General features: G+C 36.7%; 1 long non-coding RNA gene across 2 annotated transcripts; it reads right to left on the minus strand.

Annotated features, from left to right (window-relative positions):
* Positions 1–17,033: 17,033 nt before the first annotated feature.
* LOC109497474 lies at positions 17,034–38,073 on the minus strand. 2 transcript variants are annotated; one of them, XR_006594246.1, is made up of 5 exons: positions 37,990–38,073; positions 24,305–24,384; positions 21,930–22,108; positions 18,099–18,468; positions 17,034–17,244 (listed from the first exon to the last, which is right to left on the minus strand). It is a non-coding gene; the product is annotated as an uncharacterized LOC109497474 (long non-coding RNA). The 2 variants fall into 2 exon arrangements; XR_006594245.1 differs by lacking the exon at positions 37,990–38,073 and having other exon boundaries at positions 17,035–17,244; positions 24,305–24,497.
* Between the last annotated feature and the right edge of the window lie 34,016 nt (positions 38,074–72,089).

The following is a 72,089-nucleotide window of genomic DNA, read 5'->3' on the forward strand; positions in this document are numbered from 1 at the left end:
GAGTTTTTTGTTGAAAATTTTTTTCCAAAGAGCACGACTCCATCATCTTTCTTTTTTTAATGTCTATTTATTTATTTTTAGGTAGAGAGAGTGAGCTAGGGAGTGGCAGAGAGAGAGGGAGAGAGAGTCCCAAGAGCCCAGCTTGGGGCTTGACCTCATGAACCAAACCGTGAGATCATTACCTGAGCTGAGATCAAGAGTCCAGTGCTTAACTGGCTGAACCACCCAGGCCACACCATCATCTTTCTTACTCTTCACTTCTGGTTGGCCATTTTTGACTCTGGGGTAAAGCACAGATACATGGATTTTCTTATTTGCGGTCAGAGTGCATGCTTGCAGCCTCCTTAAAGCAAAAGGACTCCATCTTGTTTGTTCTCTAAGCAAAGTAATCCCCAGAGTCTGACAGCACATTCCCTTCATGATTTCACATGAAATCATTACGTCTGTCTGGAGCCCCTGACTCATTTAGTGATATCAAGATGTAAACTCATTGGGAACGACATCCTCTTCCCTGAGTAGGCGTGCTCTTTGTTTTACTCGGACAGCACACGTGTCCAAAGGCAGGTGCGACTGAGGGAGTCATTGGCCCTCAGGGTAATTGCAGTGAGCTTATGATCAATTGATCATTGCACACTGCTGCCTTCCAGCAGGTAGGAGCAGGGGAAGATGGAATGCTGGTGAAATTATTATTAGGGGTGAGGCATTGCACCGTCGCAGACATAATAAAATGCTTCCTTTGTGGAAGGGTGTAGACCTCAGATGCAAAGTCCACAGGCCCTGAAAAGTGGCAGGGCTGGCTCAGCAAGATAGGGAAGTAGGAAGAACTCAAAGATTGTATTTAATCTTTCTAGTTCCCTGTCTCCCTAGATATCCAGCTTCTTCTAACTGCCCCACTCTCTTTAGTAACAGGACTCTCCCCCACTTTAATATTCTAACAGATAGACATGGACCCTGTACAATGAATGTCCTCCTTGCTATCTTTACATGACTCTTGCTCTCCCTACATTCTGCTAGGAAGATGTTAAACTATTTTGGGTTAAAGTATTCAAATGCAGTGGGTTAACAATCAGCAATGTGTTGAGGGATAAGTTGAATGGATTTTACACCTAAACAGGCCTGGGTTCAGTGATTCCCCTTATAGTTTTGGTGTGTCTTTGGACTGATTCTTTAAATTATTTGAGTCTCAACTTATCTGTAAAGATTGGATAATAATTTATAACTCATTGGGTCATTCTGGAAGACTAGGTGAGATATGATACATATAGGGTTGCTATTCAAAAATGTTGGTTTCCTTTTTTCCCATTTCTAGTTTGCTATCAAAGCCACCCAGCATTTATAGATTATCAGTGGTATTAAGTCTCTGAAGTATCTTACTGTAGATATTTTGAGCATGCAAGACATCAAAAGTGTAGGCTTCCAGGGAAATTTCTTTTCTGAGAAGTTTTCAAGTTGTGTGTGTGAGTATATTTGTATGTTCAGGAGCATGTGTAGACGCAGAGATTTAATCATGTAGGTTGGGTTTCCATTTTTTTCCATCTCAATCTTTACCCCAGGAAATTGACTCATTTATACTTTATCAACTGGCTCCTATGCCTTGTGGATTTTGGTTCACTTTGGTTGTTGGGCAACCCCTGTAGAAAATCCAATTACTCATTCTTTTTGATATCTTTTGGAGAGGCTGTGTAGAGTGGCGTTGTTGATCGAGGCCATTAAAGCTCCCATTCCCTCAAAGCTTCCTGTTGGGTTGTACATCAGGGGAGGTAAAGAGAGTGACCTCTCTACCAGATGCTCTAGGGTTAGTCGTTCTCACCTTGAAAGGTCACTCAGCCTTTCAAGGTGGACATCTCTGTATAACTTTCTCTTCTGGTTCCAATGATTGCTCCTTTTGCCTCGTCCTTATGGACCTAAGGGTGTTAATTCATTGTAACCAGTTCAGCATTCTTGCCCTGTTCTTTGTGATTCTGCTACACCCACACTTCTGTAAATAGTCCCTTTGTAAATAAACCCTCCTCGAATTATCCTAATTTGAGTACACCACCTGTTTCCTGTTGGAATCCTGATTTGTACACCAGTAAATACCATAGAATTGAGAAGAGGACTAATTCCTGTAATCTAAGTTAACAAGGTTTGTAGATCAGAGGTCCAAAATTTATAGTGTGCTCTCTATGACATGTTTTAACTTGAAGTGTCTGTGAATAATGATCATTACTGTTTAAACCTCCACTGTGATCTTTCTTAATGATTAATTGATGTTACTTGGGAAGCAGAATCCAAAACCAGAAGAGAGAAATAAAGAAGACCACTCATGTGTGGAGTATACTTTCATGCAGATATTCAAAGAAATTTATTGAAATAAATTTGAATTTTCCTATAGAATTGTGCTCTTAATTTTGATGAATTTCCCTTCAATCTCTTTGAACTCAGCACTCTATCTGGGGTATAGGGTTTCCTGAAATCCTTTACGCTGGATATTGGAAGAGCCCCGCTTCAGACTATTATTGAAAACTGAACAAACACTATTAAGACATCATTTGCCAATTCTGTAAATCTTCTCTTCCTCTTGTATCTTGTGCCTTTAGGTTTAGTTTTGGAGAGATTTGGAAAGGCAGCATTAGCTAGAAGGAGCAATTGCCTGAGTGTTCAGGAGCCTGGGATGATGGCAGCATTGCTTCACACCTGGCCCACACATGGGTTTGTTTGGTCAGTGATGGCCAGGGGTGGAGCGGAGTCTCTTATAAAACCTAAACTTAAAAACCCAGACTCCAGATAGAATTTATGTTTTATATGAAAATACCATCTAAGAAATAAATGTGTATTGGGCCCAGAAGAATTCTTCTTTTTTAAACTCTCTGGGTACTTTTTCCTTTACCAAAAGACTGATGATCATGGCAAGGCAATCTTGAAAATAACAATTTATGATCTCAGGGCTTGGAAATTTTATTTTATATTTTTTTCTTTATATTATTCATTTGACAGCAATTGTTTCAAGGGATGGATTGTACTCCCTTGGCAATCTTTTCATCTATTAATGTAACAATAAACTTAAATCAGTGCATATTTCACAGAGAACTAGCAATATTTTAGATTTTTGCCTTTTCATCGGCATTGCGTCAAGCTAGAGTATAAGAAGGCTGTTGATGGATGTACAAGTTTTTCCACTCACTACACCCTTTATTTGCAGAGCAAATAATTGTGTAGTTATAGCATGTGTGAACACAGAAGGGTAAGATTAGCAATCTTACTGTATGACAAGTAAGACAAAATAATCCAAAGAGAAGTGATTAGTTTCTATGTGGCTCTTCAGACATGTTCATTTTAAATTTTTTTAAGGTTTATTTATTTTTGAGAAAAAGAGAGAAAGAGAGAGAGTGCTAGCAGGGGAGGGTCAGAGAGAGGAGACACAGGATCCGAAGCAGGCTCCAGGCCCTGAGATGTCAGACAGAGCCCGACGCGGGGCTCGAACTGGCAAACTGTGAGATGATGACCTGAGCCGAGGTTAGACGTTTAAGTGACTGAGCCACCCAGGCGCCCCCAGACATATTCATTTTATAAGACAGCATGATATTGTCAAAACAGGATGGTTTCAGTTACTGTTTCTTTTACTAAGTATTTCCTACAGCTATTTGCTTACCTTCTCACTAACAAACAAAAAACACTTTATTTTGCATTTGTGGGGAAGAGCTAATTATTTCCAGTATTAATTCCTTTGTAAAAAAAAGCAATCTTCTTCTATGTAGATATATTTGTGGTTGAGATATACTCTATCAGAATGTTTAAAAATCCTTTAACAAGATCTTTAACAGGAATTTACATAATTTGACTGGAGATGAACATTTTATGATACACAGATTTTGTTTAAACAGATGGTCTTAATCTGAGTTTTACCGAGACCAAAGTGACCCATGGGAACACTTGATACACCCTATGAATGCCCTGATATACACAGAATTGTATGTAAATACATTTGTATGCTCCCCCTATTCCCCAAGAGTGGGTTTAAAAAAAACTAGTATCACCTCACTTACAAATTATAGCAAGTAAAAAATGAAGCTTTTTGTCTTTTTTAATAATGACAATGGCAGAGGTAGTAAGTTTTTTGGATAGTAGTTCTTTTATTGATAAACGCTGACTGTGGGATTCCTCAGGGATGAATATTAGCATGACTCAATCATTAATTTACTTGGATTTGTTTATTAAATTAATTTATAAATCATTAATTTATAACATATCATGAAAACTTAGTATATGGGGGCAGTGAGGGATAGGACAATAAATCGTATATTATGTGCTATGTGAGTAGGTATAAAACAAGATGGGCTAGAAGCATTTCTGACTTAACCCTCCTGGGAAATTGCCCCAGAACTCACAACTAAATAATACAGGGATGGAATCATCAAGAAATGAAGAGGCATGTAAAAGAAACAAGCATAAAGATCAGTATGATACTATTTTAAAAAATGTTTATTTATTTATTTTTGAGAGAGTAGACAGGGGCAGAGAGAGAGGAAGAGAGAGAGAATCCCAAGCAGGCTCCAGTCTGTCAGTGCAAAGACTGATATGGGTCTCCATCCCACGAACCATGAGATCATGATCCGAACCGAAATTAAGAGTCCGTCACTTGACTGACTGAGCCACCCAGGCAGCCCCAGTATGGTACTTTTTGACATAATTTACCACAACAGTTAATTGTCCTAATGTTTGAAAAGCCCATTATTATTATTTCTGAAAAATTTTATATATAAATATGTATGTCAAACCACTTAAAAAAAGTGGAAAGATATACCATGCAAATAAATGCTCCTGCTACCCAACCCTGGTATTCCAGTTTACTTTCTGAAAGGTAAATATTGTGACTGTTTTGTTTTTCTTTTTATGATAAACATGATGTTTTAACCAGGATACCTTCTTCTTGGGCTTTCTTGGTGTTATACTCAGCAGGGGTCTAATATTAGGAGGCTTTCCAGCAGTCACCTGATAATTCTCAAAACTCTAACGAGGTAACGTCAGATACTTTGTGCCAGTGTCTAGAAGCCGGGCCTCTAATGGTTCCACTCTCATAACATGGCTCTGGGAAAATCACCGAAAATCTTTTTCTCCCTGGACACAGACGTGGAGTTTGAATTTGGATTTGGGCCCAGGACTATCCCGTCACTAACATTTGAACCTGAAGATTCACCAGGCTTTACTTGCATAGTACCAAATGCAGCTTAACTCTCACAGCATAAGTGGTTGCAGATAAGTACAGCAGAAAGACTTGACATTTTTGTGTGTCGTTATTTCCCAGCTAAACATGAGTGACAACAGCAAGTGCAAGTCTTGAATAGTTCCATATTAGTTATTTTGCAGAATGGGCTCTTCTTGGGCAATCACGTTTTAAAGTCGGATAGTTTGGTCTGTGTCCTCTGTTTAGCTTACTGCTTGGCATGGGCAGTTGCATCATCTTTTAGTGCGACCTTTGAGGTGATAGAAACTGGCAGTAAAGATTAGATCTGTTTCCTGCTCATAAACACCCTTAAGTCACATTAGATGAAAGCAGGTCAATGGTTAGAAATTACAGCAGACGGCAGGTTTGGTAACTGCTTCTCTCTAAGTTACGATTATGGCAGCAAGGAAGCAATTAAGATAGGTTTGGGTCAAATATTTTGCATAAATGATACATTTTCAAATAGTTATTTAGCTTGAAATAGTTATTTTAATTAAACACACACACACTTGATAAAAACATTCAAATTGTACACATTGTGTGGGATGAAATGAAAGGCAGGTCTCCAACAAATCCTATGCCACTACCTTCCAAAATGACCCCGCTGAAGAAGCAGACACCAATATTAGTGATTTCTTATGCATTTCCACAGAATTTTCCATACATGTAAATATATATGACATTCTTGTAAAAATATATAAAACTAACTTTACCTAAAAAAATCTATTATACACAATCTATATGTATATATAAAAATGAGTGTGTGTGTGTGTGTGTGTGTGTGTGTGTAGCTATTTTTACTTAACATTTAATTTTGGAGATTTTTTCCCATATCATTCTTGGCTCCATTTCACCATATTTAACAATGGTATGATATACAATTGTTTTCTTAATTTATTTTTTATCAATGGATATCCATATTTTACCTAATATTTGGCTCAGTTTCTTAAATGAATACTCTGTACCTCTATTTTTTTTTTTTGCCTATATACAGTTTTGCCTACATGTATGTGTTTCTCTGTAGAGTTGTTCAATGAAATGTTTGCCTTTAGAATTAAAAAAAAATTTTAAAAATATTTATTTATTTTTGAGAGAGAGTGTGTGAGTGGGGAGGGGCAGAAAGAGAAGAGGGGGAGGCACAGAATCTGAAGCAGGATCCAGGCTCTGAGCTGTCAGCACAGACCTTGATGCGGGGCTCGAACCCCTGAACCATGAGATCATGACCTGAGCCAGAGTGGGATGCCTAACCGACTGAGCCACCCAGGTGCCCCTGCCTTTAGAGTTTTGATAAATAATGTAGATATTGCCAGATTACCCCTAAGGAGACTGGACCATTTTCACCGAAGCCAGAAATGATCATGGTTCCTATTGTTCTACACTTTGCCAACACTATGTGTTATCAATATTTTTCATTATTTCATATTAAAAGGTAAAAAAATGTACTGCATTTCTATTTCACAGTCCAATGTGTATGATCTATCTTTTTTCTCTTTTTGAGTCAATGTTGCTATTTGCCTATTTGTCTAGTGGTTTGACAATTGTATATTAAGGCAATTAAAACATATTTACATGTGTTGTAAATAAACTCTCCCAGTGTTTTATTCATCTTTTGACTTTGCTAATTAAATTTCTTGCCATGTGGGGTTTGCAATGTTTATGACATCAAGTCTATTAATCATTTCTTTTATAGGGTTCTGGATTTTATTTTATTTTTTTTAATGTTTTTGTTTATTTTTGCAGACAGAGAGAGACAGAGACAGAAGATGAGTGGGGGAGGGGGAGAGAGAGGGAGACACAGCATCTGAAGCAGGCTCCAGGCTCTGAGCTGTGAGCACAAAGCCAGATGCGGGGTTCGAACTCATGAACCACGAGGTCATAACCTGAACCAAAGTCGGACGCTTAACCAACCGACTTAGCCACCCAGGCGCCCCTAGGGTTCCGGATTTTATGCCTTGTTAGAAAGGCTTTTCCATTCTAAGTTTTGTTGTTGTTGTCGTTGTTTCCCTAAGCGCTCATTGTTTTCACAGCATAGTTCTGGCTTCATATTTTGAAATATTTCATATATTTGAAATGTATTTTTGTATAAAGGATCTCAATTTCCCCCCACAAATGACTAGCTAATTTTCTCATTATCACTCTTGATTTAACTGGCCTTTTCCAGCTAATTTGTAAAGCCACCTTTCTCATATACTCAGTTATCACATACATTTGACTCTATTTTGAGATTCTGCCCTCATGATGTGTTTGTTCCTGAAGCACAGTCATTCCAAGACTGTTCACATTCTCAGCCCCAAGTCTCTGCCAGATGCAACCGCAGAGATTCAAAAGACCCCCACACTACCCTAAGCCATAAGATCCCTGTCATAAAGCATCATTGATCTTCTTTTACTCCCCCTCCATCAGTATTCTTGGCCAATAATTGGGGGAATATGTGGCTTTAATTTTTTTTCCATAACAAGAGAGTAAGTTTTGTTTAGTAGCTGAATAGTAGAATGTTTCATATATAATGGAGTAAAAAGTTTTAGGAACACCAGATATATAATGGAATGGAATCCCATGCATGCAACATTGTGTGATTAAGAATGCAGTATCAGAATAGAAGCTTAAGGAGCAAAGTATGATGGTGTAACTTTTCCGGCATAGTTTTTTTTTTTTTTTTTAATGCATGGCTTTAAAAAAAACCAGCTTTATTGAGATATAATTTATATGCATGTACTTTACAATTTAAATGCATACAACCCAATGGTTTTTAGTATATTTACATAGTTGTGCAACCATTCACCAAATCAAATTTAGAACATTTTTATCATCTTCCTAAAAAGACTTACACACTTTGGCAGTCATTTCCCACCAGCGCCCCCTCATTTCCCCTCTCCCCTTCTGCTGCCCAGCCCTAGACAACCACTAATCTACTTTCTTTAGAGGTATGCCTATGTCTGCCAATTCTGGGCATTTCACACACATAGAATCATACAATATATGGCCATTTGTGACTGGTTTCTTTTGTTTGCATAATCTTTTCAAAGTTAATCCATGTTTAACATACATTAATGCTTCATTGCTTTCTGTTGACACATATTTGATTGAATGGATAGGAATATATCATATTTTGTTTATTCATTTACCAGTTTTTGTACATTTGGATTGTTTCAAGTTTTTGGCTATTATGAATAATGCTATGATGAACATTCATGTACAAGTCTTTGTGTGAACATGTTTTCAATTTTCTTTAGTTTATTATGTAGGAGTTGAATTGTTGGGTTACTCTATGTTTAACATTTGGAGGAACAATTGTACTATTTTCCAAAGTAGGCATACAGTTCTAAGTTCTCACCAGCTATGTATGAGAATTCCAATTTCTCTATAGCCTCAGGAAAATGTTATTGTCTGTCTTTTTTATTATAACCATTTCCTGGTGGTTGTAAAATAGTATCTCATTGTGGTTTTGATTTACATTTCCCCAGTGACAAATGATTTTGAATCTTTTTTTCATGTTCTTAGCCATTTGTATATATTTTGGGGGAGAAATGTCTATTAAAATTAATCCCTATATTTAATTGGGATGTTGCCTTTTTTTATTATTAAGTTGTCAGAGTTCTTTATATTTTGTGGATTCTAGACGTTTATCAGATTGATTTACAAATATTTCTCCCAGTGTGTGTTTTCTTTCTTCATAATATCTTATGCAGCAAAAAAGTTTTTAAGTTTGGTGAAGTCGAACTTATCTATTTTGCCTTTTGTCACATGTGTTTTGATGCCATTTATAGTTTTAGTTTTTAGAGTGAAACCTATGATTCAGTTTTAGTTAATTTCTGAATGTGTGTAGGGTGGTGTGAGGTAGGCGTTTAATTTCTTTCTTTGGCATGTGGGTGTCTGTTGTGATTTTAACATATGTAAATGGTGCTCAACGTGGAAGTGATCATCTTTTTTTTTTTTTTTTTTTGAGAGAGAGAGACAGAGAGGGAGACAGAGAGACAGAGAGAGAAAGCGCGTGAACATGCAGAGAGCAGGGGAGGGAGACACAGAGAGAATACCAAGCAGGCTTCGCACTGTCAGCACGGAGCCTGACGCAGGGCTTGAACCCATAAGATAATGACATGAGTGGAAACCAATTGCTGGATGCTTAACTAAGAGAATCATCCAGGTGCTCCGTGATTGCCTTTTTTTGAGATCACCTGAGGTCTTTAATTCTCTCAATAGAACTCAATAGTCATACGATGACTTAAGGCGTACACACCATTGTATATTCTGTATCAAATTCATAATTGAAAAAAAAAAGTTCTTAGGACAGGTTGCAGCTTGCTTATTTTGTCACGTTATAGAAAATCTAATGCCACAGAAGGACTTGGAGCCCAGCAGGAATAGAAACCTCTACTTTCTAAGTCACTTCTTTGTTTTAATGCTTGGAAAAACTCATTTGGCTATTCCTAAATTGAGCCCAGAATTCAGAAAGTTTTTTTCTGCTCAAATGGCAATAAGAAACTTTATGGCAATCAAGGATAAAAGTGAAAATAAGTGTCATTTGACCTGCTTTGGAAAGTTATGTTTCTTTAGTAGTTCTTGTTTTTCTTCCACGTTTATGATGCAGACTCTTAATTTTTTTAAAATTTTATTTAATTATATTTTTATTTTAGAAAGAGAGAGAACATGAGTGGCAGAGAGGGGCAGAGGGAGGGAGGGAGGGAGAGAGAGAGAGAGAGAGAGAGAAAGAGAATCTTAAGCAGGCTCCATGCTCAGTATGGACACAACATGGGGCTCCATCCCATGACCCTGGGATCATGACCTGAGCCAAAATCAAGAGTTGGAGTTTCAACCGACTGAACCACCCAGTCACTTGTTAAATTTTTGAATATTTATTTATTTATTTATGCAGACTCTTAAATTCAAATCAAAGGAATTAAGCTTCCTTACATGAAGATTTAAAAAGGTCCAACTTTGTGCTCATAAAAAGGACAATGAATCTTTTTAAAGGAAATATATGTCTATCAAGTCAGTTTTAATATTTTTTCCTTTCTATTCAGAACAGCATCAATACTGGGGATTGAAGGTGCTAAATTTTCAGGAAAGAAGCTAATAACATTTGACTGATGCAAAATTAACTATTAAAAAAAGCACATTATTATTATTATTTTTGAAAAGCATATTAAATGAGGTTTGATATATAGAAGGTAAAGGTGATCAGTACAAATCATCGGTGTCCAGGCCATTTAAAATGACTTCAACAGATAATATTTGGTGAAACAATTCCACACAAATGACTTAATGTTTGAATACATCAAATATTTTACCCCCAGAGTCAATAGAATTCATTGAGTGTTATATAAATCATTCAAGTCCAATGTCTGCATGGATTCCAAATGACTATCCAGGGAACACAAAGATACTGGACCAGAGGCAGCAATCCATCATGAATCAATTTAGCCTTCACTTGCCTAACATTCAGTCTTAAATAGATATTCTTCCATTCTCTCTGTTAATGACAGTGATTAACCCAAGAAGTTTTAGTCTGGTATTTCAATAAGCTTGGATAAACATATACATCTCTCTCTCTCTCTCTCTCTCTCATCTATCTAATTATCTATGTTTTTTTTCTTTTTTGTAGTTTTGTCATGAAGTTTCTTTCCATCTTGCTTTTATATCCATTGTAACCACTGAGAGTGATTTTGCTCTAATTTATTTCCCTCTGGCTGTCAGAGAGGCAGGGTGAGGTGGAACTGGTGATTATCCTTAAGATACTGGGGGATAACATGCAATTATGCCAGTTAGCATGGACTTCAGCCAGCTTGTGCCACTTTCTTTCAGCGGGGGGTTTATTTTTAGGTAGTAAGCCTTTGCGCACAATGTTAACTTGTTCACTCGGGAGAAAAGAAATCAGAGAAGTCCTGGAGTGGAATTAAATTTGATGAATCAGCACCACTTATGAGAAGTAGTGAAGCAAAAAAACAAAAATAATTTAGCAAAATGGCTTTTGAAATGATTAAAATTAATTATAGCCTCTGGCCAAAGTTTCACCCTAAGCCAAGGCGCCTTATGTCTCCCCTCCTTCATCCAAATCAGCTTGCCAAGCATTTAGTCTTGAACACTCCATTCTACCCTACCCAACCTTCCCTAGTAATGCCCGTGTCTCCTAGGTTGGCTGCCTGTTGTTCCTGGAGGGACCCTTCACTTCCCGTACAGCACTCCCCGTGGTTCTATGACAGCTTAAGATTTATTTCAACTCTGCTCTAGGTGTTTGGTTTCCTGTTGTTCACATTCTGATTTTCTCTATCATGAACTGAATCTGGGAAAGGCAAATTGGATCAGGGAGTAGTGGAGATGGTGCCATAACAAGTCCTTAGAAGAATTACTTTAGGACAGGTAAGTTCTTGTCCTCCATGAAGCCAAACCCCTCTTTGCCAATGAATAAGGCTGGCTATACTTAGGATTAAGTAACACACCCTTGTTCAAAAATCCTTTCTGAGAAATCCAGTAAAGGCCTTTTTAACAAAATTGCTGTGAAACTTTTGCTCTCATACACATAAATTTTATAAGAAATTGAATTGTTTGTGTAAATATAATACCCATGCTGCTTCTGGTTGAGTATTTATGACAAATAATGACTGTGCTATCTATCCCTTATGTCCATGTTACTACCTAATTCCAGGTGACTTTGCAGTAATAGAGTTTTCTTTGACAACACACCTACATTTGGTTATTATGTTGGTGATTAATGTCTCAAAGGATCCAGTTTTGGAGGGCAGACCCAGACATTATCATTACTGATGTTGGCCCAAGACCTTTCAAGAGATAACGGTGTTTTGGGATGCATGCTGAGCAGTTCAAATATAGTCATCAAATTATAGAATTGGAAAGAAGCTGATAGATCTAGGTTCCTTATGTTCCAAGTGAGAAAAATGAAGTTTAAGGCTTGACCAAGTAACAGAGCAAAGCAGGGATCAAAACCCAGGCCTCCTGGTTTGCAGCTCAAGCAGTGGTAGAGTTCTGGCTCTTCCGTGTTCATCCATGGACCCCCAGTGCTAGCCATGCATCCACACTATATTTGAGAACCCTACTCCTTCCTTGGGGTCGGGGCCAAGGACAAGATGTGTGGTGATTGAGAGGTCTCTAAAAGTTCTATAACAAATGAGAATTGAGATTTTTCCACAGGAAGATTTGGGGAATCTATAGTAGCTACACAGGAGAGTAGGATTGGTTAGTACCAAAGAGTCTAGAATTCATAGTTTCCATTACATAGGATCAAAAAATACTGTTAAAGGAAAAACCTGAGACACAATAGATTTCCTGAGTCTTTTTTGTAGTTGTCGTGTGGTTTGTTCTGGTTTGTTTTAAGGCTAATTCTTGTCTCATCTACTATCTAGTACCTCTCTCAATAATTAACTTTCTGTCATAAGGTCGATTCTGGTCTCCTCACAAGTCTAGTATCTTTGTTAGAAATTTGGGATTACTCAGGCACCTGCGTGAATCAGTCAATTAAATGTCTGACTTTTAATTTCAGCTCAGGTCATGATTTCAAGGTCTGTGGGACCGAGCCCTGCTTTGGGCTCTGCGCTGACAGTATGGAGCCTGCTTGGGATTTTCTCTCTCCCCGTCTTTCTCTGCCTCTCCCCTGCTTGTGCTCTCTGTCTTTCTGTCTCTCTCTCAAAATAAATAAATAAATATTTACAAAAATTAAGTAAGCAAATTTAGTGTTTTATTAATTTGGGAAAGTATCATTTATTGGCCTCTAATAATTAAAAATCTATTTATGTATAATTACATATGTACTATATCAATATAGGTTCATTCATTCATTGCAGATGAAGCTAAAGTCTATTGTTAACACATCAATATTCACTTCTCAGACATGGCAACTATTATCAGTTTGGTGAGGGTTCTTTCAGAATTTTTTGTATGCATATACAAATTCTTCTTTTAGAATTTACATTGCAGCTTAGTGTACATATTTTTTGGCTGTTTCTTTTCCTTTTGTCCCCCAACCACATCTTAGATATTTCTCTATGTTAGTGACATAGGAGATACAGCATGGTTTATTTAACAATCCTCTACTTATGGACATTTAGGTGATTTCTGACTGTTTTTTGTTTGTTTTAAAATTGAAATATAATTGGCATACAATATCCTAACAGTTTCAGGTGTATACCATAGTGATTTTATATTTTTAGACATAATGAAATGATTCCTCAGAAGTCTAATTACCATCTGTTATCATATGAAGTTTTACAATATTATTGACTCTGTTCCCTGTGACTTATTTATTTTATAACTGGAAGTTTGTACCTCTTAATCCCCTTCACCTATTTCACCTGTCCCCTCAACTTTTCCCCTCCTGCTCACCAACAATTTCTTGTATTTATGAGTCTGTTTCTATTTTTTTTTTTTAGATTCCACATATATAGTATTTGTCTTTCTCTGAGTTATTTCACCTAGCATAATACCTTCTAGGTTCATCCATGTTGTAGCAGATGGCTTCGTTTTATGGCTGGGTAATATTCCATTGTGCGTGTGTGTGTGTGTGTGTGTGTGTGCATCACCACTTCTTCATCCATTCATTTATCAATGGACACTTAGTTTACTATCGTATGTCAGCTATTGTAAATAATACAATATCAATGAGCTGACTGCTACTGTTTTCTTCTGGAAGCTTTATGCTTTCACATCTTACATTCAAGTCTTTATCCATATTAAATGTATTTCCATATATGGTGTAGGATAGTGGTCCAGTTTCATTGTTTTGCATGTGGCTATCGTGTTTCCCTAACAGCATTTACTGAAGAGGCTTTTTCCCATTGTATGTTCTTGCATTCTTTACTGTAAATTAATTGGCTGCATATGCGTAGGTTTATTTCTGGGCTCTCTATTCTATTCTATTGATTTATGTGCCTTATGCTGTTTTGATTACTCTAGCTTTGCAGTATAGATTATTTCTAATTCTTAGCAATTGTACACAGTGCTGTAGTTTACATCCCATATGGGCCTTTTTGTTCTTTTTTTTATAATTGTATTTTTTTAAATTTTAATTTCAGTTAACATAGAGCGTTATATTAGTTTCAGGTGTACAATATAGTGATTCAACAGTTCTATGTATTACTCGGTGCTCAACAAGATAAGCGTACTCTTAATGCCCTTCACCTATTTCCGGGCCTTTTTGTTCTTATGTGACTTTGTTGGTACATGTACACGTACACATACAAAGAGTTGTTCATCATACAGTGAGCACAAGTTCTTATTTTAACAGACACTGCAGATGCCCCTCTAGGTGGCTGTGTTACAGAGAATGTATATGAGGGTGTTGGGTCCCCTTCACTCTTAGCTATTCTTAGTGTTTTAAAAATTTGTGAGTGGTGACAAATTTGTGCTGCTCTTGCGATTAAGCAAAATTTTTTGCTATCCCACTGTTGTCTATGGTATTTGCTAAACACTATAGTGTTTTTAATACAGTAGGATATTCCTCTTTTTGTTTTGTTGATTGTGTCCTTTGCAGTGCAGAAGCTTTTTATCTTGATGAAGTCCCAATAGTTCATTTTTGCTTTTAATTCCCTTGCCTTTGGAGATGTGTCGAGTAAGAAGTTGCTGCAGCTGAGGTCAGAGAGGTTTTTTCCTGCTTTCTCCTCTAGGGTTTTGATAGTTTCTTGTCTCACATTCAGGTCCTTCATCCATTTTGAGTTTATTTTTGTGAATGGTGTGAGAAAGTGGTCTAGTTTCATTCTTCTGCATGTTGCTGTTCAGTTCTCCCAGCACCCTTTGTTAAAGAGACGGTCTTTTTCCATTGGATATTCTTTCCTGCTTTGTCAAAGATTAGTTGGCCATACATTTGTGGGTCCAATTCTAGAGTCCCTATTCTATTCTATCCCAAGGGATACAGGAGTGCTGATACATAGGGGCAATTGTACCCCAATGTTTATAGCAGCACTTTCAACAATAGCCAAATTATGGAAAAAGCCTAAATGTCCATCAACTAATGAATGAATAATGAAATTGTGGTTTATATACACAATGGAATACTACTTGGCAATGAGAAAGAATGAAATATGGCCATTTGTAGCAACATGGACGGAACTCGAGAATATTATGCTAAGTGAAATAAGTCAAGCAGGGAAAGGCAGATCCCATATGTTTTCACTCATATGTGGATCCTGAGAAACTTAACAGAAGACCAGTGGGGAGGGGAAGGGGAAAAAAAAGTTACAGAGAGGGAAGGAGGCAAACCATAAGAAACTCTTAAATACTGAGAACAAACTGAGGGTTGATAGGGGGTGGGGGAGAGAGGAAAGTGGGTGATGGGCATTGAGGAGGGCACCTGTTGGGATGAGCACTGGGTGTTGTAGGGAAACCAATCTGACAATAAATTATGTATATATATAAAAGTATGTGTATATATATGTATATATGTATATATATATGTATGTATGTATAAAAGTATATTTCTCTTTATTCCTGGTTTGCTAAGATATTTTCTTGTTTTGTATGAAGGGACATCTAAGTATATTGAATTCTTTTATTCTGCCCCAACTTCTATGATAAAAACAATTTATTCTCTAAATTTTAATGTAGATATTACAGTAACACATTTTCTCATACTAAATAAACCATTTTTTCTTTTTTTTTTTTTTTAGAATAGACTCTAAACAGTGATGATATAGTAACTTGTATGTTACTGTATTCAGTTTGCTAATATTTTATTCAGGATTTTTGAATCTGTTGTTCAAAACATTCTTCTCTTATGCAGTCCTTATGTGATTTTGGGTCCAGTGTAGGAAAGCCTCATAAATGAAGTTTTGGGTGACTTTTTCTGTTTTTCTATAATTTGGAAAATTGTATCAGGTAAGGATTAATTTTTCTCTGGTCAGTTTAATAAAACTAGTGACAATATCAGATTTTATTTTTGTTTATCCTTTCCACTGTTTTTCTTTTTAAGATTTAGTAACTATTTCAAAATTAAAAACTCTTATTTTTCAGTATTCTATTACTGATGTTTTATTAGACCAAATTTCCCCACTCTTAGTTTATTGGTTCTCTTTCTTTCATAGTACTGGCTTTCCCTGAATGATTGGAAATTCTTGGTTGGAGAGTTATCTTCTTCCTTGAGGTTTCCTATTAGACTATCTATTAGTTCTAACACTATATTGGTAGAGCAGGTACAATGATCAGGTAGTGGTTGGGAGATTTAAAACCTTTAATACATGCATTTTAATTTTAATTTTTGCAATGTGGTGCCATGATTCTGTTCACCTAGATTAAGTTAGGCAGGTGTGGCTTCATGTGTGGCTTTCCTGCTGTGACATAAAAGTTAAATTTACGAAACAGGCCACCAGTGGTGGTGATGAGAGACGAGACAGGCCAAGAGGGATGGCAGTTTGTGAAACTCCACAGATTAAGTTTTTCTTCTACTCTATCTATATCCTCAGGTTGATGTGGTTTATTGTGTAAGAGGTTACCAAATGCCATTTAGAAGTAAGACTTTTGACTAAGGTGGATAATCAATCAGGGCAGGAAAAAATAAAAGTTAATGTAAAGAATGATGATAACAGGTATTGGTTAAATTATGGGAAAATAGCCTCAGAAAGTGCTGTATGTAATTTGATATATTTTTGTGTGCAATTTGGTGATATGTATCAAATCGTTAAATCTGTGAATAAGCCAGGCAATCCTATATCTAAACGCTTTAACCTTTTAACACTTATTTGAAGGAAATAATCGCTTATTTGAAGGCAATAATCAGAAAAATGCGCAAAGATGAATTCTGAAAATGTTTACCAAAGCATTATTAAGAATGGTTAATAAACTTAAAACAGCCTAAAAGCCCAAAGATAGGGGATGATTAAATCAGAATATTAATAAGATTTTATCAAATAAAAACTCCAGTGGCTTATTTTGTTTTGTAAATGCATAATAAAATGTTCCACATTTGAAAGTTCATGATTCGAATTAGCATACTGAACACTCTGAGAAGTCCTGCAATTAAAACTTTTACAACTGTTTCCACTTTGTTTGATCCACATGACTCTCTTCTCCCTTCTTGTAATTTAGAACATCTTGGAACACTTTCAGAAAGTAGTTTGGAAAAAAGTGTTAAAAAGTTTGTGTTAGATCCATTTAATAAAACATTACTCACTAATAAAGAATTTAATGAGGCATGTTTACTGACTTAGAAAGTTTAAAAAAATAAATAAATAAGTTTTAGTAATATATATAACCACATTACTAACTGTATATATGTATGTATTGTATAGGATATATACATTACATATATGTTATATATCATATATAACATGTACTATATATTAAGGAAAATGAAGCATATATAGAATGATACTATTATGTAAAATATCTCCATCTAACAAGTTCACAGGAGCGTTCTGGAAGAATATACATTAAAAGGTTAATGTGGCAAAGAAATCATGAATAATTTTATTTTTATATTTCTTTTTAAAATTTCTTCAAAAAATTTCACACGAGGGATATATTATTTTGTGGCCAGAAGAAAACATTAAACATCCTATGGAAGTTTAGAGGTAATTTTCCTCAAGGGCTTAACATTTTATTGTAAGAGAGTTTAGAAAACATATTTGAATGATAACAGCATTACTAGAGTAGTAAGTACATGACATCTTTGAGTAGATATACAATGCAGTTAGGGTAGACTACCCTTATTTATATGTAAAATGTTGATTTTTAGAAATTCAAGTAAGTACTATAGTGATTTTTTTCACCCCAAGTGTACTTGAATAATTAATTAATCTCCACATTCAGAATTAATGGTAAATAAAAACTTGCAGTATTCAATAATATATGTCAGTTTACTTTGGCTTGGATAAAAAGAAAAAAAATCTTCAAGCTTAAGTAAGTTATATTATTCAATTATAACAATTAAAATGCCATCATTAGCATCACTCACTTCTTCACTAAGTTCACTACTCTGTGTGAACTTGGTTTTGTTCAAAGTGCACGGCCAATGGCTCCAACCACAGTAAAATGTTTTTCGGGCTCTTTCTCACAACTTTGTACTTTGATTTGATCCTTCTGTTCTTTGAGCCAAATCTTCTCTTTTCATATTCCTCAAAGTTTATCCCATATAGGAGTCCTTTGAAGTCAAAGGCAAACAAGATTTGGATAACCTTATTTTTCCACATCTGAGTTTTGTTTTTAAGACATGTTTTGTTTTGTTTTTTCTGTCCAGATGAGGTTTGCTAAGGACCAGATGTATTCTCAAGGCTCAGGTAGGTATGCACCCAACCAAACAGCCCCCGGTGGTTCCTAGTGATTTTCTGGAATGAAAGAATAGGAGAGATGGACATATATATGTTTATATGTTTCCTGTAAGGTCAACAGAAGAAAAGTCATAAATGTGTTTCCTGCAGAAAACCTAAAGGTCAAGATAGGGAAAGACCTCTTCCCAGAGCTACGCATTCTTTCCTAAGATTTCTTATCCTGGTAAAATTGGTGGAAAAAAAATTTTAGCAGGTGACCAGGTTTATTAAACTATTTTACCATTGTTGATCATTTATCATTTTGTCTTTATTCTCAGGTGATTCCATTTCCATCTATAGAAAGTTAATAAATACCTACTAATAACTATTTTATTAGTTGTGCATTTGTGGGGCTTACTTATTAGTAACTGAGAAATCCTTAGTTTCAGTATGAGGAACTGTTTGAAATTAACATGCATTGCAAATGAAGATAAATTGGATATAACTAAGTGAATTGGAATCCTGCCCATTTTGTTCTCATAATTCTTTCTTATGTACGTTCCCTTCTCTTCCCTCATTAGGATAAAAAATATTTTCTTTTGAATTTTTCATTCGTGTCACTGAAGAGATTTCCTAATGTCTGTGCCACTTGTTTTGCTCTCCAGAAATCTTTGGCCTATTTGGAGACTGTGTTTTGGAATTAATAATGACATTTGTTACCAGGTTTTTAAAATGGTGCTGCAGATGGCTGGAGTGGGCAAACATGTAACCACAAAACACACAAGATTTCCACAAATTGCATTAAAAACAGCCAAGGTGTTTTTCCAATCCCCAAACAATTGTTAATTGCTTTTCCCACCTTAGTAGAGTGTAGAATGAAAATTTTTATGTAAAACATTCAAAACTTGATATTTAAAATGATTTTTTTTTATTTTTCCAATTTAGGAGATTTTCTATGTGATAAATAGTAATATTCTGGTAACTTGTAAGTTTTCCTTTTGAGTAAGTTTAGACCATTTGTGATAGTTACATCATTACTATATGATTGCACACATAGCCTGTATCCATGCACAAAAAAGTCAAAAGCTTCTACCTGAGAAAGTTCTCAATTGATGCATTAATTTCATCATATTCATTACTTATTTCTTTTTATTTTTGTCCAAATTGAGATCATTCTACCCTTTGGAGAAGACTTAAAAATTAATGCAAATTACAAGAATTTTGCAAAGATGCACTGGAAACTGTAAACAGTGCTTACCTCTGTGGGATAAAACTTCAGGGTTGTTTTGGGTAAAAGGGACTTTTTTTTTTTTTTTTTGCTTTTTACCCTCTGAACAGTTTGAGATTTTTACTATGAGGATTTTACTATTATAATGAAATAAATTAAAAAGTTATCCTGGTGTGCTATTGAATTATTTCAGAGAAGAGAAAACATAGTATGTGCTAACCCTTTATTGGACTTCAAGAAACCAAGCATAATTATATTTTAATTTAAGTAGTTGCCATTTGGGGCAGGTTTGCAGAAATCTACTTGTAAATAGGGGAAAGTTCTTTCATGAAGACATGTGTGGATTTCATATCAAAGGACTTCTCTCCCATTCCATTTCCACACAGTACCGGAAATGAAATTTTTAGAGGCTGTGTCATATAGAGCCTACACCTCGGTCAATATAAGTGATATTAGTGCTTAATATTTATAACTTTTCTGGTATCCTGCTGTAGGGGAGAAAAAATAATTCCCCCCAACCCCCACCTTTCTGAGTTCTTAGCTGAGGTCCCTATGGTAAAAGCCAGACCAACAAGGGAAAAATAAATTTATTAACACGTACAAGTCACATATACATGAGAGATGCCCAGGAAAAAGTGAGTAACTCATAGGATTCAGGCTTAAATACTATCTTAGTAGGGAAATGGGAGGAGTATAGGCCTTTTAAGGGAGAATAAATGATTTTTGGAAAGATGAATGTGCCCTCAGTAAAATACATGAGGGGTATGAGAGTTTATGAAAGTTTTCTGGAGGTCGAATGGACTTCCAGGCTTTTCTCTTGTGGTAAGAGTCAATTCTTTCTGGTTGATGAAATTTCTGGGTAGATTTGGGGACCACTGAGTACCTTTTGAGAATGTGTCTTTAGACAGATAAATGGAGTTCAGAGAAAGCCTCTCCTGCCTTTGTTGTTTTTCGAGGGCCTACAGCTCAAAATAATCAATATGGCAAAGAGGCATCTTTCGGGGTGGTACATTGAGCTGCCTTTCGCTGCCCCAGAGAATAATCGTGACTACTTCACAATTACATAATTTAATATCCTTTACTAGAGGCTACCTTCAAACATCAACAAAATGTTGAAGAGAGCTAACTGTGGCTCTCTAGTAAACAAAACCTTATATCCTAAGGATTTTTTACCCCTATACCTAATGTTAGTTTTCTCCCAGATCCAGAGATCTAATTTTAACCAAAATATAACTTATGGAATATTTTTAGTGCTATTTGAAAGAGTTCGTGTCTTTAGATTAATTGATGTAATAAATATAAGAGGCAATAGATGCCAAAAAATTTTTTTTAAATAAAAATCCTTCTAATACGAAAGGGATAATTCCAAAAGAATTTGCTATTGAATTGGATTTCTTAAAATGCACATAAATTTTTAATTACCATTACAGAAGGATTCTGTATCCAGTCTCCAAATTTAGAAAGCCATCGGTGTTGGATCTAAGTTCACATTTATTAATAAAAGCTTCTGAGCAGAAGATGGATAGCTTTAACAGAGGACACTCTCACTACACAGTCAGTGCAGTTACTGGGTAGACTTCAGGACCCAAAGAATCATCTGCAGATGTCATATTAGTGTTTAGTCATCATCAAAGCCTGCATCACTGTATCACATGACTATACCAGTAGTACAATGTGTTCTCCATTGAACTTACTTTTGTTTTTTTTTGTTTTTTTTTCAGCTACATTTATGGTGAAGGAGAGTACTATGTCTTTGAGTTTGTCTTTCAGATATTGTTACGGTATTAAATGCAATGGCATCTCATTTCGTGACACCATGCAATCTGTTAAAAAACCTTAAAGAAAATGAGCATCTCTCAATCATGGGATATAACCAATTCTATGAAAGTTTTATATTACGCTTTTTAAAAAACCGATGTTACATTTCAAATGTCTTTCAATTACTTCCTTAATTGTCTCCTTTCTCACTTGGAAAGTACATGAGAAATAGGTCACATTTTTAGATATGGAAGAAATGCAAAGCCTATATTTCACATTAGAATGAAAGTGCTAAAGATTGTCTACACTTATTTTGGTGCTGATATTAAAAATATAGTTATTCGTATGCATGATCATTATCTGTTCTCACACGGGCTTTGTATCTGAATGATTTCCAAAAATACTAGGGGCACAGCATAAATGAAGTTATGAGTTATCTAATTAATGAAGGCAAAAACCTTGTAGTCATTGACTTAATATAGGCCTTGAATTAATATAAATGAAATTTCTCCATTACAGGTGAAGTTTAACCAGCACATCTGAACTTACTCACTTTTCTGCTTGTTTCTCAAGGTAGGTATTTTCTTGAACTTGCTGTGTCTCCTTCCAGATCATTTTATTCTCTAGTCAGAGCTGTTATTTGGTCCCAAATTCCTTAGAAGAGGTTAGTTCGAAATAATTTTTTACTAAGGTTGTCACCTGTATCTGGATTTTACCTGGAAATTATTTTCTCTGAAACAAATAAAATCTTTTTTCAGGATGCTGGGCCTTTGCCATTAAAAATATGTTCTTCAGAAGAAATAGAAGCTTGAAAGTTATAATTGCAATAATTTCCTTCTTCCTTAAACAAAACCAAAAAAATAATTACTTGCTGAATTATAGACTTAGTTTCTAGTGTAAGACTTACATAAATCTTTTTTTTAAATAGATTTTATCTTCTCTTTTGACAAAAGATAATACATAGATTCTTTTTCTCATTATTATTTTCTTATGTAATATTCAGTAATTATAATTTTCATAAGGTAATTCAGGAAAGAGGTTTCAAGATCATAAGTTTTCCAAGCACGCACACACACACACACACACACACACACACCCCTCTGATACCCAATAAAAAATGGCTAGGGAAAAATGATTTAAACCCTCTTGTTACAAACAAGCTATTTGTGAAAAATTTCCCACTAAAAACATTCCTCTCATTCTGTATCTGCTCTTTACCAGTATCCATATTTTTCATATTTCCCAGAAAAAGATTTCACTAGGTATCATTAATATGGTCAAGATACTAAGGAGAGATATGAAAGGGAGAAGCCAAATATCCAAATACAGTATTTTGGAAAGCAGAATACAAACATTTTTTAAAGAATATATATATACAGGTATATTTAAAAGGTATTGCTTTGCATGTAAATACTAATAAAATATGGCCTACCCCATAGAAAAGATGTTTTGACCCAGTAGTACATATTCAGAATGGTGGCCAGTCAGATCATGTGTATAACCACCAAGGATAATCAACTCTGGTTGTTTAGCTCTAATGATAATATCTCGTCTTTAAGAAGTGCTTTTACAATTTACATAGTTAAATCTCTTATAACATAATAAAATTGTTTTAGTCTCCTTTTTGCAAATGAGAATACAGAGACCTGGGAGATTAAATGTGTTCTTTGGTGTCACTCACCAAGCAAATGGCAGGGCCACACCCAAACTCGAAGCTTGTCTAAATCTAAAATGTTTGCTTTTTCTTCTATCCATGCTGTCTCAATCTTGCAGTAAAAAGTGCAAAGTCCCTATTAATGATGTGGCAGGTAAATTATTGGCAAGGTCTCTGATTTTGAGCCCTGTTACCTTTCTCTTCGCAGCCATGGTTAGTTACTGATTAGTTTTATCTGATCTTGCACTGCCCCGTCTGTAGCAGCAGGGAACTTAGTCCTGGCTTTACTTCCTGAGTGGAAGGTGGGACATGAGGTCCGGGTGTCAGTTCCTGGACTTATATGGAAGGGAAAGAAAATGATTAATGTGATTAGGGCTTTTCAAATCTGTACTGTATGGACTGTAGTGACTCAAAATTCTCACCTAGTCCCAACCCTTTTTTTATGGCTTAGGAGAATTCCACCACTCTTGCTTTTTATTATTACCTAAGAAAGAATAGAACTTGTTCTAGGAGTGGAAGGCTGAGGGTTGAAAGATGGAGATCCTTTAGATCAGAGGCAATGTAGTGTTAGGAGCTGATTCTGGAGTCTGGTTCTACTTCTGGCTCTGCTGCTTTCTAATCCTGTGACCTCGATGTTACCTAATGTCTCAGTTTCTCCATCCGTAAGATGGAGATAATAATCATAATCAAAATCTCATAAGGCCATCATCAAGAATAGATGCGCAGCATCTATGAAGTGCATATAAGGGTACTTGACACATAAGCGCTACATAAATATTGGGTATCATTTGGCATTGAAGAGCTTTTTCTGCAATTAAAAAAAAAAGTGGCACAGCCTATCTTTATGATGCTTGAAGATAATGTTCAAAAGTATAGTGAGAGCACCTTTATGTTAAATGTAGTTAGATCATTTCTGGAACAGGATTATCAGGTGTAAATCAGAACCAAGTACATGTACCCAATCAGTGAATATACACAATGGATGTCATTTTGCAGTGGCTGAAATGGTGCGAAGGAAGTGTTGGGTTAATGATTTATAAGTAGTTCATTAAGAGAAAACCTCTCTACTTCAATAAATCTCTCAATCAGTAAGTATGTGTTGGTTTATGACTTTCAAAAGATTGTTAATTTATCATGCTAAACTCACATGGCAGAGAAATCGAACAGAGGAACTATCTTTGGCAATCGGCAGAGAAATCCAATAGAGAAACTATCTTTGGTGAACTACAGACTCATGACAATCCAAATGAAGGTGTGGCATTGTAAAAACTTACATTTTTTTAAAGCTCTGTATCTTTCTGTTGGCTCGCTCATCCGAGAACCACGTGAGAGGCAGCACGCTGTGGTCACCATGCTGCAGGGAAAGGACATGGGTTGGCTTCTGCCCTGTCTGAGTTTGAATTCAGTTCTGCCACATGCAAGATGTGTCAGTTTAGACATTCCAACTTCCCCATTCTCAGTTTCCTTACCTGCAGAAGAAGCAGGAGATAATAATACCTACTCCATAGGATTACTTTACTAATTGAATAATCTATGTGAAGCACCTAGATCTGTGGACCGTATAGGTTAGCTCTTTGAAATGAATTGCTTAATGTTCCTGTGAATGTGATTTCTGCACTATTCCCAAGACAGACACCTGGGGATCATCTTTGATTTATTTTTCACTCTTCAATCACCCCTACCCTACATTCATTTGTTTTGCTAGGGTCTTGTTAGTGATATCTCTCTAATCTATGTTATAACAAGTCTGTCATTTCTTATTTTTTGAAGTTTATTTATTTTGAGAGAGAGAGAGAGAGAGGGAATGCATGTGTGGAGGAGGGGTAGGGGGAGAGGGAGAGAGAGAACCCCAAGCAGGCTTTACGTTCAGCACAGGGATTGACACAGGGCTCCATCTAATGACTGTGAGATCATGACCTCAGCTGAAAGCAAGGGTCAGATGCTCAACTGACTGAGCCACCCAGGCTCCCCAAGCCTGACATTTCTGTTCCAATTATATCTTGATGGGGTTTTTCAATAATCTCTTACTCCATCTCCCTTCTAACAAATGTATGTTGTAAGTATTTTAACTCACTATGGGGACAAGGTTTGTGTTTACTTTTTTTTTTTTTTAATGTTTGTAACCTTAATGCCATCCTAGTACCTAATACATAGTAGATACGAAATGCACACACACACACACTTTTTAAAAAATTAACAAAAGAATAAAATTCATATCACTGAAATTACTCTCCACTCTGTAAAACGGATCACATTATTTCTAGTTGTAACCTTTCGGTGGTTTCCCATTTGTATTAGTTGAGGTTCCCTAGAGAAATAGTGAAACATAAAATTCAGTATCAAATCATTGCTCAGAGGATAATATCAAACTCCTGGCAGGGAATCTATGGCCTTCCATGATTTGGTCTCCAACTCTTCAAACTCATCACCTGCCTTTCTGAATCACTCAGAGTGCCAATCATGAGCCATGCATCCTTATCCTCTGAGCCAGGACACCTCATGTTTCCTCCACACCAAAAGTCCCCGTGCCATGTATCTTTACCTTCTAAAACTCATTTTTCTAAACTTCTAAAACTCCCTCTTTTCTGAAGGCTTTCACGATGGTTTGCATTCTGCTGTCCATTGGAAGATTATGGCTCCTATGAGTTTGTGCGTCTACTGTTCACATGCCTACTCTTGATATGAAACTCAGCACCATGGTAGTACTTGCTGTGTGGTTTCTTCTAGACTTCTCTGAGAGAAGGACTGCATTTTAGTCATCTTTTTATTTACATCTCTAGGAGACAAGTTCTTTTATTTATTTATTTTTTTGGAAGACATGTTCTTAAAAAGTGCTTGGTTCATACTGTTGAATGTATTCATGACAAAATGAATTAGTGAGTTGATAATTTTTTTAAAAAGACACAGAAAATCTTTATTTTCATTTTTATGCTTTTTGGAATTTTTTTCTCTTTATAGAACCCAGAACACAATTTGAGTTGCAGCTATTATAAGGAACCATACATTCCAAACTTCATGGAGTTTGAAAATATCAGCAATGGAGTATGTCCTTTAAGTATTCAGAGACTTCTATCATATGACAATGTCACCTCTTAGGATAAACCTACTGGTATATACTGGTTCATTAAAGAGAATAAAACTTCACAGGAGTGAGGAGAGCCTTAGGAAAATGATAGGAGAGACTTATTGTCATGAATAATGAGAAAATCGCCATTCTCACAAGTTTTCTTGGTCCATGTGCTAGCAGCTTGATTTTTAAAACTTTCCATATACACATAAATGAAAACATTAAGTTATGAAAGAACTACAGTCTCAAATACCCTTGTTAAATGATAAATAACCTATGTAGAGCAGGCAAGCACAAGAGAAAATTTCCAAGTCTAGCAATATGGAAGTTATACAAATATGCCATTGAGCATTTATATACCAAAATATATGTATGGGGAATTGAAGCCATCAAGCCAAACATATTTAAAACAAACCCAGGACATTGAATAAATTGGTTAATCATTTCATGCTTTATTCTTATCATTTCTGTGCTTTATCAATTCTTATATTTTTGTACTTTAGCTAATGTATAATTGGTGCTGGCTTTCTATTTTCTCCAAAAATTGTGCAAGTATAAAAATAATGTTTAAAGCCCCATTCCACTTTAGAGATTAAAAACTTATGTGAATTGTCCAGAGTTAAGTCTTAGGTGAATGTTGGAAATACTTCTGTGAAGATTCCCTATATTCCGGGTACCATACAGTAGGCTGAAAAGGCATGATAACAAATAAGGTTTTTTGGCCATTGTAAGTATGATCTTGAGTTATATTGTGCGCTTCTGAGACACAAGTTCAGACATTTCTCAGATATTCACACTGCAGGTGGGCTGATGTTAAAAGGAAGAGATGACCCTTATTTCTCTTGCCAAGGGTAAGCTTCATGAGGTATAAGGGAATTAAAGAGGATTTTCCTCTCTTCAAGTATCAACTCCTTCTAAAGGAGTATCTTCTCAGGTCATGTAGTTTCCTAGATGGTGCTTTGTTACTCTGAAAGCTTCTCATTCCTCATACTTTGGGGGGCAGCACTGACATGAGAGGGGCAGTATGTGTGTTCATTAATACGGGACTTGGAGTAAGACGACCACGTTCAAAATTCAGGGCAAGTTATCTCTCCTTTAAGTTTTCATTTCATCACCTTGATTTTATATCCAATGTTACCAGTCTCATTGCATTGTTGTGAACTTTAATGAAATTTCTATGTAAGCTGGCACTGAGTAAGTAGACAACAAGCATTGCTTTTAATAGTTATGATTAATTTATTCCCTGTTTGGTTTTCTATTCTTTTATTTTTGTTAACAAGCACTTTGGGGGAAAAGTTAGAGCCTATTTTTTTTTTTAATTTTGGTGATTTAGGCAGTTTTTTTGAAACTGTTTATTTTCTGTCAACCTCATTTCTATTTTGTTTGCCTTTGTAGAAGAGCAGCTTAAGACCCTCCAGTGGTTGTTCCTGCCCATTCAGTGGCCGGGCAGAGGGAGCTGCACACCAGTCTTCAATGGTAGGCTGAGCGCTCCAGTCTTCAGGAGGGAGCTGCTGAGTAGGCACAGAGGGTACCTGCATGCCTTCAGACCGGTCCTCGACTTCAGGTCGAGTCCAGTGAACTCAGGAGCTGGAGTCGTCCCTTTACCCTGAAATCCCTCCTTGGTCCCAACTTTTTCAGCAGCAGCCTGCTCTTCCTTTTCAATGTGTTCAGGATCTCTGTAGAAGTAGAGATCAGGCATGCGCAGGCATGGTGACCTGCACGGGCATAACTTCCCAGCCCAGCATCCACCACAACAGACCCACCACGTGAGCTCCACCGTTGTTGCAAGGGGTGACAGTGTCCACATAGTTCAGAGGAGAGTGTGTATTACACTGAGCGATGGTGGGCAGGTTAACAAAAGACACCTCTATGAGAGGCTGGTGGTCAACCCTGGGAGCAGTAACCACCAGAAGTCTCGGCTCCACAAAGGTGCCTGGATGTGGTTAGTGAAAGTTCCAGGAGCGAAGCAGCCAGCAATAGACGTGGCTCCACGAGCAGCAGCAAACTTCAGCACAGCTCGCTCGCTGGATGATATGACACTGACATCAACGGCAATGGTGGCTCTAGCTGCCAGCACATGTTTCTCCCAAGTTCTCTTCAGTTTTATGTAGATACCATCACCTTTTCTTTTGTAGATGTACTGTTCCATTTGAAAGTTGAGGTTGGTGCCACCAAGGTGGGTTCCTGCTGCAAAGAATTTGAGGACATCCTCCTCTTTCATTTGCAGGCCATCAGGGGCTCCCAACATCGTGAAAGTTTCTCTCTGAGTTAGGATGGGAATGCAAAACGCCCTATGGACCCCTCCCTGGGCAGCGCATAAAGCGATTTCAGCAGTTTGATGAGCTATGACTTTCATTCCAAAGGTAGAAATCCAGACAAAGTTTGTTGTATGTATCACTTACTTTTAGTCTACTTGTATAATGCCACTTGCCCATCCCCCTCCTCTCTTGTCTCCTGCCAACGGCTCGGCATTTGACATGTTTGGCTAGGAGAGATACAAAGTGAGAAGGCGGGGGTGGTTCTTTGCAGGATTTCACTCCTAATCCCCAGAGTCTATCTTTTCTATCAGTTCTGCTTTGCTCCAGGTTCACGTATATACAGGAAATTGATGACAAGGCAGTGCTATCCCACGCCGTGCTTCAGAGTAGTGTGTTTATCAGCAGACAGTCTGGCAGACGGACCTGGGGAAGCACATACCAGCTCTGCACGGCAGCAAACAGCCTCCGACTTGGGCAGTGGCATCCAGGAGCCGTCCCCCTGGGGCAGTGGCATCCAGGTATTCTACGAGGTGCTCAGGCTGCCAGCATGAAGTCCAAATGTACTGCTTCTCCTCTTTTTTGCTCCCCGTGGAAGTTATATATCTCATAGCCTTTGTTCTGGTCCTGATACCACTTTCACCAGTCATTCTGTTTCATTGTGTTCTCCTTCCAGAAAGGGAGTCAGTCAATTAATGAATCCTTTGATTATCCTAAATAACTTACCAATATATATAATTCAAATAAACTGGATTTGTGAAAGGGTAAAGCCAAGAGAATTATTCAGAATGATTTATTTTCCAAAGTATACAACATGGGATACTTTGATTTTTTTTTTTAGATGTTCTGAGGTATTAAAATATAATGCTGAGTTAGGGCAACATTACACGCAGAAATGATGATAAATTAATTTATAAAAACACTTGAAATGATCTAGATAAGGACAGCTGATCTTAAGTTCAGAGATAAGTTTATAAGGGCAATAATAAATGGAAGTCCTATTAGAATATTAGCTAAAAGTCAAATGTTTGCTTCTCTGTCCATATTCATATATGAACTGGTGATATGAGGTTGATGGCATCTGTTGGATTGAGGAACCTCAGAAATCTTTACGATGGGACACACAATCATATTATAATATATAAATGTATCATATCAACATGTTGGATACCTGAAATTTTACACAGTTACATGTCAAATATATTTCAATATAAAAAAAGATCAGACACATAAATGTTATTTGTTAACCGAGGTAAGATGAATTTTATTTCTGGTAATTAAGGCTTATAGATATATTTATTTATTATACATATGTTTAATTTAGTAGTAATAAGGGGGTAAAGTATTCTTTGAATTTTCAGATATTTATGTACTTATCTTTCAACTTACAGATTACCTAAATTCTAACTTGTTCTCTGAGCTTTCATTGTGGCCAATTTGACTACTTCAGTCAGCACTTAGAAAGAAATTCCACTGAATTAAAACTGAGGAACAAAAGTAGACAGTGATATTTTTTTCCTGCTTGCTCCACTCTTTACCTTCTTTTGGAAAATGAAAAGCACATTTTCTGTATTTGTGTATTAATTTGTTCCTCCTGTAATCCATTCCCATGTGAGTCTGCATGGAGTTTCCTTCTCAGCACCTTCGCTCTATGCCACAGGAGGGGGCATACAACCAAGCAAAATAATCAAAGGCCTTCTTGTGAACTTTTTAGGTTACAGTTATAGGAAAAGATTCCTTTAATCTTGGGTTGTGAACTTAAGAGAGGAGACAGAGCCTGGACTCTGTTGGGGGCAATGAGTCTAGCTTTTATCCTTGCAAATATTTACATGGTGATTCGTATGTGATAGCCATTTTTCTAAACACTGTGCATATTTCCAATATATACAATATGAACTCAAAATGAGTAATAAATTTAAATGTAAATTTAATTTATAAAACTTCTAAGTAAAACCATCTATAAAAAACCTTGTGAGGGGCGCCTGGGTGGCTCAGTCGGTTAAGCGTCCGACTTCGGCTCAGGTCATGATCTCGCGGTCTGTGGGTTCGAGCCCCACGTTGGGCTCTGTGCTGACAGCTCAGAGCCTGGAGCCTGTTTCAGATTCTATGTCTCCCTCTTCCTCTGACCCCCCCCACCCCCGTTCATGCTCACTCTCTCTCTGTTTCAAAAATAAATAAATGTTAAAAAACAAAACAAGCAAACAAAAAAAAAAAACCTTGTGAATTTCAGTTAGGCAGTGATATCTCAGATACATTGCCCAAAATTCTATCTATCTATATATCTATCTATCTATCATCTATCATTTATTTATCTATCTTATCTATCTATCTAAACTATCTAACAAATTGGATTGTCAAAATTAAAAATTTCTGCTCTAGTTATTCTAAATAAATAAAGATACTTAAGAAATTGAAAATTAAAGCCATAAGAATTGGCTGATAAGATGCTTGTATACAAATAACATCTAAACAACTATTAACTCATAAAAAAACAAATAACAACAAAAAAGTTTTTTTAATGGCAATAGATTAGCACAAACACTTCACCAAAGAAGACATAGAGATGGCAGAGCAGCATGTGAAAAGATGCCCAACATCCTTATTCATCTGACAAACCACATGAATATATCTCTACATACTTACTAGAATTTTTTTTTTAATAAAGTAACAACTCCAGGTACTGGCAGGGATGCAGAATAACTGAAATTTTCGTATATTAATGAAATAAGCTCTAAATGATGCAGCTAGTTTGGAGAACCACTTGGCAATTTCTCTTAAAAGAAAATATTTACTTACCTTATGACCCAGCAATCCAACTTGGCATTACTCGTAGGAAAACCTGTGTCTACACAAAAGCCAGTAGGCACATGTGCATAATAGCTTTATTTGGAATTACTAGAACTGGAAAAAAATCCAATGTCCCTCCACTGATAAAGACATAAGTAAAATGAGGTACACCCATAAAATGGAATATTGCTCAGCGATAAAAAGAGTGAAGAACTGATTCATGCAACAAGATAGATAAACTAAAATGCATTATATTATGTGGAAGAAGTCACGTTCAAAGGCGATATACTGTTGGATTCCATTTATATGACATTCTTGGAGTAGCCATCATATTGGAACAGGAAGAGAAGTGTGGAGTGGGGATTGATTGACATTAAAGGGAAAGCGGTTACTTTGGGGAAGAGGTGACAGAACTGTTCTGTTTTCATTGTGGTGGTGAATCTATGAAGGTGGACTTTTGTCAGTGTTCACAGAACTGAATACTTAAAGGGTAAATTGTACTGTATATAAATTATATGTGAAATTCTAAACTAAAGAAAAAAGAAGAGGACATTGGCCTCACTTAGGATTCATATCCATACAATAAAATCTCATGCGGTCATGTGCCTTGGCCTTGCAAGGCATGGCAGGGAGGTGTGGCTTTTTGGAGGTGCTGTTCTTTTTGTTGGAGACAGTGTTGTGAGAGAGGGAATCACTTTGTACTTATATATCACTATATACTAATTGTTTATTTACCTTTGTATATGCATGTTACAATTGACATCAGAAGCGTATAAAAGAAAACATCTGAAAAGCTTCCAAACCTGGAAACAATCAAAATTGTCTCAGACTATGAAACATATACCCCAAACCTAGTGAAATATCGATGAAATCAAGGGAAGAGTGCAAGAGAAAACACATATGTCTATAGATTTTGAGTGGCACAGAATATTCTGTAAAAACAGTAGCAAGTGATAGAAACTTGTTGTTTCTCACCTGAAAATACAGAATTGAGAGATGAATTCCAAATGACTTGACAAAATGACCGAAGGATATGTGTTTGTCACTACAGTTCATTGGGTCCCCATCCCATCTGCTGCAGAAAGTTTCTAGAGTCACAAATAAGGCTGGAAGAAGCCTACTTATTAGAAACTCCAGCCCTACCTCGCTTCTCTTCGGATTCTTGTGGAGTCTGGGCGGGGTATATACATGTGTTTAGGTTTGTGTATGGTTACAGATGGAGCCTCTGCCATTAGTTTCTGTCATCTGCAACCAAGAGAATCCTGATTGATACAAATCCTACTTTCATCCACTTTTTTGCCAAGGCATTTTCTTCACTCTCCAAATCCTTACTCTCCTTTCGGGCTTGTGATTTTCCACATAAAAAGCAAAAATGTTCTGCATATTTTTGGTTTATCTTCCCATCATATTCCTTTCATAAGGCATTTTCTGTGCACACAATTGAAGGAAAAAAATGAGGAAGATACAGGATGAGGAAACAGAAGATTAATATCTCAAAATATCATACACTCATAATTATAAGAAGTTAAAGTGACTACAAACAAACCTAAAAATAAGTATGCAAAACATGGATGGCAAAACTATAATGTATGAATAACAGCTGAAGTTAATACGAAATTATGCTTTTTCTTGGGGTGGCTTGTGGCTCAGTAGGTTAAGTGTTCAACTTTAGCTCAGGTCATGATCTCAGAGTTAGTGATTTTGAGCTCTGTGTCAGGCTGTGCTGACCGCTCAGAGCCTGGAACCTCCTTCGGATTCTGTGTCTTCCTCACTCTCTGTCCTGCCCCCACTTGTGCTCTGTCTGTCTGTCTGTCTCTCTCCCTCAAAAATAAATAAACATTTAAACAAAACCTAAAGTATGCTTTATCTTAAATATGAAGACATTAAGGAAAGGGCAATCCTCCTAAATTAATCTATATATTTTTTTTTGTTCTTGGGCGCGGAGAACTTGATGAAATGCTACTAGATTCACCTAAAAGATTAACTGTCTAGGAAAAAAAAAGTAAAGTTTCACTATCCCATTGGTTTTTAAAATCCTTACAATCACTGTTATAAAGCAGTGGAAATACAGCTGAATACATATGGGGATTTAGTAACTGATAAAAGTGACATTTTAAATAATTATGAGAAATTATCTTATAAATTATATTTGAAAACTGGCAGGTGATGTAGGGAAAATGATGCTGGATTTCTAATATTTACTTATGTAAGACTTTAAACTTCTAACTTTTAAATGTACAAATTTGAAACCATAAAAATACCAAAGAGAAAAATTATAGAAAATTATTAGAAGAGATTGTTTCCAAGTAAAAAACAACAAAAAACTACAGCTTTATAAGGAAACTTTGTTTTGACTGCATACAATTTAGTAATGTTTAAAGAATAGTGAGCATTATAAACCACATAACAGAGAAAAAAAAGAAATAAATACTTATCAATGTCAACTCCCCTAAAGTAACCTATGAATTTGGGGCTAAACAAATAAGAAAATCAATAAATTAGCAAGGGATATTATAGTCATTTTGGTGGTTTTTTTTTTGCGTGTGTTGTTTTGTTTTTTAAAACACTCAACATTTATTGAAATAAATGTGAGGTTACTTGTACAGATTTTTTGTCACATCTCATAGCATTTAAAAATGTTTTTCATGTTTCAATTGTCCCTACCAGCTCATGCTAAATTTTAATTACTTTTTAAGTAATAGTGAACTAATTAATTCAAATATAATACTCATAAGATCTAATTCTAGAGGATGCAATGAACTAGGAATGATATATTATTAAGAATTTTATTAAAGCCATTTATATCTAGAAACACAATCCTAACATAATTATAGAAAAGTTCAATGAGAGCGAATGTAGCCTCAATTAAATAACAAACTGAGCTAAAAGGACACAACTGGGAATGAATTTAAGGAGAAAACACATCCAATATCTCGTTGTGCCTGTGGATGTTGGGGTGTGGTGCCTGTTGTAAACGCGACTCAAATCTGCACATCAGCCTCCACCTAGAGGTCCTCATAGCCCACCCCTCTGGCTCCCCTGGGGACCTGAGGATGCAGAGATGTCTTGACCCTGGTGGGTCTCTGCCTTGGGCCTCATGTGGATAGCAGGTGCTAGCTACATGGTCCCCTTGAAGATGCTGGACTTAGGAGCACCTGGGTGGCCCAGTCAGTTAAATGTCTGACTCTTGATTTGGCTCAGGTCATGATCTCAGGGTCGTGAAACTGAGCCCTGCGTTAGGCTCTGTGATGACACTGGCTCTGTGCTGACAGGGTGGGGCCTGCTTAAGATTTCTCTCTCCTTTCCCCTCTGCCCCTCCCCTGCCCTGCTCCTACTCTTTCTTTCTCTCTCAAAAGAAAAGGAAAAGAAAAAGAAAAAAAAAAAAGAAAAAGAAAAGGAAGAGAAAAGGCCAGATTTAAAATTCCAATCAGCCCTTTTTTTGCCCGTTGTGAAAATTTTCTTTCCCTGGATCCCTTGAGCTCTTCCTTGGTCAACAGAACTGCCAAGCAACTTTCTTGAGCTATTTGCTCACAGAGCTAATCCACTTTACACAGAAAGAATGGTGCTTTCCTTATTTTTTTTCTCCAGGTATTTGGCCATCTTCCTGTAGGAGTCAAGGGTTTGATGCTTACGGCTGATGTTTTTATATACTTTGGAAAATTTCTCCTCTCTTTCTAAGCATTAAATTCTCTCCCCCATTGATTTTCTGTGAAGTTGCATTTCACAGGTGTTCAGGATATAGTTCAGGAATCTCTGGGGTTTCAGCTGAAACCTTTGAGCCTTGCTTTAACTGTGAATTTTCACATTGCTCTGGTTGGAGACTTTTGATTTGAACTATAGGTAATTTATGCATTTGATTTTCTTCCTGTACTTTAAGAATGTTCCTTGTTTTCCTCTTAAAAGTTTTTTAAAGGTAACATTTAAGTTAATATCATCAGTGAATCTCTTCAGCTAGACACCTGACTGATAATCTTGGCCTCCATTTTCTGATTTACTCTTTCTTTCCAATTTCCTGTTGCCATCAACATGTAAACTTTTATAAAGAGAGCAGATAAGTGTATCACTTTCAGCACAGAATCATTCCTGGAATTTAATAGGCTCTCTTTACCATTCCCAATCTGTTACCCCATGTGTTGAAGTTTTCAAACATTTTTTTCTGTTCCTTCAACTCTGCCACTCTTTCTGACCATTTAGCATCTTCCTGGGCACAAAGCTTCAGGCTTTCCTGACACTGAACATCTTTAAAACCATTAGTTATTTCCCTCTGACATTCTATATTCTTTTGAGATGAGTTTAAGGTATTTTTGGTCTTAATCACTTGGAATTGGAGGGATTTTGATGTCTCTTTGAGTGACACTCACTCTTTAAGGCTCTTTGAGTGATGTCTCTTTGATCCTCCAAGATCAGCCATCTTTACTCCATGAAGTGAGATTTTAGGGGACTTACTTTCTGTTCTTATTTGAGGAAGTCTCCCCCAGGGAAAAGGGAGACCTGTTCACTTGTTTACTAAGTGCAGGCAAACACAGTGTTTGTACTTCCAGAGGGCTGGTGTCTGTTACAGGTGACTCGAAGGCTCCAGAGGCTTCTGTAATGGGTTTAACTTTCTCACTGATTTTATGATACTTTTTAACTTGGGCAGAAAATCTTTGGCTGGCTTATTCTACCTCAAAGTACACTGGCATTTTACTGTACAAACAATCAAAACAGTACATATCAAAATTTTCAAGGAAAATTGAAATGCCCTGGAGCCTTGTGTCCATAATTCAGACAAGAGCAGCAGTTCACAGTTGCCCCGGATCTAGCTGGAAGGGTGTTTCTGTGGCCTTCAGGAGGCCCTCCCTGGCCCCAGTGGGTACTTTGGCTCTGCGTCTGATCGTTAGCTTATGGGTTACAACTGCCTTCCCAGAACTCTGTGAGTTCTTCGTCAAACCATCAAGTCCTGACAATCAGGAGAGACCATTAGTGAGGTTGCAGGAGGGGTCCCTATTAAAAAGGTATTGTTCTCTAACTTTGTTCTGGGACTGCACAAGTGGGAAGCAGTTTCATTTGTACAGTACACTGGGGGAAAGGCCAATTACAGGCAAAACAGACTAGCCCATAAGTCATGAGCATTCAAGGCTCACCTGGCCCCACATGAATCCTGGAGGATCCAAGCACTGCACACCTTAACCAAACCCATAGAACTGATGGTGAATAAGCTCATCTTTCCAGTCCTGGTGTTGCCCCTTCAAGAACTTCCTGACCTGCGGCTTCTAGCTTATAAACTATACTTGAGGAAAGCAATGCAGATTATAAATCATCTTCCAGGAGAGCATCTTTTTTAAGATGACTATCCTCTGAAACTGACCATCCTATGAGGTTGTTATGTATCTTTTGACCTATAACCTGTGGCCTACACAGGTTAAATGGCTTTTTCAAGGACAAAATCTTTGCAGTTGCAGGGTTGGATTCTGAACCAAAATCATCTGATTCCATGTAAAGTTAAAATATTGTTTTTGTTTGTTTCCTTAATGTGAATGCCTCCCACTCTCTTCTCTTTTTAAAACAAGGATTTATTAAATATTTTCTAAGGTCCAGTCCAGAAAAAATTCTATAATTCCTTCATTATTCCTTTTTCCTCTTAATATAATAGCAAATTGACCTTTTTTGTAATATGTATTATTTACCCATTTACCTAGCTAGCTTAATGGAGTGTAGAAAATTGTTATGTCTATTACCCATTTGTTCATTACTCTTAGCTACTAGATCTCAGGAGGAGCAAGGAGCAACACTTCATTAAATACTAACTAATAACCTGCTTCTCCTTCTTTTCAAAATTTAGTTCAGAGGATTATGTACAAGAGAATCTTTTTTAGAAAGAATTGGAATAATTGTTATAAATAATTTAATATCTTAAAATAAATTAGTTGTATTTTTCTTGAGTGTAAATTTCTATGTATTTTGGTTATAAATAATAAAATATTTTGAAGGAGAGATTTTTATTTTCATGTTTTTATTTCTCTCATTTGCATTTGTAAGTCTGATAGAAGTTATTAAGTCAAATAAATTATTACTGTTGAGCGTTTTGTTACTATGGTTTCAGACCTCCATTTTTTATTAATAGAACTCCAATGGGGGGATGAGCCTATCTTACTTTAATAATTTACTTCGTTTAAATTACCAGACACATCAAAAGCCAAAACATGTAAAGCCTGTAACAGAAACTAAAGTCTAAATTTTCAACCAAATAATCCTTGATCCCTTTTTTTCTCTTCATTGCTCTTAAAAAACAAAATCAGTGAAAATAACAAACCCCAAGGAATAAAATTTGGGGTTTGCTTTATTACTACGGAAATCCCTCATATAGAAAATAAAATCTTTATTTCCAATGGAAAAACAAAGTTGAATTGTTCTAGATTTGATGCATGTAGGATATCCTTTCTCTCTTTTACTTCCTTCATTGTATTCATGTTTTTATCTGTTGGTTTCAAACCTCCCCACAGCTCCCAGCTCCCATTTCCTCTGCAGGATTTTAAGCAATTTGAAGTCAGCCTTTCAGTGACCATGTCTTCTTTCCCTCTTGCAGTCTTTCTTCCCCCTGGACCTATCATAGTGCTTCGAAAATAGTAGAAGTTTATTCAATGTCTACTGAATAAACGGAAGGGTTGAACTACTCCCCTGAAACTAGAGCGTTTTCCTTACATCTTAGAGAATATCTTCTACTTTTTCAAAATGAAAACAGGACTAACTGAAGCATAGCATGGGGATGTGGTGAGTAGAGGTTTAAGCGGAGGGTAGGTATCAGTGGGGATCCCTAAAGCTTGCTCTAGGGTGGAGCTTAGGCCTCCCTAAAAGATAGGACTTAAGTTACCGGCTCTCCCATGGAACAGGGTTTCTGTGTCTTGCTCAGAAACTGTCCCCTTTTTCTTTCATGCCGCACTCAGGTAAAATGTCATTATGACATAATAAAAGGTATAAGCATTTGGCGTTCAATTCTGTAAGGGATCCTTCATCCTTCCTTTGTCTGATTAATTTCTCTTTCCACTCAACTGGAAAACAACTCTCCCAGGAGAGATTAGTTTTTTCTGTCTCTTTCCCCTCCAGTATATATGTGTGTGTGTGTGTGCATGTGTGTGTGTGTGTGTGTGTGTGACTTTTTTTTTTTTAAGTATTAGATGTTTTAGGTGGTTGGTCTTCTCTAGTTTGCTTTAATTTTTTTCTTATTAACAATAGAAAAGTAAGATCACTTATTTTTATACTCCTAAGCGAGGTAGATGTTATTAGAATAATATTGAATAATATTGAGTAACTGAAAAGGATTGAGTACACTTGGTACCTGGGCCACTCTACAGATAAGGGAGGTCATGGGCAGGAGGAACCACTCCTATATCCAACCTCCCAAGTGTTTGCCATAGGGAATTAGTGACTCAAAACCTTAGGTCCTTGAGTTCATAGTACTTAGGTATACATTAATGGAATGTTTTTTCTAAGTGACTGCTTTCTTTGTCAAATTCCATTTTTCAAGAGAGTTATATGGTATAAATCATTTTAATTTAAATTTTCTATAGAATTCCAAAAACCACAAGGCACCCTTTCTCAGTTGAATCCACTCGTTGACCCAGGTCATGCCTAATTTGCCTTTGTAGAGAATGCAGTAACTGCTACTAAAGGTAACACTTATTTTTCAAGAATGCTTTCATCAATGAGAAATTCTGCAGCTCACTTTAATAAAGCTTTTATGTTAAGTAAACAGAAAGATATTCAGAAGTGCTAAATATACTTTCTTACTGTCAACATATACAATTATAGAGGAGCTTTTCTTCTCCAAACACAGTAATTAATTCAAATTAAACTCTTGGCAACTCTTTTGAAATGGACTGTATTACATGCAGTGTTGTTTTGTTATATTCTAAGGAGACTGAGATGGAAAAAGAAAGATGAATTATATTTTAGAATATAATCTTGTAAAGCTATAAGCCTCTACTGGTAGCATTTTTTTCTGTGCATGATTCTTTTCTTAAGAATTTTTTTGTTTACATTCATTTATTTTTTAGAGAGAGAGAGAGAGAGAGACAGAGAGAGAGAGAGAGAGACAGAGCGTGAGCAGGGGAGGGGCAGACAGAGAGAAGAAGACACAGAATCTGAAAGAGGCTCTGGGCTCTGAGCTGCCAGCACAGAGCCCAACGTGGGGCTAGAACCTATGAACAGGGAGACCATGACTTGAGCCAAAGTCGGATGCTCAACTGACTGAGCCACCCACCCAGGTGCCCCATTCTTCTTTTTTTAAAAAATTTATTTATTTTGAGGGAGAGAGAGAGAGTGCATAAGAACGAGTGAGAGAGGGGCAGTGAGAGAGGGAAAGAGAATCTCAAGTAGCCTTCATGCTGTCATTTTGCAGAGCCCAACATGGGGCTCCATTTCACCAACTGTGAGATCATGACCTGAGCCAAAATAAGGAGTCGGTCGCTTAACCGACTGAGCCACCCAGGCACCCTGTGCACAATTCTTAAATATACAAATCAATTAAATTTTATAAATGTAGATGCCTGTAACCACCACATAGATCAAGATACAGAATATCTTTAGCACCTCAGGACCCTCCCTCATGTCCCTCCTTATGTCAATTCACAAAGGTAACCATAATTATAACCCTCATCATCATGAGTTAATTTTTCCTGTTCATGAATTTTATATAAATGGAATCATATGCTATTTTCTCTTTTGAGTTTGTCTTATCTTGTTGAACATCATGTCTATTTTATTCACTTAAATTGTGTGTAGCAATGGTTCATTGTTGTTTTTATTACTGAGCAGCATGAATACTGCACAATTTATTTATCCATTCTACTGTAGATGGACATTTGCGTTGAACTCAGTTTTGGACAATTATGAGTAAAAGTCCTTGTACAGGCTTTTGGTGAGTATAAGAACTCATTCTTGTTAGAGCACATTCCCAGGTCCAGACTTGTTGGGTCATAGATATTTTTAGTTCCACTATATAGCCACATAATATATCTTTTTTTTTTTTAAGTTTATTTAGTTTGGGTGGGGAGGGGCAGACAGAGATGGAGATAGAGAGATAGAGAATTCCAAGCAGGCTCTGCATTGCCAGCGCAGAGCCCAACTCAGGGCTCGAGCTGATTAACCATGAGATCATGACCTGAGTGGAAACTAAGAGCCAATGGCTTAACCCACTGAGCTACCAAGGTGCCCTTAGCCACATAATATTTCAAAGTGGTTGTACCAACACACATATCCACAGCAGTGTGGAAGAGTTCCAGGCATTCCACGGTTTCACTATCACTTTGTATTGTTATTTTCTTGTTAAACAATCTGTTGTGTGTATTGATACATTATTGTAGTTTTAGTTGGCCCTTCCCTGATAATTAATGTGTTGGGCACATTTTCGTATGCCATTGACCAAACTAGTTCTCATTGATAGCCACAGTTATGCAAAAATTCCACTGGCCTTTACTTTTCTTAGTAACTCTTAATATTCTTGTACCTGTTTCCTTTTTGTTACCTTTTGCCAATCTAAGCCTAGATTTGCTAAACTTAAAAATCACTGTGAGATGGACCCTGTCATATTTCAGAGTGCAGGAATCAAAGTTTTTTAGAACTGAAAATGACTATCTTTGTGCTTGTGGTCTGACTGTTGTTAATTTTTTTTTTAATGGGAGGCTTGGGCCTAAATATAAATTGTCTATCTTTTGGCAATAGTGACAAAAAAACAAAAAGAAACAAAGAAACTAATTGCTTTGTTTGCTTTCCTAATAGCATAAGGAAAATTTTGCAATTTATGTTTTATTAGAGATGGTGCTTTTTTTTTATAATGGCTAAATATACATTATTAAGATTGGAATGAGTTGCTTTTAGACATAAAGAGTTCCCATCACTAAATATATTCCAGCAGAAACTGATGACCATCTGCCAGAGAAGAAGAATACATCTTTGCACGTAGACTAGTAGTATTTTAAGTTTCCTTCAGACTATAAGGTTTTTTTTTTTAATTCTAAAATATGGAAATCCTTTATGGCACAAAAATTTGTCACTTTTTTTTTTTTTAAGATGCTCACTTTTCATTAGCTTACTTGATCATGACAGATACTCCTAATGGTACATTGTAAAAATTTTATGTTTATTTTATAGATGAAGAAAACAGGGTCCTGAAATTGTTCCATCTGGTTAGTCTACAAAGTGGCAGAACCTGGAAGAGGTTCCAGTTTCCCTGGCACTGGTCCTGGTTTTCAATTACTGCATCTCTGGGGCTGGAGTTTATAACCTCAGAGAACAGGAGGAGCAAGTAGACGTACAGTGCAGGTGCAAGAGTTTACTCATATGCTGTTCATTATATACACATTCCTGTGGAGGATTCATAGGAGAGGGAATATACAGTGTTGGATGAGATTGTACAGGGAATGTAATGTAGGGTGAAGTTGAAAAGCGGTAGCTGCAATGAGGTTTTGGGTTAACATGAGTATCTCAGGAGCTCTGGGAAGGATCAGACTGATAGGAAATACAATGAATGTACTATTAAGAAAAGATGAGTGCACAGATCTCTATGGTCAGGTGAATGACATCATGTGAGTGTCCCATTGTGTATTGTGGCCAAGAGTGAGACACAAGGTGGAGGCTGACTGGACTTGGGAAATTCTCAGAACACATGTTCTGTATGCCTTTTCTCCAAGGTTACAGAGAATGTAAATAACAATGACGAATCCTGAAAAACATAAGAAATTGGGGAAAAAAGCAAAAGCTACTTATGATTCAGCCAAAATACTGTCTTTACACAGACTTTTAAATCAGGTACTTTGAATCAAAAAGTCTCAAATTTTAAGTATGGGCTTGATAACATAGCGAAATATATTGGGCGTTGTGTTTCATTGTAAAATTCACTTTTCCCCGAGAAACTCTCATGTGCTGTGTATACATATTGAAAACCAGATGGAAAATCCTGTCCATTTTTTATTGTCTTCGGTGTGGCTTGTGTTTTATCACTTGCCAAGTCATGGCCACCTGTGGCTCTGTTTTGGCCGCTCTGCGTTTAACAGGCCAGACATTCTGTTCACAGGAAGGGCCTCCTGAAGCCTAACTAAAAAGCAAGTAATTCACATGACCAAGGTTCTGATAATAAGGATTTGCTGAATACATAATTTGACGTGTTTTGCTTTGAGCCGACACTCTATCCAGTGCTTTTGTTGGCATCACTGCCAAAGACTTTTGCACACAAACAATTAGTAGCAGGTCGTTTGATTTTCCACACAGGAAACCCAGCACAGAACAGCCAGTCCTCTAAAGATATATCTTCTCTTTTCCTATTGTTTTCATTCTGTTAAACTGTAGCCATTAACACATTAATGGACTAATTACTGGTCACAGGACCTTAGGGGTGTAGCACTCATAGTCCCAAGAATCTCCCTAAACTTAGATCAAGGGCCCTTCAGAATCTCCTAAAGTACAAGATTGGCCAAGATGACTCAGTAAATAATCTGACCAGATAGTGTAGAAGCAACACCTTGATAAGATGCTTAACTGGTTAGTTCTTGTAGAAGATTCTAAATGGTGCCATATTTTCATGTATTTTTGGTAGTTTGACAAATGTCCTTACATCGTAAAATGGTTTCTTCTGTACTTTGAATGCCTATGGTAAATGTGGCCTGACTTCAAACACAAAATTTAATCAGCCATTTAACTTTGAGAGAAGACTATTGAATGCGCACATCTCAATTATCTTTACCTGTAAAATGAATGCACTGCAGAATTGATCCAGAAGATTCTTTCAGAGGTTCTCAGTTTGGTCTGCCCATGGTATTCACCTGAGAGGCTTTAGGAAATGCACTTGCACATGCCTGACCTCTGGAGATTCTAATTTAATGGTGTGGTCTGGTACAAAGCTGGACTGGTAGATTATAAAAAGTTGACTGCACAGCAGAATCACCCAGGGAGCTTTTAAAAATCAATGCATAGTCTGCAGTATTTCTTAATACTTCCCAGGTAATTACAATGTGCTGCCAGGGTTGAGAGTTATTACTCCAAAACAATATCATCTGTCATTTGACAAAAAATATTAAGAAGCTATGTGGATATGTTGGTGATACACAGTGTATGCATGTAAGATTGCTCACACCATCTAGGCTGATTAAATTTTGTAGCCCTACATAACTCTAAGCAAACATGCTCATTCATCCATTTACTCAGAAAACATTTACTAACTACTCACTATATACTGTGTTCTTTACTAAGTACTTATAACCATGTTTATAATGTTACCACTTGCATTAAAAAATTTCTTGAAAACACAAAATTTAAAACAAATGCAATACTTTACATTATGGGCCACAATTAAACTTTATTTCCAGATGAAGAAGTTCATGAATATATGTCCTTTAAAAACGAATGCACAGTGTGCACAAACAGCAACTAGAAAATGAGCATAATCTTTGAGTTAGCAATTCTACTTAGAGCAATTTATCTTAAAGTACACAGAGGTATTTATGCAGGGATATTAATCACATCTTTTGAAAGCAGCTCCAAACACAGAACATGCACTATAAATTATAGTACAGCTACATAAGGAAATATTTAGTCATCATAATTATAAATGTGTAATTATTGACATAGAAATATTTTCATGATAATAAAGTCTGGATGAATGTATATTAAAAAGGTAACTGCTTTCCATTGTAGTGGGGTTAGGTATATTTCAATCTGATAATTTTCCTTTTACTTATTTGTAATTATAATTATTCTACTATGCATTACTTATATTAAGTTTCAGGGGGTGCCTGGGTGGCTCAGTTGGTTGAGCGTCCAGCTCTTGGTTTCGGCTCAGGTCATGATCTCGCAGTTGTGAGATCGAGCCCTGTGTAGGGCTCCATGCTGGGTGTGGAGCCTGCTTAAGATTCTTTCTCTTCCTCTCTCCCTGTCTCCCACCTTCTCTCAAAAAACACAAAGTTTCAGAAATGATTTTGAGAAGAAAACTAAGTTAAATGCTAAAGCCAGTCTGGTTCTACTAAGTCTTTTTTTGTTTGTTTACAAATTTATAAAAAGCCCATTAATTATTTCCTGAAGTGTTTTGTAATTTTTGTTCTGACAGACAGAGACAGGTGTTAGGAGTTTTCTGGGATAGCCCACTAGTCCAGTGAGCTAGCTGGGAATTTAAGAGATACTGAGAGAAAGAAAAGATTTATCGTTCTAACTATTGTCTAATTTATACGAGGTAAAAGTGACCCCAAAACACCCCAAAACAAAAAGCATTATAACAAAAAGTTATAGGCAGAACAATACTTGCCCCCAAAGATGGCCACAACCTAATTCTCAGAAGCTGTGATATGTTGTGTTGCCAGGTTAAGGTTACAGGTGGAATTGATGTTGCTAATCAGCTGACCTTGCGGATGTGGCATGTTTTGGATGATCCAGGTGGGCCTAATGTAATCAGGAGAGTCTTTATAAACAAAAGAGGGCGGAGTTAGAGTTGGAATGGGGCAGTGGCAGGGGTGGGAAAGATTTCCTCTGCAGCTACCAGCTCTCAAAATGGAGGAAGGGGCCCCAGGCCACAGAATGCAGGCAGCCTCTTGGTGCTGGAAAAGCGAGAAGATGGATTTCTCTCCTAGAGCCTCCAGAGAGGAACTGACAACACCTTGAATTTCCCCTCAGTGAAACCCATGTTGAACTTCTGACCACCAGAGCTGTAAGTTAACAAATCTGTGTTGTTGTTGCTCATTAAGTTGGTGATAATTTGTCATAGCAGCAATAGGAAAGGAATGCCAATCTTATCGAATGTGTAATGTGAAGAAAAAAAACAACCTTGAAATCCTCATATTTTGCCTTGGAAGTTTTTTCCATATCTTTTTCTGCATTTGCTCCTCTCCCTCTGGTTAGAGGAAAGTTCTTCCTACTGTCTGTCCTATTTGTGGCTAATAACAGTGATGCTGAGGCAGTGGTGAAGCAGAATTTGATTTTCGTGTAAAGCTGGGAGAGGTATGAAAGAATAGAAGGCACACTATAAAGTGCAGAATTAAGAAAGGATAGACAGTAATGACATGGATTTAACTTAAAAAAAAACTCAAAAGAATGTTAGTAGTGCCCAAAAAGGAGTTATTCTATTTCTTAAAATGGAAGCAAAGAAAGGGGAAACCCACAAACGTTAATATGAGAGTGAAAATTCAAAGTCATCTAGGCTAAGGAAATCAGCTTCATTCTGGCTTACAGACAGGAAAAAGAAAATGTATATAATTGTATGAGGACCTAGGGATTTTGCTTGGTCGGTTTTTCAGTTGTTGGATAATCAGGAGGTTTAGCAGTGGCTATAAGGCCATGATGGGGGAATGCCAAAATGAGACACTTGAGCTCAATTCAGTAGCTGTCACCTGTACAATGGGACTGGGGGTGCAACCTGTAAGGAATGTCTGCATGGGTAGGTCCATGTCTGCAAAGGTGTCAGAGACTTGTCTGAATCAGAAAATAAGAGCTGAATGTGAGGTAACAAATTGTCATCTCGTGGCTGTGGCTGAGGCAGAAGCCTGGGAAACTGACAAACCATTCACCTAATGATACAGGTAAGTGAGAGTTCAGCGGCCTTCATTGCTCTGTTTATTACTGAACTAAGTAATTCCCAGAACTGTGAGACCAAAATGATTTAGTAATTTTTTTTCCCTCTCTGAATGGTTGAAGTTGGGGTGGGTGACCAACTCTCCTCCCCTTTGCTAGGAGCTAGGAGAGGGAGGGGATAAGGTAAGTGGAGGTTAAAAATAAGGAGGGACAAGTAGCTAGCAATACATTTAGTGAACATCCTTGTTAACAATTTTGAGGATAGTGCACTGACAACAATGGGCTATATCCCACAGTTTATTAAGACGTTGGATTATTTAGTAAATATTCTCAAGTGCATCCAAAACCAGTGTAATTTTTAAAGAACAAAATACTCAAGTTCACAATAAAGTCTGAATTACTTTGAGGAAAAAGCACGGCTTCATAAGCAGGGTAGTAATTTGATGTGACAGAACCTCCAAGAGACATCTTAGCAACTCCTTGGCCTTTAAGTCTCGAATGCGTGACTTCATGATTAGAACTGATCCTGGAGTCAGATGGATGCATGGCCCAACCTACACTTTGCTACTGTCTACAATTAGAAACTTGTCTTGCTAAACTTACCTGATTCTTACATTTCTAATCACTGAAATGATTATGATGCAATCGTAATTTTAAGACTGATAAAATAAAAGCAAACACCTGTAAAGTGCTAGTTGTACCCTGCACACTTAAATTAACTCATTTTATCCTTAGAACAGCTTTATAAAGTTGCTACTGTTCTTACTGTTGTATGACAGATGAGGGTCAGAAGTACACAGAGGTTGAGTTGCCAGATATCACACATTTAGAATGTATGAGAGCTGGAACGTGAACCCACAATGTTGCCTACAAAGCTCACTTCATAACATTCTCACATTCTCACTGGACTGTCATGAAGTGTTAATTAGATAAGCGTGTGTATATAATCATGTCTTCCCCCTTTCATCTTCCTTTGGATCTTTCCCTTCTTCAAATGATTTTAAAGACCAAAGGCGAAATTTTACCACCATCTTGTGTGGAACTATTCCTGGGTATACGTGTTTCTCTTTACATGTTCTAATATTAAAATATAATTAAACATACACTAAAAACTTGCTTCCATAGGCTTTCTCAACTTTGTGGGTGGGCGATTGTGCTGTGCATTGTAAGATGATTAGCAGCTTGCCTGGCCTCTTGTCCTCTACCTACTAGGGGCCCTCCAGTTGGGACAAACAAAAATGTCTGAGGACATTGCCAAATGTCCTTTGGGGAACAAAATCAACCACCATTAAGAATCACTGCTCTAAAGCAAGAAAAATACAGGGTATCTGTTGGGCAGAACATTGACTGTTAGAAGGTTAGTTGTTGAATGCAAGTTGGTGAGAAACTAGTTTATGGTAAATCTACTTTGCAAAATCTTACCTTGTACTATTCTTTATTTTTAAAAAAAATTTTAGAAATTTTTAAAGTTTATTTGACAGAGAGAGCCAGAGAGAGAGACAGACAGACAGACAGACAGAGACAGAGAACAAGCAGGGAAGGGGCAGAGAGAAGCAGACACAGAATCCAAAGCAGGCTCCAGGCTCTGAGTTGTCAGCACAGAGCCATATGCGGGGCTCGAACTCATGGACCGTGAGATCATGACCTGAGCTGAAGTGGGACACTCACCCAACTGAGCCACCCAGGTGCTCCCTTGTAATCTTTAAATAGCACTTTTTACTTTTCCATACTTTGTGGGTGGAAATGTAACTTTCACCCTTAAATACAAGAGAATTATATTAGGGAAATTAGAGTAATGAAAAATATTTCTTTAAATTACTAGGGTAGCAGCTCATTGGCCAACAAAGTGATTTGGGCATTGAGAGTTAGTAACTCAGCTACCTCCTACTCATGTTTTGGAGTTAAATATGAAGGGATGTATCAGTGATAACTTTGGCAAGGCATATAACCATTGAGTTAAAGTAAGGCTTTGTTTGTATACAGCAGAGAGTAGATTATATTAGAGATGCTGTTTTCATTATTACTAGAAAAAAAAAATGGGTGTGTCCCTATTCCCCGTCCCCGGTTGTTAGAGTTCTCTCTTTAAGCACAGTGCCTGAGTCCTAGAGAATGGAAAGACCTCTAGGCACAGGGTCCTAGATAAGAGCACTTTCTGACTCAGAATGTGGAATTGAGGGATGTATTTTTATCTACACATGGTAGGTTAGAGTCTCCATTTTTTTCCCCTTTAAAAAAAAATGCTTGGCAAAAAGCTTTTCTTATTGGAATGAATCAAGACGGATGTTTAAACAAGAAGTCATATTGCATATCATAAGTATAAGAATTGGAACACAAGTTGCATGATGGGAAAATTGGCACAAGGTTATGGAATAACAGTGAGAAACAAATGTTGGTGAGGATTGATTAAAGAACATGAATAGAAGAAATACAGAAAATTCTATCCATATATGTGGTACCTATATCAGTAATTTATCTGGAAATTTATCTCTCATAATAAAAATGAATTCACAGCACTTATGAGAGATATTAACACACCTTAGGAATGCAGTATATGTTAGCATTATTTTTATTATCTCTTACTTCCTGACTGATGATGATAAGGATATTTAGATGGGTAAAATGAATATGATGGGTTAGCAGAATCTAAGTGTGAATACTGGACTCTAACAATTGCAGACAGATCTAAAAGGGAGTGAGATTATAAAAATAGTTTAGGGATATATAGGAAACAAAATGCATGTGGGGAGAAAAGAGGAAAAGGTAGAAGTGAATGCACTAAGTGGGGATGCACCTGAGATCATTTGGGATAGAGCTAGGGAAAGAGTCAAGTACAAAAACTTTGAAGAAAGGGGAGTTTAGAATAATAAGATCATCCTTAATGTCGATTATTCACAAGGCAAAAAACTTAAAAGTAGGAAACTTTTGCAAGAGGGGAGAAGGAGCTTTGTTTTAGACAGCTTTAATTAGAAAATAGTTCTTTGAACAGTCTTGTTGAAAATGATTCTGGATGATCTCCCATAAACCTACATCATTAGGAACAGAAGGTTTCTAGGAAGCAAAATATTTTAAGGGATTACCAATATAGTTGATTAGATTTACTTGGATTTAATATGTTCACACTCTTTTGGTGGTATTAGTTGGGTCACTGGATTTCATTCCTGAGGAAAATCTGTGGTAAGGCAACAGTAATGACAGGACTAAAATGCCACAGGAGCTTGCAGCAACTTTAAATGTCAACCAATACAATGTGTTGAAACATGATAACTGGAGGACTCCAAAGGCTAAAGCTTTACATAAAACCTTTAATGTCAGGAAGTAATATATTATGAAATGTCACTCTTTGATTTTTATGGATGAGACAACTACAAAGTTATTTTTAATAAGATAGTCCTCAAAATAACAAATATTTCAGTGTTGCTCAGATTCATTAAAATTATGTTGAATTTTATTTAATCCCAAATGGGACTTTAAAAAGGATACATACTAACTTCATTATGTAAATATATATAACAGTAGAGGGTCTTGTTAATGGTAAAAGAGTATTTTCATTGGTGGTACGAGAAGTATGTGTGTGATCTGCATACCCACCTCATTACATACTTTTCGGGGGACGCCTTTGTGGCTCAGTTGGTTAAGAGTCTGACTTCAGCTCAGGTCATGATCTCAGAGTTTGTGAGTTCAAGCCCCATGTCAGACTCTGTGCTGATAGCTGAGAGCCTGGAGCCCATTTCAGATTCTGTGTCTCTCCCTCTCTCTGCCCCTCCCTCCCCTGCTCGTGTTCTGTCTCTGTCTGTCTCTCTCTCTTTATAAACTTGGAATATTAACATGTTAATAGAGAACAAACACTTAATATTAAACTTCATATAATTTACTTCTGTATAGGTATCATTGAGAGGATGTACATTTCTAATCTCTAGAGGGCTGTTTTTATTGCATGAAAATACATAAAAATGCCTAGTGAGAAATTCAACAGTTGTAGTGACACTAGGGCTTCTTGAAGAATGCCAACTTTTCAATCTAGAAGAATCTTCTAGAGTTGAATGTTATAAACAATTTCATAAAAGTTTTCCAAATTGATTTAATTAGTTATGCCACGAGGGCCCCTTGGCCTTGTGGACCTTTATTAACACAGATCTTACAACAGAAATTAGACGTGGACAACAGAAATGAGCTCATTAAGTCCAGCATCATTGCAGAAACTTGGCATAAAAATGAGTGAAAACTTGGAAGTAGAAAGAACATGAATGAAAACATGTTGGGTGATTGGTTTTATTTTTTTAATTTAAAATGTTGACTCAAAACTTACAAAGTAGTTGACGCGTGGGGCAATCTAATCTAAAAAGGGTATAATAAGGTCATCTAGCAGGTCTTGCTGGTTGGTTAGTTCCAACATACTCATTTCCTTGATTTGATAGTGACATCCTGAACAACACAGCTTTCTATACATGAACTTACTGGAGATAAATGTCAACCCTCATCTGAACTGTAAATGCTGGGAATTTGAATGTGGAAATATCCATCAGACAATTTTGTTAAAAAGTAAAAGTCTGAGGTGAAACAAAGTTCATGGAAACCGTTATGAGATGGACTTACTGTGATAGAGAAATTATGTGCTTTGAGTTGTACAAAACCTATAGGGTTTTTGACAATCTGGCAAAAGACCTAATGGTTGCTATGCTCCATTATTAACAATTTTACTGCAATCGGTAATGAATCATAATACATAATTTCTTATCTTTTTGTAAGGACTTGTCTAATATACTGACAAATATGGCCAGGATAACAGTAAGAATAGTTTAATGAAAAAATGTTGCATAAATACCATCCAGTTTTGAACATGTCAGTAATACCTTGTTTGGTCAGAAATCTCCGTTGCCTACTCATTCTACAAATATTTTAGGACTCAGATTTATGTAAATCAGACATTTTTACTTGGAATACCATTAGCTGAAATCAGTGGTTGAAGAACTGGCTGAACAGTATTTCTGCTGTAATGGCACAAGAAAATTTGTATGGTTAGTGGCTCAAGGCTAAAGAGAATCAAACACACAGCTGTGGGAAAAATGATACCACAGTTCCTAGAAGGACAGTGGTAGGGAGTGTGGAAAGACTTGCTGATTCCACATCCTCCTTGGGTCCGTGGAAGGTGAATGGTGGGGGTGGTTACATGATGCATAATGTGAAGACCAGTAAGGAATGAGGCTTTGTCTCCTCAAACAACAATCAATGTGGAAAAGTAAGTCTAAAAAAAGAGTATTTAAAATTGCAGAACCTTGTGCCATTTAATTACAGCAAGAAGGTTTGCAGTTAATTTATCTTCTTAGATTTTGTTACTAAGCGTGCTGGCGGGAAAACTTGAGATGCATAGAAACCCATTAAATCCATTCATTTAACTGGAGAATTTGTGGAAAAGTATACAGACAGAGAGGTTATGTAAGATAGCCCCCAAAGTGTATATTTTTTAAAGCAGATAGTGGAGCAAAACAGAAAAGGCTCACCAGACTGTGATTCCATTTAAAAATTTAACCAGTGGATATTGACCAAAGGTCCTGGTGCTGAGTAAGTAGTTTTGTAACCAGTCCATCTACATTGTTTTCAACTGGGATTTGACACTGACTATCTAGGAGACAGAATGCAAAAGATCGATCTTCCAGCAAGTTGTGGCAGTAAATATCACACTGACCCATTGGGGTTTTCAAAAATGTAAAAGGCAAAATACACAACTGGTTATGTTTTTCTTCTATGTACAATGAATTCTATTAAGATGATCTGTTCTTTACCTCTTGAATAGCCATCTGCTTTAAAACAGATTTTTAGTCCATTTGTCTAGTCTATATCCGTTCTGGAATGGAGCCTGTAGTCTGTTGCTTCCCAGGTCTGGTACTTGGGGGCGGGGATGGGAAGGGGGAAGAGGAAACCTTTATGTCCTTTCATCCAAATGCTGTTAGGTACCTTTTAATCAAGAGTCCATGCAAGTTACTAGGTAATGCTATGTTGATGGCTACAGATTCTATAAGACGCTAGTAGTTACACACTGAGCAAACAAATGTTCAATAGAAAGTAGAATGCGGCCGTCCTACTTTGATATCCTGGCCTCTTTGACATTTTGAGACTACCAGCAATGCCAAAACAGGGTTATAAAAATAGTGGATAACGTAAAATATAACAGTAGGAATTTCCAAATGATAACTTGGGTGTAGAAAAAAAAAACCCAGTAACCATTTACCTAACTCCATCTCTAATTGAACGCTCGTTTATTTGTGATGACAAAACATCGTCACTTAGTTGTCTTAGTCCTCCTATGAACTTGGGTGTACAAAAACAACTCTTATTCTCTGACTTCTTCCTTACCTTTCCTCAACTCTTGAATTCTTCAGTTAACGGTAGGAAACCTTGCTCTTCATATCCCCATTCATTTTTCTCAAATACACTATTTGGGCAGATAATGGCTTCCTTTCAGCTCACTACCTCTGCCAGGACTTTGACAAGTATTAGTTTGAAGTAGAAAGGTCAAAGCCTGCTTCTCCACCCTGCCTGAGGAGCTATGACTTCATTTTTGTGAGATGAGAAGCCAGTGCTACCCTAGCTGTTGCCTAGAAAGGGGATACACTCATAGATCAAAAAGGAATTATGGAGGATACTATTTGGGGATAATACCAAAATCGATATATAAACCGCTTCTTAAATATAAGGCTCAGGCAAAATAGTTCTGCTGGCCCTCTCTGTGACAGGTCTTGCCTCAACCCACACAAATGTGAGTAACATGAAAACAGTAGTATCGAAAGGAAAAATCTAAATCACACCAAAATCTATTTTCCATGTTTTGTACCTAATACAAGTCAAACCCCAAACCAATACAATTTGGTGGCAAATCTTCGAAGAGATAATTTGTGAGTCTTTAAGGTATGCAGAGACCATCAAATTTCGTTAAGAAAGGCAAAGTTGGTATACTTCTGTAAAGGGGCATTTGATACATAAAGCAATAAAATGTGTTATTTGAGGCTACCTGGTAAGCCGTTTGACAAAGCCAGTGAAGAAGAAAACTCAACCTTTTGTCTTCATTTTCTTTTAGACTTTTTTTCTCCAATTTTTTTCATATTTCTACTCATCACGAAAATTTGTAAGGCATTTAGTTTCCCACTAAGATGATAATATGCAGAACAATAAACAACTAGGTTAGAATATATCTTTAGTGTTGTTTTTTACCTTGAAATTAAAATAATAATGGCATTCTGCCCTCTGAGAAAGATAATAAAGATGTCTAGGGCTCTCAACTATCTTTACGTGGTCTCATAACAACTTGTTTTTTAAGTTTATTTGATTTTGAGAGATTGAGCATCAAAGGGTGAGAGGGGCAGAAAAACTCGGGGAGAGAAAATCCCAAGCAGGCTCCAGGCCCAGCACAGAGCCTGACATTGGACCCTATCTCAAGACCTTGAGCTCATGACCTGAGCTGAAACCAAGAGTCAGACATTAAACCAACTGAGCTACCCAGGTGTGCTCCAAATCATAACTACTTGTAAAACACAGTCTTGCCCCTGACTTAGGACAAATCTTGGAGGGTCCATCTTCCCAAGCCAAAAAGTCCATTAATATCCTAAATTTACAACCTTACTAAGAGACTTATCCTTGGGTATACTCGAACTACTTCCTTTTAGAAATGTAAATGGAAGTTCTTCACACAGCCTAGGCAAAAATTAAAAATCATGTAATCAAATAGTCAAAAGATAATTTTATACTTTGAGTATTATAGAAGTAGTTTTATTGACATGTGTCTGATCTTTGCTTCTTGTCCTTTTTGTTTCCTTTTCTCCTTGTTAATAACTGGATTTATAAATTCAGATTTGGATCCATCTGTGTTAGGAATGATTAGGTCATTAAGTACTGTTCAAAAGTAATTTTTTTATGGATGTATGATACTTGTTGGTAAGAATATATCATGTTAGTTTTAAACCATTTTCGAATGTGCAATGTTTAGATTTGTTTTTAATCTTACTGTAAACAGCCTTGTCAGAGTTAGGAGCATTTTTATGTACTTACATACATGTTAGGTTGCTCTTCAGAAACATTATACTGATTGAAACTTGATGGGATAGAGTTAAGAGTTGGAGTTCAGTGACCCTACAGGCAGGCATTCTGTCCCCTGAGAAAGAGATGGTTTTATTAGGATGTGGCATAATAATTGGTAATAATTCCTGTGACTTTTATTGATGATTATTGTTACATCAACCTCGACTTAGAATGTTTGGGCGAGGGCCTAACTGTTATGCAAGGAGAGAACGGTTAGTTTTTGTTTCCATATTTCCTTAGAAAAGGCAAAATTTCTGTTTAAATGAAACCATTCACTTGGACATAGAAACATAAACGTATATAACCCTAATCCATAATCTCAGCCTCCTGACATTCTAGAAACTCTCATCTCTAGCCACATAGAATATCTGACCCAGGGAACATAACTTTTTTTCTGTGCTTTTGCTCAGGTTGTTCATAACTCTTGAAATCCTTTTATCTAATTGGAGTCCTTCTTGATGATGCAATGCTTGATTCAAACTCCTATCCTTGGCAAAGCCTCCCAAAAGATCTTCTTTCAATTTAGAATCAGCCACTCAGGGCTGTATTTTACTTCTGAAATAAACTTGCTCATACTCCTCTGGGTTTCACAATTTTTTACAACTAGATTATAATTTACCAAGTATTAATGGTTGTACTCACGATACTGTCTCCCGGAGCTCTGCATGTAGTAAATGTTCAATAAACTTTGATTGAATTGAACTGAAATGACCTATACTGATTTCATCCCTTGAGGTATCCATCAGTCATGCCTCAGGACTTGGGTAATAACTGCACATGATAATGTAGTGTAGGCTAAGAAGTAAGGTTTACTGGGGAAGGAGAAATTTCATACAGAGAAGGCAACGCTTCTGTTATCCTGATCAACCCGTTGTGCTGTTGAGAGCCATTCAGAGCATAGGGCATAGCTGTGTGGGTATATATTCTATTTAACACACCTCACCCCACTGTAGTTACTGTCCTTTTGTAGGGTGCAGTCCCAGAACCAACCTGTCTAGGAGATAATGCACCAGGACTTGCATATTTGGGTTACCTGATATTTAATAAGTCCTCTGGGAATGCCACATGACAGAGCACAAGGAGGTTTTGCATCAATGGTGTGTTATGGCTCCTCATGCTGGGGGAATGGAGGCAGTGATTCCTTCAGGAGCTAACTTCGGGTGCAGCCTTCCACCTGGGGTATGGAGAGAAGCACCTTCTCCTCTTTTCCTGCATCCCAAAGGGATCTACACACAGGCTCCCTGGTCACTTTGAGACAATTGTGATTACTGCTGTCTCAACTATTCTCCTTCATGTGGGACACCTTTTGAGACCTAGACCAAATTGCATTACTGTTTCCCTTCTATTTCTATGAATTTTTTGCAGCAAACATTTAAATGCTATCACCTGTTAGGCACTGTGATAAGTGAAGGAGAAATAAAAATAACATAGTTTATGCCCATAAAATACTTGATGTCCAATGGGACTTTGTTCTGATCTAATTAATTCAGGAAGCCAGTTTTAACATAATCTGTTTTAGGTATACATATTTACTTTTTAAAAATTAGTAGCTTATTAGCTACCTTATGGTCGAAAGTAAAGCCAGTCAGGGTATATAGGATGGCAAGATGACAAGTACTGTGCTAAACAGCAACCTCTAGGAATACCCTCCATCTTTCTGAAGACTTTTGCTATTAAATGAAAAGTCCTCCATTTAAAAATACTTTGAGAGAGACAGAGACTATGTGGGTGGGGGAAGGGAAGAGAGATGAAGAGAGAGAATTCCAAGCAGGAAGACTGCTTAGGTCTTCACCTCACAAAACCACGAGATGGTAACCTGAGCCGAAACTAAGAATTGGACACTTACCTGACTGAGCATCCCAAAAAGTCCTCTGTTTTAACTTGGAACTCAGGCCGTCTACTTGGGGAGACTCGATGTAAATTCCTGAGAATACATGACTAGATAGTCGTTTTTGAAATGAAAATTCAATCTTACGGGGATATATTATGAGTAAAATTATGTTTTAAGTTTCTCTGCATTTTTGAATAATTGAAATCACTGAGATACATAAGGGAAATGGTTGACCATAATAAAAATTTAATGGACTAACAAATTCCAATGATGCTCTTTGACCCTGTGATGAAACACATGCCTAGTCCTGATATTCTGGGGTTCCAGCTGCTCAGCTTTTCTGCAAAGCTGTGGCAGATGGAGGGGTGAGGCTTCCATATCTGCAATCCCTAGACTTGACTTAGTGGCTAACCTGAGTCCCACTGCATTCAGTTAGCAAAAATTAACCCTTTTTCCTGGGGTACAACAAACCCATTATACCTGGGGGGAGGGGGATGTACGAAAGTAAATGATAAACAAATCATTAAGATAAACTTGGAAACAAACAATGCAATAAACACATGTATATTCTTAAAGTCAGATATAAAGGGTCTGTTTACAGTCACACTCCATGGATTTAGTACTTTTTATGTAAAACATTCCACTTCTGGGACTCTGTATTTTATATCTCCTCTCCTGGGAGTAAATGGATGCCCTATTTGGAGACTGTCCCTAAGACTAGTCCCCAACTTAGCAGTATTTTTAATGACCTTGAAATTTGTAATCTGTTCCCATAACTTTCCATGGTGTATGTGAAAAAACCTGGCAAAATCGTAATAGTGGCAGAGGTGGTATCTTTATGTCTTAATTTCTTTCACCCAGTAGGGTTTCTGTAAATACTAGAAGATGAGAATAATATTATTCTGATACTGGGAAAACTTGTAGCTTTTATCCAGGGTATTGAAATTCTTCATAAAACACAACTTCATTAATCTTGAGGGAAATATTGAATAGGGCAAACTTTCCAGGTTTTCTTTCCTTTTTTTTTTCTTCCTAGACTTTGTTTTTATGCTTGGATAAATCAGTATAGCAAATTATGCCGAAAGTATCCTGGTAGTACAATCGAATCTGTTTTGATAAAGTGAAAGGTATGATTTGGATACAAGAGGAAAGGTTGGTTCATTTGTATCCAGCATGTGTATCTGCTGGGCAGTGTCTGCCAGGCCCATCGGGTTGTAGAGGCTAATGAAAATCCTGCATTCTCTGGTGGGCACCTGAACCCACTGCTACTTGGACAGCCACAGTGCTTCTATCAACTCTTGGAAATCTGGGGATCTATTTACCAATGCATTACAGAGATGGGGGTGCCTGGGTGGCTCAGTTGGTTAAGCATCTGACTCTTGATTTTTGGTGCAGGTCATGATCTCACAGTGCATGGGATTTAGCCCTATATCGGTCTCTGTACGGTGCAGAGTCTGCTTAGAGTTCTCTAGCTCTCTCGTTCTCTCTCAAAATAAATAAACATTAAAAAGAAAAAAAAAACCAAGTGCATTACAAACAGCACAGAATTTGGAGATGGACAAACTAGGTTAGCCCCCTAGTAAACTTAGACAAATTGTTAATCTATATGGTTTAAGTTATTGCAAGTAAAAAACGAGAGTGATGGCAATAGTTACATCATAGAATCTTTACTAGGTTAATGGCAATTTAGCACTTGGAGCTCTTCCTTGGAACATTCAATAAGTAGAATTAGTTACAGGTACAGGGTTTAAATGTGGGAATGATAATCTACCTGGAAAATGGGCCAAAATTGCATGGAGCCGCACTGAGTAAATTCGCTCTTGAAAGTTAGACCCAGAATTCTGCTCACAAGGACAAATTCGATGGGTTGACAAAAACATGAATATAAAAAAGTAGAAATAAAAAAACTGCAATAAGATAGTTCTATTACCTGAATTAATATATGTAAATCACTAAACTCAGCATTCAAATAATTCTTACTTGACAAGTATTAGTTCCATTCTTGCCTACCCCCACCTCATGCAGGGGTAGGAGGGAATCCTAGAGAATAGCCCTTGCAGGGGGAATAGGATTTCCACATGCAACAATGGGGGAAGAACAGCCTGGATGGTGTCCTACTTAAAGCATAGAGATAGGAAGCATATTGATGAAATCATTGCAGTTTGACTAGATGATAAAGGACCCATAAGTAAAAGATGAGGATGTGAGGTTAAAATGATAGCATATACCCAGATAATGTTGGATTTGCAATGCTAACTTAGATAATGATTAGTAAGAATGAAAAGATTGAGGAAATTCTAGGTCATATAAGGAGTACCACCTAATTATATGGAACCAGTGAAGATGTGGAGACTGGCGTCTATACAACTCAGGAACACGAATTAGGTTAACATCAACTGCAGGGAAAGAATGGCTACAACATGAGAGCGCTAACCATCTGAGATTGGATTGCTTCCTTAGTAACCTTTTCTTTCCTTTTCATCACTTTTAAGTAACTCCTATTCATTGTTGGGTAGAATATAGGAATAACATTAGAGACAAAATACACTGCTGTAAGTTACATAATGATGACTAACCTGAAAAATGAATTAATTATGTAAAAATACATTTACATAAGCGCTAATGTTAAAGAGGTTCTAATTTTTCAAGAAAACTCTACAAGGTAAACATTAGGGGGAAAAATGGAAATGGATTGTACTTCAAATAATTGTAGTATAAAAATTGTCACTTTAGTTAAACATAAAAGGCATTTCAAAAATATTTCCCATGTTGGAAGGCTTCTATTAAAATGTTTTTTTAAAACTCCACACAGAACTATTACAGAAATTCGTGTGTTTTAAGGATAGAGACTAGATCTGAAAATCCTCGGGTCTTTGTTGTTTGCCAATATCCATGCTTTTAAGGTTGACTAGTCTATACCTTAAAGTTAAAGTAAATGTTAGGGTTTTTAATAGCATGCATTGCTTATTGGGAGACAAAGAACTTCTACAAAACGTACTTGAAATTGGGGTGAGGTCGTGGTAACTTTGTGAGCAGTGTCCTGCAGTAGAAATGGCATTGGAATAGAGTGAGAAAATGACAGGGTTCTAGACTCTTAACACCACTTGGCATCTAATATTCTCGTTTAGGCAAATCTCCCAGCCTCCCTTTTCTCTTTATATAATACTAACAATTAAATGGTCTTTTTTGTGAGGACTAAACTATAAAAGTTATTTCTGGCCTTCTGTGAAAATGCTTTTGAGTGTAAACAGACCTAACAAATGTAAGTCCATTTTGCATACAAATGGATAGGCTGTTTCCAGAATTAACTTCCGTAATAAACATATATGGTGAACTCCTTTGCAGAAAAACCTTTTCATTCATTTCTCAACATCACCGAATAGTTATTGTGAGTCTATTATAAAAGGCCTTGATAAAAATAAAGTATATGATTATGTGTTATCCTCAGATACAGGAAGTAGAGGGGAAAAATGTCTCTTGCAAAATGACATCATTTTGTACAAGACTGTACATCCAGTTTCAACTGACATGACAATAATGAGCTAATGTTGCATACTTTCACAGTTTAAAATAATGTTAAAAACATTCCTATCACATATCAGTAGAAACCTTGAAGCACTCCCGTGGAATACCTGGAATTTGGACAACACAATTTTAAGTTTTTAGAATTGGAAATTTCTTTCGCCTCATATGAGGCTATGTTTGCTAAATCTTAACTGCACAGTTTTATTGTGAATGAGTGAAAGGGGGAGATGCTTTGCTTAAAATTTGGGGTATTTTTTTTTCTGTGAGGTAGAAATATAAACATGGAAAAAGTAGTGTTTAATAACCTGCATCAATAAACTTAAAAACAATAAATCCAATTTAATGGTTCCGATATCCTTGCTATACTTATGTCTTCAAGAATAAGATACTTAACATTATTTAATATCTTCATTATTACTTCATGAACAGTTTAACTTCTCCTGTTTTAATGATCACTGAGGAAACAAACCGGTCATATCCATAAATACCACAACTTTCGTGAATTGTATTCCATTTATGATGAGTCTTTAATGTTTCTATTTAGTAGACAAATGTTATTTTTACGTACATAGGCCAACAAAGAACTTGTCTAAAGGAAAAAAAAACAAATTTTAACCAAAAAAACCCAAAACATTTCTAAAGCCACCATTCTATGAGGCAAACACCCATACTATAGTCAAACTCATTTTCTACTGTGATCTGTTTTCTATATTTGACATATGAAAGTGGATGATGACTGCCACTTAAAATTATGCTCTGGGGCAAATGTGCTTGAGGGTGAACTGTGAACTTTGTGATCTAGGTGGCTAAATTTCTTGTGGTTAATAGAAGATCCCGTGCAGTAAGGAGTTCTTAAACAGTGTTGAGTGGATAACTGTGAAGAGAATATTATAAATTAATGTCTGAGCATTTCTTCAGTGGTATTCCTTACACAGAACGTATGTGCAATCTTTGCATATATTCTCTTCATCTAGTATACTTGTAGAATGGGGGTGTCTTTGTTTTTGAAGATCTTCTAGAAGCAGGTGGTGTTCTGGCCCTCTGCCCCTCTACAGCTACCTGCTTACTGCAGCCCTACCTGGAGCCTTCACTCCCGCCAACACCTGGAACGTAGTCTTAGAAAATATCGTTGCTGACATTCAGTTTCCCATAATCTCTCTGTAACCATTCATTTCGTATAACCTAACAACTGGTTCCTTTCAATGTTCTGTGTAACATGGTTCCCCTATCCTGGCTCAGATCAAATATTCTCTATCATCCCATCTTTCATAGGAAGATGTAAAATGAATATAAAATGCCACTCTTAAGGGATATTATGACTGGTCAGCAGGAGTGGAGGGACAATTTTGGATTCTTGGGAATACTGGGATATTTTTAGGACCTAGAAATGAGACAGAATTCTCAAAAACAACAAAAAACTATTTACTGATGACTCATAGACAACAAGTGAATGAATTAGAATCAGGCTAGCAGTTCTCAATATGACAATTCCTTTATTGTAAAGTTGTTGCAAAACAGCCAGTTCTGCTTTTTGAGCTTCTAGTAGATCTGGGGCAGATAGAAAGTGTAAGCAAAAGCATGTTAAGAATAACAAGTGGGTAGGGGATGCCTGGGTGGTTCAGCGGGTTAAGCATCTGACTTCGGCTCAGGTTATAATCTCATGGTTGGTGAGTTTGAGGCCCTCATTGGACTCTGTGCTGACAGCTGAGAGCCTGGAGACTGTTTCAGACTCTCTGTTTCCCTTTCTCTGCCCCTTCCCTGCTTGTGTTCTATCTGTCTCTGTCTCTGTCTCTCTCAAAAATAAACATTAAAAAAAATTAAAAAAAAAAACAAGTGGGTAGTTGAAGAGAAAAAGGAAAGGGACCTTGGAGGGGGAAACTGTGCAGCAAGCACCATTGAACAAAAACCATTTCTTGATTTCCCTTCCTGGTTTGAAACAGTATCAGTGTCTGGTTTACAATGAAAAAAAAATTTTATAAGGTTTTTTTTTATTTTTGAAAGTGAGGGAGACAGAGTGCAAGTGGGGGGAGGGGCTGAGAGGGAAGGAGACAAAATCCAAAGCAGGCTCTAGACTCTGAGCTCTCAGCACAGAGCCTGATGGGGGTTTGAACTCACAAACTGTGAGATCATGACCTGAGCAGTAGTAGGACACTTAACCGTCTGAGCCACCCAGGCACCCCTGCTTTACCTCTTTTTAGAATCACCAGTTTGTGGGAGACCAATTTTACTAAATAAAAGATGTAATGCCAAAGCACCCTTTATACTAAGTAATAGGTTTACCAACACATAGTTACTATATGGCAAATACTGTGCGTCATGAATAAGGGATTGAAGACGGGAGTGCAGTTATTAATAGGAGTGGGCTAGGATCTTAAGTCATGCTAGGATATGTCCTGGAGCAAGGTTAAGATGTACAGCATTGGAAAAGTGTGGGATGACAAAGTAGAATTTCACAGTGAGTTGGATCTTTGATATTTATGAGTTGCTTCATTTCTTTTTATTCAGATCTGATAATCAAATTAATACAGGTAATGGTTATCAAATCACAACTTTGTTTTTAATTGAAGCAAAATTGAATAACATTTTATATGTTTAAGGTATACAACATCTGATAAATTTTTATATTACGATATATTTACAATTAGCAGTAGCTCACGCCTCTATCCTGTCACATAATTATCATTCCTTTTTTGCGGTGGGAATAATGAAGATCTAGTCTTGTAGCAACTTTGCAGTTTATAATACATTATTACTGTCTATAATCACTGTGCCTTGCATTATATCTCCACAACTTCTGTATCTACTGGTTGCAACTTGGTATGCTTAAACCTCTCTGGTTTCCCCACTCCCTAGGCCCTTACAATTATTGTTGTGTTCTTATTTACAAGTTTGGCTTTTCAGATTCCACATAAAAGTGATAACATAGACGATTTGTCTTTATCTGTCTGATCTCTCATTTTGCATAATGCACTCAAGGTTCATCTGTGTCGTTGGAAATGGCAGGATTTCCTTTTTCTTCATGGCTGAATAATATTCCATTGTATCTGTATACAATAACTTCTATACCCATATACAAAACTTCTTTTATCCATTCATCAAAGAATACTTAGTGTTTTTGTAAAAAATGCTGCCATAAACATGGAAGTCCATACATTCATTCTGGAGAATCATTTCATTTCCTTTGGATATATACCCAGAACTGGGATTGTTGGATCATCTAGCAATTGTGCTTTTGATTTGTAGGAACTTTGATACTGTTGACCATAGTGGCTGAACCTATTTGTATTTCCACTAACAATGTGTGCGGGTTCCCTTAAATTCACATCCTCACCACACTTATTAAATTATATGTTCTTGATACTAGCCATTAAAACCTCATTGGGGTTTTGATTTCCATTTCCCTGTTCAGTTGTTTAATATCTTTTCATGTACCTGTTGGTCATTAGTGTATCTTCTTCAGAGAACTATATATTCAGTTCTTCTGCCCATCCCCCCCCACATTACATTACTGTTAATGAGTTGTAGGAGTTCATTAAATTGAGTATCAGATGCATGATTTGCAATTAGTTTCTACCGCTTGGTAGGTTGCTTTTTCATTTTGTTGGTTACCTCTCCTTTGCAGCTTTGTATTTTGTCATCCCACTTGTTGATTTTTTGCTTTGATTGAATTTTTGTTGTCCTAATCAAAAGAGTGAAAACTCATTGTCCATTCCAATGTCTAATGTCAAGGAGTTTCTTTCTTTCTTTCTTTCTTTCTTTCTTTCTTTCTTTCTTTCTTTCTTTCTTTCTTTCTTTCTTTCTTTCTCTCTTTCTTTCTTTCTTTCTTTCTTTCTTTCTTTCTTTCTTTCTTTCTTTCTTTCTTTCTTTCTTTCTTTTGCATTTTAAGGTATCTGGTCTTAAATTTAAGTCTTTAATGTGCTTAAAGTTTCTTTTTGTCAGTGGTGTAAGATAGGGGTTCAATTTTAATTTTCTGCATGTGATCCTCCAGTTTTAACAACACCATTGGTTGAAGAGATTACGCTTTTCTCATTGAATTTTCTTGGCTCCTCTGTCAACTACTAGTTGAATATGTATGTGGGGGTCTGTTTCTGGGCTCTCAATTCTGTTGCATGGTCAATGTATCTGTTTTTATGCGAGAACCATATTTCTTTCATTATTAGAGCTTTGTAGAATAGCTTGAAATCATGAAGTGTGATACCTCTGACTTTGTTAAAATAGCTTTGGCTGTTCAGAGTCTTTTCTGGTGTCATACATATTCTAGGATTATTCTATTTCAGTGAAAATATCTTAAGAATTCAGATAGGGATTGCCTTGAACCTATGGATGGTTTTGGATAGTATGGACATTTTAAGAAAATTAACTCATCTATGAATAAAGGATATTTTTGCATTTGTATCTTGAGTTTGTTTCATAAAGGTCTTATATATTTTATTGTATAGATTTTATACTTCCTTAGCTGTATTCTTAAATATGTTGCTGTTTTTTGATGGTACTGTTTGTTTCAATTGTTTTACAGATGTTTTATTGTTACTCTGTAGAAAAACACCTGATGGCTGTATGTTGATTTCATATTCTGTAATGCTACTTATTTTGTTAATAACTTCCAACAGTTTTTTGGTGAAGTCTAGAACACTCACTATGGCTGAGTTTAGATGAAGCCCCAAATTCTTCACACACTTCTCTGGGCAATAAGGACCTATAAGATAGAGTAGACAAGTGATGGTTTGCCTGTATGCCATCCTGAATGTTAGATGAAAATGATTTTTAGAATAACACCCATTTGCCGCTGGCTTTCCCCGACTTGAATGACAGGGATGAGCTACTCTGCTTGGCTTCAGGAGCTAGGTAACTACTTTACTTTCTTAATAATAGACCAAAGGATCCACCCCCTTCCTACTGACCTTGAGGAATCTGTGAATACTGCATTACTGCACTAATTATTAAGGGAGAAGTAATATTACAATACAGACATTGGGACTAGAAGCTTCAGATGAAAACAACCAAGTCCTGACCTCTTTGGAACTTAAGCTTCCCTGCGGAACCACCTTCTCAGGCCATTACTATGAACAAAATGTGGTTGACAGAGTCTCCGTTCTTTGGAACACAGTGGACAACCACACATAAGGAAAGGAATTCTCACTTGAGATTTCTCTGATAACTAAAATATCACCTGTCTGTTCTAGGTGATGGGGTACTTTTGTGATACTACATGAATGCATGCACAACTATACCCCCCTCCCCCACTCCGCACCAACATTTGAATGCCATGTGGACCACTAACAACTTTGCCAAGTTGTATTTTTATAGTTGTATTTTTTCAATACAAAACGTAGCTTCTATTCCACTTACTTGCTACTTTATTTTGTTTCCTCTGCAGTATGTTATTTAATCTCTGGGAATGGAGAAGAGAATTTTGTGCTGTCTGTGAATGCAGATGGACTTTGTTGGACTGTTTCAAGAACAGAGAAATGGGCAGTGAGATATAATTAATGAACATTACAGAGGAAATAGTTAATTTGCTTTCAGGACAGTATCTCAGTCTTAAAACTAAGTTTACTCACTGGGAATCTTTTGATCATGATTAAATTAGGAAACCCAATATAGATCTCTAAAGGATAAACATGCTGTAATTTGTCAAAAGCTAGAATTTTACATGTTTACTCAAGTGGCTTTTTAACAGACAGTAGTTCCATTTGTAGAATTTGTGAAGGAAATTACAGGGATTTCTAAATGATATTGTTTACGGGAATGAAATGTCATGCAGGGCCATTTCCTAGTACATTAAATTGAACCAAAGGACAGTTCAAATTTTCCAAATGATACTCCTTAGTCATTTACTAACTCTAGTCTTTGAATTGAATGTGAATTTCCTGTGGCAAATTGCTGACTGCTAGTCTTTTTGATAGGACACTTAATTACATGGTTCACATCTTTTCAGATTCAGTCTCTATAATCAAGTCAATGAATATTTCTCTCAATATGTAAAAAGTGTATAAGAATTCTGGTTTGTATTTGTTTTTTTGTATCGGGAAACATACATTGTTTCCTATATGACTATTTATTGGGGACATAGGAAGGAATAGAATGAGTGTCTTTGGGTAAGATGAGATATGCTAATGTTATATTTCTAAGGAAAGACCAATGTTGTGTGTCTGATTAATAAGACATGTTTCAGAGTGAATATTTTCACACAAAATACTGTCCAGCAACCTTACCTTGATATGACTTACAGGTTTCAATTTCAGCTTGTTTCACTCCTCCTTCTCAAAGACAAAGCCAGAGTAATTGACATCACCGAATTAGTGTATATGTGACTTCATACTGATCCAACAATAATCCTCTGAGTTCAGTTTTCAACCCTGAGTATTTATATGTCTATCAGGGGGATAGAATTGAAAAATATGGTGATTAATACAAGTAGTAATCTCAGGAACCTGAACTGAAAAATGCTATTTTCATTTTTCATAGTGTTCATCTATGTGTGAGTTAAAATATGGTCCTAAGTGAAATTGAAGTATTAATACTTAATTAAAAATGGAAAGACTTAAACAAGTTTTTTCCATGTTCTTAGGACTCTTGACATTTGTAGCTATTGATAGTTCACTTCTGGGAGTGAAGGGTACATGGGTAAGAGGAAAGAGGAATAAGGTGAACTAGAAGATACTATACACTGAAGTCCAAGATTCCTTATTTCTTAGCTTCTTAAAGAGAGCCTAACCCAAAGTTGTGACTACAGCAAGTTGTTACAACATTTCTTCTAAACACTAAAGACTGGATGATAGTAATCTGAGGCTTGGTTCTAACGAGCTGGTACTTCATTATCTTCACTTACTATATGTCTCGAATGGGCATCATAATACACTGTTCTAGCTCACTATGTTTTTTTGAACTCAGAGTGAGACCATATGTAGTAATCTTTTGTAATATAACAAGCTAATTGTACTAGACAAATGGAAGTCTGGTGTCTCTTTCATTTCATGTCTTTTTAGATAAGAGTCCTAATAGATCTGACCAAAAGAACACAACCCAAAGCCTTTAATTATTCATCCTACCTTTTTATCTCTTGTAAAAGATTCAAAGAGAAAGGTATTTTTAAGAACACTGGGACAGTTACTGAACTAGTGTGTGTGTGTGTGTGTGTGTGTGTGTGTGTGTGTGTGTGTGTGTGTGTGTGTTTCCCTGCAAAAAATCACATAAGATTTATTTGGTTAATAAACTGCTTTTGAGTTGTCATTTCTCATTTTCTAATTTGAAATAGTCAAAGCATTAATTTTGATGATAGAGTCACTCATTAAGCCCATTCTTACTTTTTCCTTTTAATCACAAGAAAATGTACCTCAGTCAGTCTTTGTAAACTGAGTCACATACTGGCTTAAATTATTAAGGCCATGGAAGGACTGAACAAAATTCTAGTAAATGACTTGCCTTAAAACAGACTTGACAACCCTCTCATGATCCTTATCCCAGTCAGATTGTATACTCCTTTATATCCTTGAAGCAGATCCAAACTGAAATTCATATTTTATTACCTAAAACTATTTTTTATTTTCTGTATGGGGAACAAGAAAGAGGAATCAAGAGCTATGGATAGAAAGCTTTCTACCTGTCAACTTATATCCCATTATTACACTATGTTTGTTTTCTTTCTTGGATCTACTCTGGGAAAGTGCTGAGAATTAATTCTTTTCCAGGTATGCTCTGAGGAGTGGGGGCGGGGGGTATGGGTGGTAGAGAGGAGAGAATACTCTGGAGCTGCTGATTTTTAAGATATTAGCCCTTGCCAACTGCCACTTTTCCCAACTATTGAAAAGGACATTGAAGAACTTTATTCAGTCCTATGTTACGAATCAAAACAGGGCAACTATTTTATCCTTGACAAATTTTAGGGAGGAGAATAAGTTTAGGACAGCAGGCCAGTTAAGTAGAGGTGTTATATTATTTTCATAGAGCCGGCAAAGCACTGTATAAAAATGTCTGATACTCCATATTACAATTCTGAATTAACTTTTAAAAGGGAAGAATTCTGGTAATTTGCTTTTCTTAGTTATTTTTAAATTTTACTTCCTAAATCTTGAGGGTTTTGGTTGTTTTTTCTTTTAATATGATGACACATGTTTACATGTGTTAAGTTTCTAAAGCATTTAATAAATGACACAGATGATTTTATTTCATCAAGCCTTACAAGTGGTTACAGCTGTTTTGCATAGACTCCTAAAAATAAACTTCTGTGGAATAGAAAAAGATACTAGAAACTTCCCCAAGAAGGTTAACTACAAAAGTTACTGCTGTCACATTCTTGTTTTAGTATAAGAACCATTTGAAAATACACCTGAAGTGTAGTATTTGAAAAGTGAATGGAGGAAAAGATACGGCATTAGTGAAAATTGGATTTATATGTACAGTCTAAAAAATAAGGTTTTATAATCATAATAAAGACTATTTATAATGAAATCTAGTATAAATAAAATTCCGATTTTTTTTCAAGGGTTGAGATCAGGAGATAAATCCCCATGATCATTAATACCTTACCTCACTCTACACTCAAACCAGTATCTTTTGATGATGTATGCAACTTAGTCATAAGCTTTTTTGATTTTTTTTTTTAAATCAGGTACATTGTGTTAGAGATCACATGGTGATGATGGCTTCTCATTTGTTTGGGAGAATGGTTTGACCCAACAAATGTTACTCACTACTTACCTGTCAGGCTCAATGTTACATGCTGGGGATAGGGTGGTGAACAAGATGGACAGGATGACTGCTTTTGGGGTGCTTTTTGGAGCCCCAGTTGTCAGCTAAACTCCTTGATGAGATATTTGGGGCCCTTTGTCTAGAGAAGGCAGCATCTTCCCCATTGCCCAGCTGCCATCAGGTCTGGCCAAATATACCCACCTGTACTGTGGATATACAGCTTAGGTTTTTATTCCGGTCTCCTATTAGGCAATTTGAGCTAATAAACTATATATATTCAGCAAAACATGTTTTCAAACTGGTTTCTGATCTAGCACAGTAATAGGAGATCCAAGTTTTGCCAATGGGAAATCTAACCTTCAAAATCTTTTCCTGGTAAGGCAGATGGTAATGTAATTCTATGGTAAACTTACGTACAGTTGAATTTTGTTTTTAATTGTGTAGTTGAATTGTGCATTGAATTTTTTCTTGACTAGTTTCTAATAGGGAATTAGGATGCTAAATATTGGCTTGTGTTGCTTAATTGACATCCATCCACCTAAATAAAACAAATGTGTAATTAACTGGAGATCACGACTCACTAAGAAACAACTGTGATAAATGAAAATTGACTTTCCATACTTAATTACCTGAAAGTCTTACAGGAGAGTGATCATTGTATGTAGGTAAAAGATAATTAGACTATTATATTCTTTACCTATGAATTTTAAATGTCAACAGTTACTTAAGGCCTAAAATAAATCATGGTGAAACTGCTATAAATCAGATAAATTGTCTAACAAAAAATTAGTAAGTATGTTAATTGTAATAAATGTTTACAAGGACCCCATGGGGACAGGACACTGTTTTCCAGTATCTTCTGAGGGTCACTTACATCAGAATCACTAATAAGACATATTAAAAATGAACAATCCTTGGGGCACTTGGGTGTCTTAGTTAAGTGTCTCACTCTGGATTTCTGCCAGGTTACGACCTCACTGTTAATGGGATTGAGCTCCATGTTGGGCTTCGTGCTGACAGCACATAACCTGCCTGGGAGTCTCTCTTCATCTCTCTGTGCCCCTCCACTGTTCTTGCTCGCTTGCTCTCTCTCTCTCAAAATGAATAAACATTACAAAAAAAAAAAGGCAGAATCATTGGCCTTACCAAGCCTGATTGAATCAGGAACTCTAGAAGTGAGGAATCTGGTGCATTACTTTTATTTTATCTTTTTAATCTTTAATTTGAGAGAGTGTATGCGCGCACGCACACACACACACATACACACACGTGAGTGGGGGAGGGACAGAAGGAGAGAGAATCCCAAGCAGGTTCCAGCCTCAGTGTAGCACCTTTCTTTTAAAACACATCTTGGGCTGCCTGGGTTCTAAGTCGCTTGAGACTTTGCGTTCAGCTCAGGTCATGATCTGGTGGTTCCTGATTTAAAGCCCCGCATTGGGCTCACTGCTGTCAGCACAGAGCCTGCTTCAGGTCTTTATCTCTGATCTTTCCCTGCCTGAGAGTGCATGCTCGCTCGCTCTCTCTCTCTCTCTCTCTCTCTCTCTTAAAAATAAACATTAAAAAACAACAACAACAACAAAAACACATTTTCTGGGTGATTGTTATGTATCGCAATTTTAAAATTAGTTATAAGCCTAGCTGAAGCCTTGTTCCTGTAGCTAGGAATGATACAGGAATGCATTTTCCACAATCATTGGGAACTGTGCAATTTCCTGGATTCCTTTAGCCAATCCACACAAGTCACGGCAGCTCTAGGCTGGTGCCTCCCCCTTGAAGCTGCATTTTCTCAGTGTGTCCTGCCATTATCCGGCATGAAATTGACCCTGTAAGCTGGCTGAATGTGGATTCCCAGACCCCACCTCTGATCTTTTGGGTTAAGATGTTGAGGATAAGTTACTCTGAAATTAATGTTAAAGCACACATTTCAGTAAAAATGTTTTACTTGAAGTCTGTATTTTTTTTAATATTTTAATTAACTTCATCCTCATGCATTTCAAATATTTAATGAGATCCACAACCCTGGTGTATATCTTCAGGGCTGCGAAGACACACCAAAGACTAGGCCTGGTATTTAGGTAATGACTTCACAGGAATGAACTGTCTCCACTTTGCCCATCACTTTAATCCCCTACTCCTCTCTTCAGGCCACTGAATCTGTTAATGCCTGATGACATCTGGGCCTTGTAACTTGGTACCTTCACCTTTGAGATCTTTTTCTTTTCTTCTTGGTATAGTGTAACCTTGTGGAACACGTTGGATTGTGAAGACTTTTGAATACCTGTAGGCCACTTTGTTTTTTACTATTACACCTTCCCGATACTGTTAAAAGTTCACAATGACACCAATTTCACTTTAATTATGATAATAGTTCAAAATTTTTCTCCATAAAAGGTTTCCGCCAAACATAAGCCCCATCTTAATCCTTTCTGTATGCCCTATGGTGTCCACTGTGCTGCATGACATAAATGATTCTCCTTCTACGTGTGTATCTAAATTCAATGAATGATTACTCATGGAAATGATGTGTCATTTTGAAATGTTTTCTGTAGTCTTTCATGAATGGTTTAGTTAATTGTTTTCTCTGTGGAATGTTTTTCTCTGGGGAATTTTTGGGCGCCATCACTGAGCTCCTAGGAGTCTATTTAGAGCATATGAGAAGGGAAACTCGCTTCTTGGACACATTCTGTTACTCATGCTTTTATTTCAAGTCTCTGCTTGTAGAATATGGAGTCTTGTGTTTAAAATATGTTGTCCTCGGGTTAGGGAGAGCTAGGTGAGGCGAAGCACATTGGCCGTTCTTTAAAATACCATAAAAGACACCAAGAAATCTCCAAACTTATGGTGAATACTTGTTACTCTTCATAGATACGAAACTTAAAATAGCAGGTTGATTGCTATGTATACCTGTGATCAGTCCATTTAATATGTGAGAATCAAAGAAGAAAATGGAAATGAAGCGTTGCTATTTACTTGAAAGCATGTTGGGCTCTATGACACACAAAATGACTCAATAGTGTGTAAATTTTCTTATTTTTCTGCCTGTATTGAATGAATTCTTGCAGCTTCTTGCTAATGAGTCATCTCCTAGACTGCCTCCCCAAAGTCACACCAGTTTTGGATTATTTCTAGGTCAGGGGCTGTAGGTCACTGAGGTAGATTCTATATACCATAGTGGAAAGTGCACAAAATTTTCAGTTGGAGACCACTTGGTTATCTGTTGTTTTCCAGCTTTATGCTTTGTGAACTTTAATTATCTGAGGCTCCCTTCCTCAGCTCTAAACCTGTAGCAAATTCTAAAGACCTCCTTAGAGTCATGTGTATGCTTTAAATAATACGATACATGTGAATGTGTTGGGATTCTTGACCTGTCGAAACTTCATGAAGCCGACTAGAGGCTAGGTGATGTGTGGATTCCTGTGGAAAGAAGTCCTCCTTTTGGATTCATAACTGGGGGAATGGCTGGAATCCAATGGCCTTGAGCATTACCTGAGGAGTTGGATTGCTCTGAATTACATTAAAAGTTTGGCCATTTAGCAAGGCTTTGGTTCACAAATGGAACAAATTGTTCAAAATCTCAAAAATGTTGAATAGCTTTTAGCTGACCGTTAGCTGAAAATCATGTGCAAGAAAGATCTAATGTTGAACCAATGTGGATTTACCAGAACTGTGAAATCGGCAATTGGAAGAAATTCAGAATCTGACTCTAATTAAGGGTTTCTTTGTTTCACAACTGGCTTTCAGTCACAAGAGACTCAAATGTGTCCCTTTAAAAACAGTTCAATTAAAAAAGCTAGATTCAAATATCAGCTATGTCCTTCTAATAGCTGGTAAATAGTTATACTTCCTAACCATATTAATCCTTCCTTTCCTATTGCTTAATAAAACTTAGTCCTTGGGGCTTATATATTTAGTATGATACCTAAAATAATGCTGAATTAGTATTTATGTGTCAGTCTGTTTCTTAGTCCTTCAATTTAATCTTGACGAATTTCACCTATTGAAAACTCCATTTCATGGAGTCCCTTGTGTTCGTAGATTTCTTGAACATTTTATAAGTTCCAAAAGATTTCTCTACCATAGTAGCAATTCCTTATTGCTGTTTCTCACCTCCCTTTCCCCTGGTAGCACACTGTTGGATGGGTTTAAATGCTTTAAGTCAACATTTCCTTCGAATATTGCCATTTACATGTTTTCTTGTCTTACTCCTTTCTGATTTTTGCAACTCTTCTCCATTTTTTGAGATGTGCAGTCAATTATATTTTAAATGTTACAGCAATCTTTACATGAGGTTAGTTAATAATAAG

This window comes from Felis catus, chromosome A2 (assembly GCF_018350175.1).
Source record: "Felis catus isolate Fca126 chromosome A2, F.catus_Fca126_mat1.0, whole genome shotgun sequence".
NCBI classification, from domain to species: Eukaryota; Metazoa; Chordata; class Mammalia; order Carnivora; family Felidae; genus Felis; species Felis catus.